General features: G+C 43.5%; 1 protein-coding gene across 1 annotated transcript; it reads left to right on the top strand.

The window, feature by feature from the left end:
* Positions 1-38,332: 38,332 nt before the first annotated feature.
* Positions 38,333-67,539, top strand: LGI2 (leucine rich repeat LGI family member 2). The gene is made up of 8 exons (XM_002814643.5): positions 38,333-38,782; positions 40,715-40,786; positions 42,357-42,428; positions 44,403-44,474; positions 50,095-50,166; positions 51,180-51,349; positions 56,836-57,000; positions 65,022-67,539. Exons 1-8 carry the CDS (start codon positions 38,586-38,588, stop codon positions 65,837-65,839), a joined length of 1,638 nt encoding a protein of 545 aa, XP_002814689.1. The 5' UTR covers positions 38,333-38,585; the 3' UTR covers positions 65,840-67,539.
* The last annotated feature ends 4,550 nt before the right edge of the window (positions 67,540-72,089 follow it).

Below are 72,089 nucleotides of genomic sequence, written 5' to 3'. Positions count from 1 at the left end.
TCTCAGCTCTTTCTTCAACTGGGCAAACAAGGCCCTTTGTTACATTCCTTCTGTTTTAAATACTTAGAGTGGTTTCTGTTTACCTGGTTGGAGTTTAACTGATAAAGAAAGGGAAGCTAATTTGCTAAGGGTAAGCAAAGACATGTAGGATGCAGCCCAGTCTATAAAACTATTAGCAGTCCTATCCAGTATGACTTGGCTTAATTCAATTCAACTCAACAACTCAATTTAACTCAATTCAAATTAATACAGGCTCACCGAGCACCTACTTTGAGAAATGCACTCTACTAGATAATAGGGATACAAAATAAAGAAGTAAAAGAAATCCTCTCAAGGAGTTGACTAGGCATCTATGGCATAGTCAAGAGAATGAAGAGTGAAGGTATTCTGCACAGTGGGTCGTAATAAAGGGCATTGTTAGATGATCTCTGGGGTGGGACACCTCATTAGACTGGAGGTTAAGGAGCTTCTAAGGAGGCAACTCTCAAATGGGAAGGTGTGGCGTAAAGACTGCCAGCTAAGGAGAAAAACCCCATCGTGTAGGGAGTAGATGGATAATTATGAGGCTTGAGAAACCTAATTCCGGAAAGTATAACACTTACACCCCAGCCTCCAGCCTCTAAAATCCATCCAAGCAGATGGACAGATGGAGCAGAAGAATTAGCCTAGGAATTAGAATTAGCTTAGGATAAGATTTTTGTTTAATAAAAATAATAAAAGGTAAAGAAAATATTACAAATAAATAGTATTATGAAAACTATTGAATTATTGTGGAAAAATATAGATTTTGCCAAAATTATTGATTGAAGAGTTTACTCCTCCCCCCAGTAAATTATAAACTCTAGAAAACACTGTAGATTCAAGTTTATTGGATTTGGGGATGGAGAAGGACATGCTAAAGCATGGAATATATTACAAGAAGAAAAAAATAGAGTTTTGTATATTAAACTCCATAAGCAACATTAAAATGGAATGGAAACAAACTAGGATTAAAAGTTTGCAAAAAATACGGCAAAAGATTTATATACTTAATATAGAAAGAATTTTTATAAACAAAAATAAGTCTAATGGCAAATATAAGCTAATGATTAAAATATGCAATTCATATAAATATATACATAAAAAATTTAACCAACTAGTAATTAGAGATATGCAAATTTTAAAAAATAAGACTTTTTGCCAAACAAATTGACAAAGTGTATTTTGTTTTCCAAATGATGCTCCACACTGGGGAGACTGGTGTGAGAAGAGAGCCCTTACCATTGCTAGTGGGAGTATCAATTATTACATTTCTGGAAAACAATTTTGTGATGTGTATCAACAACCTTAAAAATTTTTATGACTTTTTTCACTTCTATAATATCACTTTTAAGGATCTATCCAAAGTAAATAAGCAGATATGCAACCATCTCAGTATTCCTTATGATGGAAGATTGAACACAACCTGTCTTAGGCAGCTCTGTGGTGTAACAGACAATCTCAGTATCTCAAGTCATAGAATATTATAATGTGCTAATTATAATGCAACAAATGCAAAGGAACGTGAACAACCAGATGAGAAAGGAATCATTCTGCCTGGAGGTAGCAGGGAAGTCCTAGCAGAGAGGGTGATATTTAAATTGGGTCCTGAAAGGTGAATAGGAGTTTACCAGCCAGGGTAAAGGAAGGGCCAGGCAGAAAGAAGAACATATGTTCATGTGAAGAGGCCTGAAAGGTACATTTAAGGAGCAATAAGAAGTTTAGTGTGGCATGAGCTGACTTAGATCATACTGTTGGGAGAGAGAGGGAAGGTAAAAGAGTGAAGTCAATGGGTTTCAGAAGGATTTTGATGCCATCCTGAGAATTAGACAATAGCTAGTGTATTAGCCCATTTTCATGCTGCTGATAAAGACATACCTGAAACTGGGTAGTTTATAAGGAAAAAGTGGTTTGATGGAGTCACAGTTCCATGTGACTGGGGAGGCCTCACAATCATGGTGGAAGGCAAAAGTCACGTCTTACATGGTGACAGACAAAACAGAACGAGAGCCAAATGAAAGGGGTTTCCCCTTATAAAACTAGCAGATCTCATGAGACTTATTCACTGCCTTGAGAACAGTATGGGGGAACGCACCCCCATCATTCAATTATCTCCCACCGGCTCCCTCCCACAACATGTAGAAATTACGGGAGCTACAATTCAAGATGAGATTTGGGTGGAGACACAGCCAAACCATATCAGGCAGTCAACTGAAGTTTGCAACCAGAATTGTGGGAGGATTCATTTTGCTTCAGGAGGTTCGTGAGGCATCCTGGAGGCAGGGCGACACTTAAGAGACTCTGGTGAGAGACCACCCAAGACGCGTTGAGATCTGACCCAAGGCACAGGTTGGGGAGGAATTACAGAGGTATGATTGGCAGGACTGCCACAATGAGAATAAAGACATAATTCCTGGATTTGCAATTTTTTGAGACAAATGGGAACAAATAATTACAATACAGTTACCACATACAATCAAGAATGCAAGAAGTACCAAGGAGAAAGGTGGTAAATATAGGATTTGGGAAGTTATTGCCTCAAACAGTAGGAATTCTGGAAGAATACCATCACATCTCCTGTCAGCCTTATCCAGTGAAAACAAAACTCATTTTCCCTGGGAGGTATCTGGAAAGCACCGTCTACTCCTGAGGACCTGGAGATGGGTTAGCACATAGTTCACATCAGTTCCTAGCATCTACTGGTTCCAGCCTTTTCTCAGTCAGTTTCCTATCCCTCCTACCCCATAGTGGAAGTGGGGGAAATGAAAGTTCATGAAATGCTACTATTCAATTTGCTACAGATGATAAAGGCCAGCTGGTGGCTGATATGGTTTGGCTGTGTCTCCACTTAAATCTCATCTTGAATTACAGCTCCCATAATTCCCACATATTGTAGGAGGCACCCAGTGGGAGATAATTGAATCATGGGGGTGGTTTCCCCCATACTGTTCTCAAGTAGTGAATAAGTCTCATGAGATCTGATGATTTTGTAAGCGGTTTCTCCTTTTGCTTAGCTCTCATTTTCTCTTTGCCTGCCGCCATGCAAGACATGCCTTTTACCTTCCGTCATGATTATGAGTCCTCCCCAGCCATGTGGAACTGTGAGTCCATTACACCTCTTTGGTTGATAAATTACCCAGTCTTGGGTATGTCTTTATCAGCAGCGTGAAAATTGGCTAATACAGTGGCCAAAATCAAAGTATGGGTTTTCTGTATCTACAATATCCCCTCCCCTAAATGGATAGATAATTGCAGACACTAACAATTGGCTGTGCAGACACACACATAGCACTGTATCCTACCCACCCTGCATATATTTTTGCCTTTCTTTAATGGGTGACCATTTGCCAAAGCTGATGTGAATGCCCATGGAGATTCCATATTTTACTGTGACATTGTTATTTAAATAACAAGATAAAAGGAGAGGGTTGGGGGTTGGCTCATAGGGCTGCAAGCTGTGTCCGGTAATAAGGCCCTCGGTTTATAGGTTAATTCTCCCATCAGCTGAAGAGGCTGCCTTCTCAAGCATGTCGGAGAAGAGAATTTATTACCTGTGGCACTGCTGTCATTGGGAATGCAGGTAAATAACCGCATTGCAAATGTGGTGTGAAGGGGGCACTTCTGAAGTTGGCAGGCAGCAGCAGGGTGTGGAGGGGAGCTCAAGGCCTAGGAGACAGGGAAGGGAAAGACCACCCAGCTTATGTGTTTGGACAATTCCATTTGGGGACACTGTCCTGGTCACCTGGGGAGTCCAGTTATTCAGCCTCTGTCAAGCCTGGGAAAGAGAGCTGGTTGCACATTTTGGAGCCTGTTTCCAAACAGCACTGTCATTATTATGGAAGGCTTTAAATGAATGATAGCCTGGTGACAATGGGGTTTAAAATGCCAAGCATGTGACCGTTTAGTAAAAGCTGGCAATTAACCTTCATGACCCCTATTATCACTTGGTTTTTTTCAAAATTAGGTGCCAATCCCAGATGAAGTTTTGACCCTACATTATAGACTCGTGGTTTGTGGTGACAATTAACATTCCAGGCAATGCTTGGGAAACGTCTTTTCCTCACTGTACTCCATCCACTGTCTCACCTTAAATACTCGATCTTTGGGTCCACTTACTGCAGCTTCCTCTTATGGGCTCCCCACAATTTTTTAGAGTAAATACTAAATGATTATGATACAAGAAAATGCAGAGCTTCAAACAAGATTTAAATTTATTTCTCTCTCACGGAACACTTCAGATGTAGGTGGATGCTCCAGGTTGGGTGGTCTGGTCTATTGAGACCTAGGGACTGGGTCACTTCTATCCTGATGTCAACCCTCTTCTAGCAAACATGTTCTGTAAAAGAGCAAATATTTTCAGCTCTGTGGGCCTCATGGATTCTGTTGTGATTATTCAGCTCTACCTTTGTAGCCTAAAGCATCCAGGGACTATATGGAAGCAAATTGACACAGCTATGTGCCAATAAAACTTTATTTGCAAAAGCAGTTGGTGGTGGTCAGCAGGGTGCGGTGGCTCATGTCTGTAATCCCAGCACTTTGGGAGGCTGAGGTGTGTGGATCACTTGAGCCCAGGAGTTCGAGACCAGCCTGGGCAATATGGTGAAACCCTGTCTCTACAAAAAATATGAAAATTAGCCTGGTGTGGTGGTGCACACCTGTAGTTCCAGTTACTTGGGAGGCTGAGGTGGGAGGATGGCTTGAGCCTGGGAGGTAGACGCTACAGTGAGCTGTGATTGCACCATTGTACTCCAGCCTGGGCAACACAGTGAGACCTTGTCTCAAACAAACAAAACGCTTTGCATCATGGGATCCTAAAAAAAATTTTTTTTTTTTAAATAGCAGGTGGTGGACAGGATCTGACCTGTGAGCTGTAATTTGCTGACCCCTGCTCTACAGCCACACTGTTCAATAGACATAAAATGCAAACCACACGTATAATTTTAAATTTTCTACTAGCCACGTTAAAAAAGTCTAATGAAACATGTGAAATTAATTTTAATATGACATTTTATTTAATGAAATATATCTAATGTTTTATCATTTTGACTCATAATCAATATAAAAATGTTTTACTTTTTTTTCTTTTGGTACTGAGTTTCTGAAATCCAGTGTGTAGTATACACTTACAGTGCACCTCATTAAAATGTGGCAGGCCACATTTTAAGTGCTTGGGAGCCACATGTTCCAATTGTGGCCAGTGGTGACCATATTAGGCAGCACAGTCCTAGAGAGTTGCTCTTCTTTTGCATGGTTACAACTGGCTCATTAGAGTCAAGACTCCAAATTCATGTACATCACTTTTCCTGACTTAATACTGGTGAGAATCCAGTCACACAGGCACAACCTTCTGCTAAGGACATTGGGAAATGTATTCTCTGGCTGGGTAGCCCTGTGCTCTGCTAAAATTTGGTGGGCACAATTCCATCACTAAGGAATAAGGGCAGGAAAGGTGTTGGTAGACAGAAAGTTTTGCCATACCATCTAAATTTTATTAATTTTCAACAGAGTCTTCTCCCTGATTCTAAAGTCACAATCTGGCCTGAGGCTGATCCTGAAAGGCAGTCTGTTGGAATGGGAGAGATGAGAGTCTTCCTTGACACCTCCCATCCCTCTACCATTCTTCTGCTCCACTCCCTGCATCTGTGTTAGTTACCAGGGCTCTGCCATGACATTACTTCAAACATGGTGGCTTAAAGCAACAGAAATTTGTTCTCTCACAGTTCTGAAGGCCGGAAGTCCAATCAAAGTGCCAGCAATGCCACACTTCCTCCAAAGATCTCGGGGAAATTGCTTCCTTGCCTCTTCTGGCTTCTGGTGACTCATGGTCTTTGCTGGCTTATAGACCCATTACTCCAATCTCTGCCTCTGTCTTCACATCGTCTTCTCCTCTGTGTCTCTCTGTGTACTCTTCTCTTCCTTTAAGGATGCTGTCGTTGGCTTTAGGACCCATCTTAAATCCAGAATAATTTCAGCTCAAGGTTCTTAAGTAATTACACCTGCAAAGACCCTACATCTAAACAAGGTTGTGTTGGGGGGGGGTGTGAATTTGGGGAGACACTATTGAACCCATTACACTATCTTTTCAAGACTCTGAACCACAGCCAGCCGTTTTCCAACTGCCCTCCCACCACAGCCCTGAATTTCTGCTGCATAAAGCCCCTTACATGTAGGATACCGAGAGCCAGGAAAGACTTTAGCTGTCAAGGGGTAAGACTGGCAAAGCTGACCTTCTTCTCCATCTCCAAGTCCTGTTGATTCTATCTTCTGTCTCTTCATTTTGTCCAGCTCTCTCTACCTCCACTCTACCATCCTTGTTCCTATCTTGCTTGGACTATTGCAGCAGTTCTAACTGGCCAACCTGCAGCTTCTTTCCTCCCTACCATTCATTTTCTACACAGAGCCTAGAGTGATCTTTTTGAAATTCAAACCTGATGATGGTGTTACCTTTTTGCTACTAAGCTGCACTATCTCCCTATTGATCTCAGAATCATAGCAACTATATATGGCACTGTGTGCCAAGCACCATTAGAAAAATTTTACACACACCAGTATTAAGTAATGTAATCATCCTATGAATATCCTAATATTTCATATAAGCAAAATTAAGTAACCTAGCTATTAAGTGATGGAGCTGGGACTTGAACCCAGAGAGACAGGCTTCAGTGTCTGTATTCTTACCTGACACTCTATAATTGGCCGGTGGCCTCTGAAACCTGCCATGCTCCCCCACCACCTTGTCAGCTTCCTTATTTCTGCACTGAGGACCTTGCCTGCTTGTACTTGCTTGTACCCTTCTTGCTCCTATCCACCACAGGGCCTTTGCACACATACACTGCCCTCTGCTGAGCATGCTCTTCCTTCCTTTCTAAGCAACAGTAACTTCTCACTTTCAGACATTGGTTCAGGGATGCCGTCCATGAGCTCCTCAAGTAAGTCAAAGCCCTGAGAGAGGCTTTCAGAGCACTCAGAACATCTTCTGTGCAGCACAGGCCTCAGTTCTACCTCCTATTGGTTTGGATGATGATTTGATAATGTCGCTGCCTCCCCTCTCTCTACTTCCTCCAACTCAAGTGTAAACTCCATGAGGATGGTGTGTTTTGCTCTCTGCTGTCCCTCCAGGACCTGACATAGGCTCTGACTCACAATATTCGCAGAATAAGGGAATGGATGAAGGGGATGTTGATGAATCGATACCTTGATTTTCGAAACAGTCCTTATTGATGCAGTTACAGAAAAGCTAACAAGGGGAGAACAGAACTAAAACTGTGGTTTTGTTGCATAGAGTTCTGGTTGTCATTCTCAGCGTGATCTGCCATCGTTGGCAGCTGGTGCATGGAGCAGAGAACAAGCAGCCTCTGCGGAGGAGAGAGCCTAGATCCTGGGACCAGAAGACATTGATATGTACAGCCCATTCTCAGGGCTGATGTCTGTCATATTTCTGTGAATTTCAGATGCTCTTTTGTCCCCTTCAAATTTTAACATATTTGAAAGCAAAATTCATCTTATAACAGAGCCGTACACTTAATGAAGTGCATTTTTTGTTGGTCCCTGTGAAGCAGTTATGAAATCAATGGTGAGTACCACAATCAATAGCATTTGGGAATCACGGAAATTCTATTTGTGACCCTGGGTAAATTCTTTGCCTTTCTGAGTCCTAATTCCCTTATCTATAAAAGGGCAGGGTTGTTGTAAATATTGGAGATGTATGTAATGGCCTTAGTACAGTGACTTGTAGCTTTAATTCATTGATAGAAAGTCTATTATGCATTTCATAAAATATGTGTCAGATTAGTGTTTTGCTAGAATAATCCATATACTTGCATGGTCAGTCATATATTTGGTTACTCAATTTTAGAGAAGAAATGAGAGAGAAGATTTTGAGGGCTCTGTCTTTTTTACATTTAAATTAATTCTGTCTAAAACCTCTTGCTCATATCTGTGAGCCGCCAGCACAGCCAGCGGAGGGAGGCACCACCTAACTCATCACAAGGGTGCGCTCTTAAAGCTCAATTTTGTTCACTCCTCCATTTTCTAAAGAATCTGCAAACATTCTATGTAGAACTTTGCTTCACCCTTACATTGAAAATGATATGGAATTTGACTCATCTACAAAGCACGTCACTTTTTATTTTATTTTTTAACTCAGGGCAATTACTTGTTCTATTTCTGCATCTAATGCTCTTCCCAGTTTATTCTTGGTGAGTGTTAGTCAGCACAGCTATATTTCAGTAAAAGATTCTATTTGCTCCCAACCAGTAACGGGAGTATGGGGTATAATCTCAGTAAAGTCATCTGGAGTCTTCATTTACGTCACTGTTTGCTCTTCATCGACTTAAGCCGGGACATGAGCAATGATATAAATTAAGCCTTCAGATGATTCTATGGAAAATTATGGCTCTATGAAGGACCTCCCTTTACCCTTAAAAATATCACAGGCCCAAGGGCTGTCTTAATCACATTTAACTTGGCAGACTAATGTGTACTAAGAATAAACTAGAAAACATACATTCCGATTAAAAACAGAAGAAGCAATTGCTGAGTTAGGGCAGAGAAAGAGTGTAAAATGGATTGATGACACCTTCCAAGTAAAGAGGTCTGAATCCCTTTTCTGATGATTAGGGGAGTCCGCCATGGTGAGAGAGTTCAAAGCAGACCTTTCCCACTGACTAACTTTTGTGGATGTTGGCAAATATTTTTCCTCTTTATTTATGCTACTGTGATAAGGTTTTCTATTATTGGCTGTGGAACATATTTCTTGTCTTTTAACAGTTGATTTAACATTTGGAAAAAGCAAAAAACATTGAGAGCTAAGCTGGGTGAATGAAGTTGGTGATGAAGCAGAGTAGTGGAGTGTGTATGTGTGTGTGTGTGTGTCTGAGAGAGACAGAGAGAGAGAATTTTCCCAATTGATTATAGTGGGTTGAATGATGCCTCCTACCCTCACCCAAAAAAGATATAATCTATGTCTTCATCTGTGGAATCTGTGAATGTAGCTTTGTGGCAGGCTAGGTCTCGCTAACGCAGGCCTCCATAACAACTGTTTCAGCACTGACTGAGTGGTTAAGTTAAATATTAAAGTTGAGAGAGCCAGTGCCCTTATACAAAGGCAGGAAGGTAACAAAAGCCCACCAAGAGTTTTGCCCAGGCCTTTCCTGGGCCTTGAAGTATGGCAAGATAATAAAGGAATTCTTAACAGGAAGTCTTAATCTGTTTAGAATTAAACAAGTTTTATTGGGTGTCTGAAGAAACTCCCCTGGCCTCCACAAATAAGTTTATTGGGGGTCTGAAGGAACTCCCCAAACCTCCATAATTTAGCAGGAGACAAGATAAGGGAATCACCCCAGCATCTGGACCCATTTAGATAAGTAAATTTACCGAGGCTCCAGAGGAAGGTCTTTAGGACTCAGATCTTAGTTATAGATTAGAAGAAGTTAATCACTTATGTCTTTGGATGAATGCATGCTTACACATAGACACATAGCTTAGAAGGTATATAAGCTCTGGAAAACTTTGTAATTTTGAGTTGGTCTGGTGATATTTTCCAGGCCTTCTCCCTGTAACCTGTTACAGAAATAAAAACTCCCTCCTTTCCCAGCTTATCTGCATCTCATTATTGGGCCACAAGAATAAGCAGCCCGACTCTCGGTTTGGTCCAGGAACAACCTTATTTGGAAAAAGAGTCTTTGCAGATGTACTTAAGTTAAAGATACTGAGAAGAGATCATCCTGGCTTAGCCTTGTGGGCCTTAAATCCAATGACGAGGGTCTTTACAAGAGAAAGGCAGAGAGAGATTTGAGACAGCAAAGAGGAAAAGGTCGTGTGAAGACAGAAGCAGAGACTGTGAAGTGGCTATATTGTCTGGGGTATATACCCTGGGGTTCATCGTTGCACACCAGGAAAATTTAGGACACAGACACACACAAGGAGTTTTGGAGCAGAGATTTAATAGGCAAGAGAGAAGAGAAAGAGAAACTGCTCTCTCTATAGAGAAAGTGGTGTCAGAGCAGAAAAAGAGTGGCTAGGTGGTGAATGCACCAGATTTTATAGTTAGGTTTGAAGAGGCAGTGTTTAATTTACACAGGGTTCACAGATTGGTTTGATCAGGCATGACGTTTAGCTCAAGGGGAAGGCTGATCGCCCCACCCTAATCTTATTATGCAAATAGGCTTTCCAGTTCATCAGTGCCATCCTGTCTGCTCCCTACCATACACGTGGCTGGCAGAGAAGGGAAGATAGAGCCGACATCTTGAAGATGTCTAGTTCCTAGTTCCTGCCGGCATTCACCTGCGCAGGATCCCAATTTGCTTGTTTTTGTCTGCAGTTCGACTTTACAGGCTGTTCTTTGTTAGAAAATGATTTGGGGCTGTTTTTCATTAAAAAGAAAAGCCTTACCGAGGACTCTCATACCCTTACTATCTGCCTAAGTGATTTCTTCTTAACGCCTATATCAATTGGAGTGATGCAGCCACAAGCCAAGGAATGTTTGGAACCACCAGAAGCCTGAAGAGGCAGCGAAGCGTTCTCTCTCAGAGCCTTCAGAGGGAGCACGGCCTTGTGGACATCTTGATTTTGGACTTTTGGCCTCCAGAACTGAGAGAGTAAATTTCTGTCATTTTAAGTCACCATGTTTCTATATTTTGGGATATAGAAAAATATTGCTCTTCTATAAAGAGAATATAGAGAACATAGAAAATTTTTCTTCTATAAATAAAAATATGGCTTTTCTATAAAGTTAATACATTGGTTTTCTCTTCTGGCTTGAAAACTTGGTTTTAAGATAATTCCCAAAGAGAAAAAAATTTCAGAACTAATTTTAGTGATAGTATTATTGAAATGTGTCTATTTCTCTCTAAAGTCTACTTAAAATAATTTGTCATCCACATAGTCCATAAGGGTCCAACTAGGAAAATAGAAACCACTTCAGGTATTTATAGGGAAGGAGTTGAATGCAGGAATTTACTATACCAGTGATAGAGGAGCTGAGAAGGGTGAACCCCAAAAATCTGAGACAGGTCTCAATTAATTTAGAAAGTTTATTTTGCCAAGGTTGAGGACACACACCCTTGATACAGCCTCGGGAGGTCCTGACAACATATGGCCAAGGTGGTTGGGGCACAGCTGGGCTTTATACATTTTAGGGAGACATGAGACATCAATCGTTACATGTAAGATGTACATATTTGTTCAGTCAGGAAAAGTGGGACAACCTGAGGCAAAGGTGGGACAGCTCGAAGTGGAAAGGGGGCTTCTAGGTCACAGGTAGATAAGAGATACAAGGTTGCATTCTTTTGAGTTTATCTCAGTGAGCAGAGGGATGACTGAAAAGAACAGAGGCTGATTTGCCCTAAGCAGTTCCCAGCTTGACTTTTTGGACTTTTTGAGGCTCCAAGATCTATTTTCCTTTCACAGAAGGCAAAAGGAAACAGAGAGGTAACCCAGAGATTAGCAGCCCCAGGAAGCCACGAGCACCCTAGGGAGGTGCCCGAGGGTCCCTACAGGAAGCTGGAACTTTGGTGGGCTTCTGTGGGAAGCAGCAGGAGCCGAGGGTACGCTATCTGAGGCAGAGAGGGAAGAGCAATACTCCAGGCCCTCCCTTCCTCACCCTCTCGTCCCACCCCAGTCCGTCTCATCAGCTGAACCCAGCCAGCAGCTTCCTGAGGAACTGCCTTGAGGAGACAGGGCAAAGGAAGGGCGAGTAGTGGACTGAGGACAGCCTGCCCAGGACCTAGAGCCTCTCCCGAGAACACATGCTGAAAAGGCTGCTCTGGACGGTGGGATGGCATGCTCCTCCTCTCCCAAAAGACTTGGCAGTGTTTCTGTTTTGTGTTTCCCTTTCTGTGGCAGACAGGGTAATGGCTCCCTGAAGATGGCCTTGTCCTTGTCCATGGAACCTGTGAATGTATTTTCTTATTGGCAGAAGGGACTTTCCTGATGGGATTAAGTGAAGGATTTTGAGATGGACGTGGCGGCGGGGGGGTTATCCTGGTTATCTGGGTGGGCCCAATGGAATCACAAGGGGCCTTACAAGAGGGAGGTAGGAGGGCCAGAGATTGAAAAGGACAGGTGACTCAGAAGCGGAGGTTGAGCGAGGCGCTCAGAAGATGGAGAATGGGGCCAGAAGCCCGGGAATGTAGGGGGTCTCTAGAAGCTGGGAAAGGTAAGGGCTTGGAAGCTCTTCCAGAACCTCTAGAAAGGGACACAGCCCTGCTGACATCTTAACCCAGTGACACTGGTTGCAGGCTCCTGGCCTCCAGAACTAAAAGAGAATACATTTATATTGGTTTGAGCCAGTAAATTTGTGGTAATTTCTTATAGCAGCAATTAAAAAAAAAAAAAAACAAAAACGAATATACTTTCCACTTCAAATAGTAGGAGAAAACATCCAATGTTGTTATCTCTCCAGCTGACTGACTGTGCATGCGCACTCACCTTTCCAGTTCATTCATTCCCCAGTGCACCTCTTTAACAGGAGAGTTCCCGGTAAAGTCATATGGCCAAGGAAATAATGGCTGTGATTTCATGCACTCTGAAGAATTACAAGGCATACTGTTTTGTAGTAAATGACACTACAATTATTTTGTGTAAAAGTTTGATTTACACCTATAAAATGGTGTTTAATCCAATCCATGTACTCAACAGGTAATCACGCTGGGCTCTGACAAATGACCTTTTTCAACATTTAGGCATAATCGCTTTACTTTGGTGAGCATTACTTTGGTGATATTTATTAAAGCTTTAAAATGTCTTATGCTATTACTTGAGTGTCTTCGTTAAATGAAGCAGGCTTGATTCAGATAAATTAAGTGGGAAAGGATATTTTCTAAAATAATAGCTCATGCTTTTGCAATGGTTTTTACAATCTAATTAATGGCACAGCCCCATGGCAGTGACATTACTTTCTTTTTTCTCCATTCTAGGGGCAGGGAAAGAGAAAGAGAAGGCAAAAAAATGAGAAGCCAGATTCCTTTCGTACCAAATGATAAAAGACTAATAATAACAATCTAATAATGTAATTTAATGACATAGAATCTATGTTAAGAGAGTGAGTTTGCATACGCTTTTCATTTAGTTCTCACGACCTAATGAAAGAGGCGTGATTAGCAATATTTTGCAGCTAACGCAGTTTAGTCTTGGCAGGTGAAGTTTATCCAGGTGCTAAGCATTCTAGCTGGCACTCTTAAAGCTAATATTTTAAATACCACATTGAGTTGTTGCCGTGGTTGTTGTTGTTTCCAGCTTGGCTTTCTGTCATTTGGATACCGAAGAACACCTCAAATCAATCCTAATTTATACATGGTATGCATTTGTTAAATATTTATTACTCTCATGTCTGAATAAATGAATAAAAATTGTCCACTCATCCACTGAACACCTCCAGGCAAGTTCCCTGTTAATTCTTTGCCTGAGCAATGTGTTGCGAAGAGGCAAAACATCTTCTAGTTTGGAAAAGAACGAACGGCTTGAGCTCATTCATTCATTCATTCAGTCCTTCATTGAACACACATCACTGAGGACTTACCATGAGCCAGACTGTGCTGGTCACTGGGAGTCACACGTATAGAAAACACAGTACTTCTTTTAGGAATGTCCAGTGGCCTCTCTATAGTGCCAGGAACCTCAGCCCGCTGTGATAGCTTAAATAATACCCTAGACTCACAGAGCTTAGTACTGAAAGGGACCTTGGAGTGAATCCTCATATGAAGGAGGCTACAGCTGACCAGCTGGACTTATGAGTCCCATAGGCCTAGGATCAAATCCTGGGTCTGTTACTCACTAGCTGGACGTCATTTACTGCAGATGCTCACTTGGGGACAATATCAGTACACATTCTGGAGGATTGGGGTGAAGTTTAAATGAAGTGACATAAAGTGATTAACTCAGGATCTGTCCAGAGTCAGCACCTGATAAATATTTAAACTGTATTTCACTATCTCTACCATGCTTTTGGTCTGAATGCATTCCCTTCCGCAATTACTGTCTGGCATGTTTAATGTTTGTGCATCGTATCTACTTGTCTATATCGTAGGTGCCTTCAAAACTGGTGAATATAATATGATGATGAGACTGAATACTTTTTGAAACTATTTAGTTTACAGATTCTAGCTAACAAACCTCCTAACACCGTGGCAAGTCCAAGCCCCTGTCACGTCTAATCAGGCCCCTTCTGTAGCCTCATCTTCTTGCTCTCTGTCTTGCTTGCTAGAGTCTGTCTTCTATGCCAGCATGTCCTTTGGAAACAGCGTAGCCAATCTTGCCTTTCAGTGGCTTTCCATTGCAGTGAAACGAAACTCGAACTTCTTACCATGCCCTGTGAGGCCCCTGCTGACTTCTCTGATATCCAGCCTGTCAATTTCCTCTTAGATCTCTCTCTCTCTCTCTCTCTCTGGCCACCTCAGCCTCCTTTCTGCTCCTTGAACACACCAAGCCCTTTCCTGCCCCAGGGCCTTTCTGCCTTCTGTTTCCTCTCTGCAGGGTGGCCTTCCCAACCTTCCCGTGATGTGCCACCTCCACTCCTCAAAGACAGCACTCTCTGCCTCCTCTCTAAACCCTCATCCTGTGGCATCTCCTTCATGACACTCCTCCCCATATATTTACTAGTCTAATGTCATCTCCTACACTGGAAGGGAAACCTTAAGAACATCGGTGTCAGGCAAAGTGGCTCATGCCTGTAATCCCACCACTTTGGGAGGCCAAGATGGGAGGATCGCTTGAGGCCAGGATTTTGGGACCAGCCTGGGCAACAAAGCATAACCCCATCTCTACAAAAAGATAGAAAAATTAGCTGGGCATGGTGGTGTGCACCTGTAGTCCTGGCTACTCAGGAGGCTGAAGCAGGAGGATCGCTTGAGCCCAGAAGTTCAGGACTTCAGTGAACTATAATGCCACCACTGCACTCCAGCCTGGATGAGAGAGTAAGACCCTATCTCGAGAAAATAAAAAAAAAATTTTTTTTGATTTTCTGAAAGAACATTGGCTGCATCATTCACTGCTGCATCCCTGGGGCCCGGAATAAAGCCTGGCACATATTAGGTCCTCAACAAATATCTGCTGAATGAATCCTACACAACAGTGATTTTTCCCAATTTGAGGTTTGAGGAAACATATTCCTATGATTCAGTAACATTATTCATATCTAATTGTTTAATCGTACATGCATGAGCTATGACTATTTATCAACAACAATGAAAAGCTAAAAGTTAATGACTGTTCCCCCCTCCCACAGACCAGTGGACCTGTGAACTGCACTGGACAGAGCAACAAGAAGACATCCTGTTTATGCCCCATATTCCCAGCATGCCAGTGGGGAAAAAACATCCTTGAGTCCTGGGATTGCCTGTGGAGAGACTAGGCAGTTAAATGAAACCAGTAAGAATGTCAGGTAAATGAAATCTTAACCCAGAAAGGGCAGGGTCTGTAACTTTATAAAAAGGTACAGTGTGTGTCACATTCAACAGCCATGAGGATGTGGCTTCAAGTCTGCCGTGTGTTTCTGCGACACCTGAAGATGACTTGGGGGGAAAATGAAGCTCTGCAGTAGGTTCTTAGCACTGATTGTCGGTTTTGGAAACAGATGTATCTGGAACTTTGATTCAGTGGCTGATGTAGAAACGTTAGGCTTGTTGGCTCACACCTGCAATACCAGCACTGTGGAAGGCTGAGATGAGAGGATTGCTTGAGTCCAGGAGTTCAAGGCCAGCCTAGGCAACATGGTGAGATCTCATTTCTACAAAATAAAAAAAAATTAGCTGAGCATGCTGGTGTGTGCCTCTACTCCCAGCTACTTGGGAGGCTTAGGTGGGAAGATCACTTGGGCCCAGGAGTTGGAAGCTGCAGTGAGCCATGATTGCACCACTGCACTTCAGCCTGGGCAACAGAATGAGACCCTGTCTCAAATAAATAAATAAATAAACAAAATATAATACAAGATGCAAGGTAGCTCATGCATTTCCCATGTGAAAGCTGGTTTTGGGGTGGGAAAAGAGTCATATTGTTTTATGTCTAAAGCACATATATCCATATGCATTTCATGGGAGGGGTGATTAGGAAAAAAATATCTAAGTGACATCTGTAATTCACCTAACAACAACCCCTAAGAGGTTAAGACTATTTTGATCACTTTATAGATGAGGAAACTGATTCTTCGATAGATTAAAAGCATGCACTCAAGTTCACCCAACTGTAAGTCTGGGAGCAGGGACTGTAAGCTCCAAAGTACCATGTGGTTCCGAAAGGTTTTTTTCATAAAAACCTTAGTAGGTGCTTAGGCTCACTGATTGCTGCTGGAATACCTTGCTCACAGAGTGTTAAGCAAAACTGGGAGCTGAGTGTTCTTCCAACTTCCTGTCAGGAGGATTTCCAACATGCCAAGGGTCCCAGATCCCCCCACTGGAAACACATCTGAGACCTCCGATTATGTCATTAGCGTTCAAGTGTCCTCCTATGAGGACCTGAGGTGATGAGGCCCAGAGGAACTAGACCAATATAACAAAGCACCGAAGGGAGATTGAAAGGAAAACAAGACAGAAATGAAAGAATGCAACCATCAGGCTTCCTAACACAGGTGTCTGGGCCCATGAAGGATAATGAATCCCAGATCTGCCCTGATGCACTGCATGACCTGGACAAGTTACTTGACCTCTCTGAGCCTCAGTTTCCTCATGTGGGAGAAGGGTATGAGAACTAGTGAGATAGCCTATAAGAATGGCCTCCCAGTCTCTGCTAGAGAAGATGCTAATATCTAGTCTATAAGAATGGCCCCCCAGTCTCTGCTAGAGAAGATGCTAATATCTAGTTGTATTAGTGTGTTTTCATGCTGCTGATAAAGACATACCCAAGACTGGGAAGAAAAAGAGGCTTAATTGGACTTACAGCTCCACATGGACGGGGAGGCCTCAGAATCATGGCGGGAGGTGAAGGGCTCTTCTTACATCTCAGCAGCAAGAGAGAATGAGGAAGAAGCAAAAGCGGAAACCCCTGATAAACCCAGCAGATCTCATGAGACTTATTCACTATTATGAGAATGGCACAGGAAAGATGGCCCTCATTATTCAATTACCTCCCCCTGGGTCCCTCCCACAACACATGGGAATTCTGGGAGATAAAATTCAAGTTGAGATTTGGGTAGGGACACAGCCAAACTATATCACCAGTCTATATGAATGCCCCCCAACAGCCTCTGCTAGAGAAGATGCTAATATCTAGTCTATAAGAATGCCCCCGACCACAGCCTCTGCTAGAGAAGATGCTAATATCTAGTTTATAAGAATGCCCCCGGCCACAGCCTCTGCTACAGAAGATGCTAATATCTAGTCTATAAGAATGCCCCCCGCCACAGCCTCTGCTAGAGAAGATGCTAATATCTAGTCTATAAGAACGACCCCCACAGCCTCTGCTAGAGAAGACGCTAATATCTAGTCTATAAGAGGGGCCCCCCAGTCCCTGCTAGAAAATATGCTAATATTTAGTCTATAAGAATGGACCCCCCAGCCTCTGCTAGAGAAGATGCTAATATCTAGTCTATAAGAATGCCCCCACAACAGCCTCTGCTAGAGAAGATGCTAATATCTCCATGCCTGTTCTGCCATACTTTGAAATAAATGTGTTTTTTTTTTCCCCAAGAGTTATTCCACTTCATTCCAATGTTTGGTATATCCCAAAATGACTCACTGAGTGAGGGGAAAAAACCCACTGAGCCCCAGTGTAAACACAAAGGACCATTGGTGACCACAAAATCACTAGTTGAGTAAAGAACAAATCCAGGGAGAATGATAAAATCATGTAAAACATTACACTGTTTCCAACACTCATAAATACTTTAAGAGCCTCTATTTACATACAATTGGCACGATAATTTCTAATTATCCTTCCCCACTCATTAAAGCACTTCTCTTAAGAGCCTTTCTTCAGCTACCTTTTTAAGTTATTTATACCCCATATACTTGAACATAATTAAGTTCTACTTTTTAACATACGGGAAATAAAAAAAAACTCCCTGTTACTGATGTTGAGTGTTTTTGGTGTTGTCACTATTTTCTCACCGCTCCCTTTGCTTGGTTCTTACATCCCCTATGCTTAGGAGGCAGTGGGGATGGGTAGAAATGCCCACTCCTGGTGGAGTCAGAAGGAAATGGAGGTGAATCCTACTGTTGCCCCTTCCTGGCTGGGTGAACTTGGAAACTTAAACTCTTTAAGCCTCAGTTTTCTTATCTGTGGAACAGAAACAGTGATTCCTGATGTGAGAATTAAATAAGATCTTGTTTGCTGTAATAGTTAGCATTCTTGATAGCATGTAGCAGAAAGCTCAGCTTAAATTGATAAAAAAAAATAGTATTAGTTTACGAAGCACAAATAATTCAGGGATATATGATACCAGTCACTCTGTTAGAGTAGGCAGATAGATAGACATAAGCAGGAAAGGCAGCCCTGGAAACCTTGCTCCACTATCAGCCAAAAACACAACAGCCACATCTGGACTTACTGTTAAGCTTATGTCACCCTAACCAGGACTTATCTGACCCTAACAGAAGATAGTTTAGTAGGGACTTTCCCTAGTAGCAAGCATGTGCAATTTGATTTGGCTTGCCCCCAAAGTAAACTTTCCTCATTATAATAGTAAAAAACATGCCCCTGAGTGGAGATTTAATATACTCATGAGACACATGCGGTATATACTAGTATGTACACCACAGAGCACGCACACCCAGAAGACCACTCTAAACATGCTTACTAGTAATACCCCTTCACACCCCTTTCATGAATAATCATGTAAGACCCGCATAAAGAAAGCCTCCTTCATGCCCATTGGAGCTGTCTCATGCTCTTGAGCAGACTGCTCTGACCCAGCTTTCAGAGAGTACTGTCCCTTTAAATAAACTCTGTTACTGTATAACTCTTGCTGCATGTGTCTCTTGGCTGAATTCATTCCTCCAAGAGGACAAAAACAGAGAACCCCCACTTCCCAGTAACAACTCCTCTGATAATGTCAGCAAAGGACGTCCCTCACAAATGAGGTGGAACAGAAAGGAGGACCGTGACAGGCCTGGATTATGTGAGGCTTCCCCACTTATTACATATTCCTTTGGGCCTGAAGACTCACTATGTGCCCACACTCTGTGAATATCAAGGAAAAATGGTTCTTTTGGTACTTAATTCAGTTGTTGGACAAATTTAAAGTGTGTTTTGAAAAATTTGGATATGCAATTCTACTTTTTCAACTTTTATTTTAGATTCAGGTACATGTGCAGGTTTGTTACCTGAGTATATTGTGTGATGCTGAGGTTTGGAATATGAATGATCCCATCACCCAGGTACTGAGCATAGTATACCAAATAAGTAATTTTTCAAGCCTTGCCCCTCGGCCTCCCTGCCCAATCTAGCTGTCCCCAGTGTCTGTTGTTTCCATCTTTATGTCCATGATTACCCAGTGTTTAGCTATCACTTATGAGCGAGAACATGCAGTATTTGGTTTTCTGTTCTTGCATTAATTCACTTAGGATGAGGGCCTCCGGTTGCATCCATGTTGTGGCAAAGGATATGATTTTATTCTCTTTTATGGCTGCATAGTTTTTCCGTGGTGTGTTTGTACCAAAGTTTCTGTATCCAGTCCACTGTTGATGGGCACATAGGCTGATTCTATGTCTTTGCTATTGTGAATTGCTATTGCTGCAATGAACATGCAAGTACACACATCTTTTTGGTAGAATGTTTTTTTTCTCTTTTAGCTATATCCCCATTAATGTGATTGCTGGGTCAAATGGTAGTTTCGTTTTAAGTTCTTTGATAAATCTCAAAACTACTTTCCACAGTGGCTTAACTAATTTACATTCCCAGCAATAGTGTCACAAAAGTCCTCAACAAAATACTATCAAACTGAATCCAACAGCACATCAAAAAGTTACCACAATCAAGTAGGCTTCAATTCTAGGATGCAATGTTGGTTCAACATATGCAAATCAATAAATGTAATTCACTACATAAACAGGATTAAAAGCTATATGATCATCTCAACAGACATGGAAATCTTTCAATAAAATCCAACATCCCTTTGTGATAAAAACCCTCAAGAAACTAGGCATCAAAGGAACGTAATTCAAAATAATAAGAGCCATCTCTGACGAAACCACAGCCAACATCATACTGAACAGGCAAAAACTGAAAGCATTCCCCTTGAGAACTGTAACAAGACAAGGATGTCCACTCTCACCACTCCAATTCAACAGAGTATTGGAAGTGCTAGCCAGAGAAATTGGGCAAGATAAAGAAATAAAAGCCATCCAAATAGGAAAAGAAGAAGTCAAACTATCTTTCTACATGGATGATATAATTCTATACCTAGAAAACCCTAAAGATCCTGCCAAAAGGCTCCTGGAACTGATAAATGACTTTAGTAAAGTTTTAGGGTACAAAAATAAATGTACAAAACAAGTAGCATTTCTATACAACAATAATATTTAAGCTGAGAACTAAATCAATAATGCAATTCTATTTACAATGGTCACAAAACATGAAATACCTAGGAATACATTTAACCAAAGAGGTGAAAGATCTCTATGAGGAAAACTACAAAACACTGCTAAAAGAAATCACAGGTGACAAAAACAAATGGACAAATATTCCATGCTCATGGATTTGGAAGAATCAATACTGTTAAAACGGCCATACTGCCCAAAGCAATCTACAGATTCAAGGCTATTCCTATCAAACTACCAACGTTATTTTTTACAGAACTAGAAAAACTGTTCTAAAATTCATATGAAATAAAAAGAGAGCCCAAATAGTCAAAGCAATCCTAAACAAAAAGAACAAAGCTGAGGGCATCATGCTACCTGACTTCAAGATATACTATAAGGGTACAGTAACCAAAATAGTGTGCTACTGGTACAGAAACAGACATGTAGACTGATGGAACAAAACAGAGAACTCAGAAATAAAGCTATACACCTATAGCCATCTGATCTTTGAAAAAGTCGACAAAAATTAGCAATGGAAAATGACTCCCTATTCAATAAATGGTGTGGGATAGCAGGCGAGCCATATGCAGAAGAATGAAACTAAACTCCTACCTTTCACCATATACAAAAATTAATTCAAGATGAGATGCAAAGGCATAAGAATGATATAAGGGACTCTGGGGACTCGGGGGAAAGAGTGGGAGGATGGTCAGGGATAAAAGACTACATATTGGGAACAGTGTATATTGTTCGCTTTATGGGTGCACAAAAATCTCAGAAATCACCACTAATGAACTTATCCATGTAACCAAAAACCACCTATACTCTAAAAACTATTGAAATAAAAAAATTAACTCAAGATGGATTAAAGAGTTAAATGTAAAACCCCAAACTGTAACAATACTAGAAGAAAACAGGAAATATCATTCTAGACATTGGCCTTGGGAGAGAATGACTAAGTCCTCAAAAGCAATTGCAACAAAAACAAAAATGAACAAGTGGGACCTAATTAAATTAAAGAGGTTCTGAGCAACAAGAGAAATGATCAATACAGTAAACAGACAACCTATAGAATGGGGGAAAATATTTGCAAAGTATCTGACAAAGGTCCAACATCCAGAATGTATAAGGAACTTAAACAACTGAATAAACACAAAACAACCCGCCATTAAAAATGGGCGAAAGATATGAACAGACACTCCTCAAAAGAAGAAATACAAGCAGTTAACAAACATAAAGAAAGCTTCACATCGCTAATTATTAGAGAAATATAATGAGATACTATGTCACATAAGTCAGAATGTCTATTATTAAAAAGTCAGCAGGGTACAGTGGTTCATGCCTATAATCCCAGCACTTTGGTAAGCTGAGGTTCGAGGATCACTTGAGCCCAGGAGATTGAGACCAGCCTGGGAAAGATGGCAAGACCTCATTTCCACAAAAAAAAATTTTTTTAACTAGCTGGGTGCGGTGGCACACACGTGTAGTCTCAGCTACTTGGGAGGCTGAGGTGGAAGGATCCCTCGAGCCCAGGAATTCAAGGTGGCAGTGAGCTATGATTGCGCCACTGCACTCCAGCTTGGGCTGGGTGGCAAAGCAAGACCTTGTCTCAAAAAACAAAACAAAACAAAACAAAAGTCAAAAACCAACAGATGCTGGTGAGGCTGCAGAGAAAATGGAAATTTTATGAACTGCAAATACAGATAAAGTTTTTTAATGAAAATTTAGTGTTTTAAGTATAAACTATTATAAGTAAGAAATGCACCACTATATATTATACTATATGTATAGAATTCACCATCGTATTTCAAAGTCTTAGTACAAAGAAAAGTGAAATATTTCAATAATTTTTATACTGATTACATAATAAAATTTGGAATATCTCGATGTTTGGGCTGAATTGTGTCCTCCCAAAATTTATATGTTGAAGCTCTAACCCCCAGTACATCAAAATGTGACTGTATTTGGAAATAGAGTCTTTGCAGATGTAATTCACTAAGATAAAGTCATACTGGAGTAGGATGGGTTCCCAATCCAACAGGACTGCTGTGCTTTTTAAAGAATGCCCAGTGAAGAGAAAGAGACACATACAGACAGAGACCATGTGGAGACACAGGGAGAACACCATTTACAAGCCAAAGAATGATGAAGGCTGCCAGCAAGCCACCAGAAGCTAGGGAGAGGCATGGAACAGATTCTCCCTCATAGCCCTCAGAAGGAAACAACACCACTTGGATCTTGATCTTGGACTTCCAGCCTCCAGAACTTCAGGAGAATACTTTTTTGTTTGTTTGTTTAAGTCACTTAGTCGATGGTACTTTGTTATGGCAGCCCTAGCAAACTAATGCACTTGGGTTAAATAAAACGTATTATTAAAGTGAATTTCACCTTTTCTTCTTTTACTTTTAAAAAATGTAGTTAATAGGTTTAAAATTTTATATGTAGCTTGCACTTTATTTCTATACAATAGCACTTTTCTAGGGGGAAAGTACAGATAATACAAGCACCGAAGACAAGGAAACCTGGCCTACTTAGGGAATTCAGGGAAATCTTCTCCCAAGGACATGAGGTTTAAATGGAGATTTGTGTGTGTATGTGTGTGTGTGTGTGTGTGTAACAGAGTCTTGCTCTGTTGCCCAGGCTGGAGTGCAGTGGTGCAATCTCGGCTCACTGCAACTTCCACCTCACTGGTTCAAGCAATTCCCCTGCCTCAGCCTCCCGAGTAGCTGGGATTACAGGCGCCCGCCACCACACCCGGATAATTTTTTTGTATTTTTAGTAGAGACGGGGTTTCATCATGTTGGCCAGACTGACCTCGAACTCCCAACCTCAGGCAATCCACCCGCCTCAGCCTCCCAAAGTGCTGGGATTACAGGCATAAGCCACCGTGCCTGGCCTAGATGGAGATATTGAGATTCAGTAGGGTTTAAGTGATGGAATAAGGTGAGTGAGATGTGGAAGGGCAAAGAGCTCCAGGCAGAGGAAAGGGTTTGTACAAACACACAGGCAGAAAAAAGCATGGCCCTTGCCTGAACTCCTGTTTGCCCACAACAGCTGGCCGAAAGTTGTCTTTCAACGGCTAGGTGGGGGCTAACTACTCCCTGCAATCCCACCCCTGACCGCTCAGGGGCGCTGTAGCACAAAACCGCGCCCGCAGTTGTAAAGAAGACTCAAAGACAATCAACAGCTTCTGGGGAACATCGTGTATAATTGAAAGCTTAGAGTAAATAATCTAATTATTTACACCTGTAAATAATTCAGGCACACTTGGAAGATAAGATGAGCCTATTACCAAATTGAACAATTTCATGTTACTAAAACACTCCCTAGGCATCACTCAAACGACACATCTCCAGTTTACCCCCGTTAGCCAGTGGTGGCTGTGACTTTCAGGGTGTCCTTTTCATGCTAGGCAATAGGACCAGTTTTTATTGGGTTATCAGAGACAACTCCAACAACCCTGCAAGAATTTACCATGGTACCCACGGGATTCCAATCTTTGTGCCCAGAAGAGGAATACCCCCTCCACCCTAACACAGGGTGTGAACCCAGTGCTCTGAGCTGAGAGCGTGGATGAGGCTGTGCTCAAGAAGATGACAGAATGAAAGCAAGGACAGAGAGAAGGAGATTCGTGTATTCATTTCCAAGCTAAGCCCTGCTGCCTTAAATATATCTGGTTTCTTAACTGGAAAGGAAATTTCCTCTACATTTTGAAAAATGGAAATGTAGTTGGTTAGCACTAGAAGAACATCTTTGAGGCAATCTATTTTTGAATGCAATCTAATTCCTCTCTACCCCCGTGCTCCATTGAAAATTTGAACCATTGGAAGTCTCTATAGCACAATGTTTTCATTCATTCATTCATTTATTCATTTATTAACCCATTTGTGGAGCCCAGAGAGGTTAGTGATTAAGGTTACAGAGATAATTAGTGACAGAGTCTATCTTTTTTGGCTGAGGCCTCATTCCCATAATGAAAGCAGGATTTTTTTTCTTTGTGTAAGAGACAGGGTCTTGCTATGTTGCCCAGTCTGGTCTTGAACTCCTAGCCTCAGGCAGTCCTTTCGCCTCAGCCTCCCAGCTAGCTGGGACTACATGTGTGTTCCACCATGCTCAGCTAAGGAAGCAGAATTTAAGAAGCCAACCTTCAAACTACAACAGGAATAAACTTGACCTAGACCAGATTTCTGAATGACTCCAGGGGCTTGGAGACCTTTTGGTCCTCCCTGATTTCCCTTGGTACAGCTTGTCCTTTTCATTAATGCTTAAAGAGTAAACCAGGCATCATGGGCTCTGCCCTTGGGCTTCTTCAGGAACATGCAGTTTCAGTGCCATCCACTCATCCACTCACTCTGCAGTAGGAGCTTTTCTAGGCCTTTGGGATTGAGCAGAGAACAAGACAGACAAGGCCTCTGCCTCTGTAGAAGTCACATTCTAATGAGGCAAACAAACATTAAACAAATGTGTGAGCAAGCAATATATACTATGTTGAGTAGTGGGAACTGCTTACAAAGAAAAAGCTGCGTGCACAGATGGAAGGTGATAGAGGTCCCATTTTAGATGAGGTGGGCAGGGAAAGCTTTGCTAAAAATTGGACCTTTAAGAAAAGATCTGAATAAAGCCAGGGGAAGCTGTTGCTGTGTGAAGATGAATAATGGGCTCTTATTCCTCCCAAGGGCGAAATTAACAATGGAAGAATCTTGTGGGGTCTCGGTCCCTGCAGCACCTGAGTGGGGGTCTTCCTGGCATCCCCCTGTCTGCTCCCCCTGGCCTAATGATGTTGTGTCTGAAGTTGCTCAATGTCCTCTTCTGCTGATGGCAGTGCAGCCAGGGGACTGTAGAGAGCCAGCTGGAATAGTCAAAGTCAGAGTGACAGGAAGGAGGCTCGCCACACGAGATCGCATCCCTCCTGCCTCCTGAGAGTTCTTCATCCGTTGAGGAGAGAGGAGTGTCATTTCCCAGAACTGCGTGATCAGAACCTAATTATCCTTGGAGCCATGAGTTTGAGCAGTGGGATTCCTGTCACCTGGCACTGGGAAATGGGTCAGCTGCCAGTACAGAATGTGCTGCTCTTTTGAAGTGGGCAGCCTTGCCAGGCATGTGCCGCAGGGCTGGTCCACTCAACTTTGGTACAGGAACACTTGGAGATGACTCAACACACCTATGCTCAGCACCTTATTATAAAAGAAACCATGGACACCTAATTTCCTACACAGAGAACAGTGATCTTGTCCTATTACTTACTCTCCCAAAGGCACCTGCCCTCACCAAACCCAGTGGGCCCCTCTAAGTTCTCAACCTTCTCAGTCCCAGCACACGACAGCACTGGAGGCTGTTTCCGTGTCACTCCCCTCTTTGCATCAGGACAATGCCCATCTTCTTTCAGCTTCTACATTCTGGCCCCTTCTCCCCCAAAGCCCACAAGCATTATAACATGCAAAGCTCTGGGCTCATGAGGTCTGGAGCTCCCACATGGAGACGTGAGACACAGAGATGTTCGGTCGATTTATCCAAAGCCCAGCCCTTGGTCCAGGGCAGAACCAGGCCCCAGGCTCTTCCCTCTACTCAAGGGCACCTCCATCCTCTATTCTGCCCTTTGCTTTCTCTTTCACTGGATTTGATGTTCTCTGCAGCTTCTTAAGTGGTGCAAAGTAAGGGAAGTTCCATCCTCAGCCTGTTCTTTCTCAGCCAGGGAGCTCTTGCTCCATGAAAACTCAACAGATTTGATTCAAGTCAGCAGCCTGTGAAAGGCCAGAGCCCTGCCCATGATTTCTGCAAATTTTCCATGATTAGGTTCTCAGGGTCTCTCTGCCTGGGCCCCTGTTCCAGGTACACAGTCTCTGTTTCACCCAGTGTGGGGCCTGAAATGAAGGCTGCTTTGCTGACTTTCACAAAAAAAAATCATATTATTATTCGTTCAGATCACGTGTGCTTTTGGTAGTTTTTCCAAAGGCTGGGGAGTCAAGAGAAAGAACTTACAGCTAGCAGAGCCTTCCTTGTCTCTCTCCATCTTTGCTCTGCCCTCTCTCTTCCTATTTCTCCAGCCCATTTGCACCCCCAGCAAAACAGATTCTGCTCTTCTGCTACAAGACAGCATTGACATCTCATGCTCGTGGTATTTTTCCAAACAGACCCACTGCTCTCCTTGAGTGAATAAACAGGTTTCTACCTCTAAAACTAGCAATTATCTCTCTCTCTGTCTCTCCCCAGAACTCCTTTCTAACTCCAACCTCTTGTCTGCATTTTAAATTCAAATTTCCGACTGGCCTCTGGACATGTCCACCTAAATGTTCCACAGAGACCGCCTCTGGGCATGTCCACCTAAATGTTCCACAGACCACCCAGGGGTGACTGACCACTCTTCTCCACTCCAGAATGTCTCCTTCTCTTCATCCTTATCCTGCTGTGTGTCCTCCCTGGCTAATGGTGTTGTCAGCCTCACATCCACCCATGTTAGCAGATCGTGTAGGGCTGGGAATAGGTTTTCAAATCAGATCATCTGACTTTGAAAACTGAATCTTCCACTGCCTGTGCAACCTTAGGCAAATTACTTCATCTCTCTGAGCCTCAGAACCTTTACCTATACATTGGGAATACTAATACTGATATGATTTCACTGTGTCCCCACCCAAATCTTATCTCAAAGTGTAGCTCCCATAATTCCCTCATGTTGTAAGAGGGACCCAGTGGGAGATAATTGAATCATGGGAGTGGTTTCTCCCATACTGTTCTCATGGTAGTGAATAAGTCTCACGAGATCTGATGGTTTTATAAGGGGAAACCCCTTTCACTTGGTTCTCATTTTCTTTTCTTGTCTGCTGCCACGTGAGATGTGCCTTTCACCTTCTGCCATGATTGTGAGGCCTCCCCAGCCACGTTGAACTGTGAATCCATTAAACCTCTTTCTTTTGTAAATTGCCCGGTCTCAGGTATGTCTTTATCAGCAGAGTGAAAATGGACAAATACAAACACCTCCTGGGCAGAACTGTTTCAAGTCTTAGGTAGGATAAACTTACACAAAGTGTGTGGCACATAATAGGCACTAGAAAAGTGTTAGCTATTATTCTTGCTGTCATTAATCAGTGGCTTTGCTCATTCCATTCCATGCAAAATGTCCCTCTCCTGGTATCTGTCTACTTAGGTCGTACCCATTCTTCATGGCCCAGCTCCAATGTTAACAATCCCGGAAAGCCAGTTTGACCTTGCAAATTAGAAACAATCACTACCTCTTCCGTACATTTATAGTCCTCTGCATTATCAACCCCTGTGAGGCAGTTAGTTTATAAGGAAAATGGGCTGACACAGTGGCTCACCCCTGTAACCCCAGCACTTTGGGAGGCTGAGGCAGGAGGATTGCTTGAGGCCAGGAGGTTGAGGCTGCAGTGAGCTATGATTGTGCTGCTGCACTCCAGCCTGGGCAACAGAGCAAGACCCTATCTCACAGAAAAAAAAAAAAAAAGAAAGAAAGAGAGAGAAAGAGAAGGAAAGGAAGGAAGAAAGAAAGAAAAAAGAAGGAAGGAAGAAAAAAGAAAAAGAGAAAGGAAGGAAGGAAGGAAGGAAGAAAGGAAGGAGAAAAAGGGAAAAATTACTGCTATAAGTCTCTTGGGTCCAGCCAGAAAGACCTGAAGATTTTCTATGACAACTTTTACTGAGTTTCTCTCAGTTTTTGTCAACTGATCAAGCCCAAATGTCTTTCTTTTCCATAGCAATTGTCCCAAGCTTTCTTGGATTTCTTCAGCTATTTTCATACTGTATTTATCTGTTGTGGAAGTGTAAGCCCTCGGAGAGGAGGTTATAAGCCTCAGGAATCTTTGTAGCTTCAACCCTTCACTCAGGGTTTGCCATTTTCAAGGAGCTCAATAGATATAGATTGAAAATGCTCAATAGATGTTTATTGAATTAACTAGTGAAGTAGGAAAGAATAAAATTCAATAAGAGGCAGTTATGAACTCCTGTTAAGCAGTGAATTTCTAGGGAGAAATCACTGTAAATATTCTTTTGGGTCCAGAAAGTCCTGGACATCTGTAACAGCTTTGACTGAGATCCTCTGAGCTCATGTCCCCTGATCAAGCCCAAATGTCCTTCTCACCATTTGTAGCAGACCTGGAGAATCACAGCTCAGATCTCTTCATGAAAGGACTGGCTGCCCAGCAGCTGAGAGTGTGCTTAGCTTACCGTCTCCAGCTGTTAGCCCCTCTGGATTCTCCTCAGCATGCAGGGAGCAAGGGAACCCTGGTCCTGTAACTAAGCAAGGCCGTTGTACAAGGGCCCAGCCTCTCCCCCTGGATGTGGGACTCCTCCCGCAAGCAATCTCTGCTTCGGAGCTCACTGCTGGGCTGGTGGGACTTTATCCAGTCTGCGGTGCTTCTCCTCTTTTTTTTTTTTTTATCGGTGTTACTTCCTAATAAGGCTTTTGCACTGTCAATACCAGCTCAGCCTCTCCGTTCCAAAGATCCCAAAGAGCACACCACTGCAGACCAGTGTCTCCAGGGAGCTTGGAAAGACCCGGGAGGAAGACTGACCTCATTTTCCAGGAGCAGTGCTCATTTACAGCAGGTGAAGAAACATAGAATACTGAGCTGATCTGACAGCATCAGTCTTATGGCCATCAGACGCCTTGTCCAGTGGCCTGGGCTGCCCATACACCAGAAGGACACCCAGAGTCCTTTGGTTTTGCTGGGGGAATCCAGCTGTAATTACATTGTCCAAAATATGATACTGTAGTAAAATCGATCAAAGAGAATGCTGTTCTCATGGCAAACTTCTTGATTTCCCAAATGAGTCTAAACATAAGACATTATTGATGAATCCTATTATTTTTCTCAGAGGATAAAAGATAAAAATAAATAGGGCTGTCTTGGATTGTACTCCCCAGGAAGCTGCCATGGCTCATACTAGAGTGGGGAGGAATGTGTAAGAGGCTGGGCAGGTTTTCCAGCTGGCCTTTTGCTGGTCTGGAGGCTCCAGGATTATCCCTGATGTCCAAGGGTGACTATGTCTTTTCTACTCTCTGCCCTTGTCAATGTCCAGTGATTCTCTCTTGGCTCTTGGGAAAGCTTGTCTCTTGCCAGGTCTCATTTGGATCAAGGAGGAATTTGCAGAAGGCTTCCATTCTCCATGCCCCCTTTTGCACTCAGCTGGTGCCTCAAGGGATATTTGGACAGGTTCATCATGGAATTCATGTGTGTCTGCAAGTCATCAAGCCCTTCCCCTGGATGTGGGACTCCTCTGAGGGCCTGAAGAATGGTCATATTCAATATTGCTTTTGAATGATATTCCAACATCAAAGAGATGCCTTCAAATAATTTGGAGTTAGATGGTGGAAGGAATGATAAGGCTTCTGCCTTCTAGAACTTTGTGGAGAGCATTGATATTCTTTTTCCCTCTTCAATATTCTCCAGCAGCTTTGTTGATAGAATAGGACAACTCCATACACTATAGTCGATGACATGATCACATTGGCTGCCTGATCACATAACCTATCCAAGCCTCAGTTTCTTCCTCTGAAAAATTCTGTTCCAGGGTTATGTGAGCTGCAATGGAGATAATAGAGATGAAAAGACCATGTAACCTAGAAAACCACTAGATGAACATCAGATAATATTATTGTAACCTTAAGGGCTATTTGACTTCTCCGTCCAGGGAAAGTAAATATCCCAACACAGGGATGCTGGAAATAGGAACTCTCCCAGAAGTTTATGTATAGCAGAGGGCAAGGCTTTGTCTGACATGAGCTAAGACAGCCTGCTGGGGACAGACTTGGGATTTACAACTGTCCTCTCCTTGAAATGACTGCTCCTGTGTGTCGGTATTTGGGCCAACAGACACACCCCCTTGCCCTTCCTTAAATGATAGATCACCCACTCTCCCACCAAATTAGCAGTCTTCAGGAGCCACATAAATTCTAGGCTCCAATGTCCTTGTAACAATCGAGAACAAAGAGTCATGAGGTTTGTTTAAGGTATGGAGATTTATCTCAGCACAGTGGCGGGTCTGGCCTTGTCCTTGTGGAAGGGCAGTGGTGATTGAGTATTGCTAGAGTCTCCCCCATCTTGTCCTTGGGCTGGGCTCCCAAGACACTGCCTAATGGCCTGGGCGCTGCTAATCCCAGAGTGCAAGAGGTACACCTGGAATTGTTGCATGTGCAGGGCAGGCTGAAGGCAGCAAGAGTTGCCTTGTTCACCAGTGGACTCCCACAGTTTAACATGGTGCCTGTCCATGGGAGCTGCAAGTCATGCTTGCTGAACAATTAAACTAAGCTCCCCAGCTTTCAGAGAAATTCACAGATACTGTCTCTTGGGACTGTGGAAAGTATTGGAGAAAAACTAAAACACTTCTGAGGTTCTAGGAGACTGTTTTGACATAGAAGAGTTTTATTTTCTTGGTACATTTTAAGCTTCTTGAGGAGAATATCTCTATCTTCTCTCTTTATATATTTACCTATATCTATCTGTCTGTCTACTGTCTGTCTATTATCTATCTATCTATCTATCTATCTATCTATCTATCTATCTATCATCTATCTACCTAATCTATCTGTCCATCCATCCATCCATCCATGTCCATATCCATATCTATATCTATAGTGATTTGTGGCTTTCAATAAACAGGCAGAGACCAACTAGCTAACCATTTAGTTAACGAATTTGTACTGCTTATAAGAATGTTCACATTTTTCAACTGACTTCATCCTTCAAGCAATCCAAGCTGATGTGCATTGTCCTCTCCTATTTGCAGAAGAGGAAATCAAGGCCTTAGAACTGGTGAAACTGAGATTCAAATCGCGCCATGCGACAACACAGGCCATGCTCCTTCACTGCACCACCTTCTTGGTTGGTGAGCTTTGGAAAGGGAGGCATGGGGGTGAGTTCTGAAGATGAGCTATACCTGCTTGTCTTCTGAGCAACGCTTCCTATAAGATGTAGGTAAAGCAAAGAGGAGATACCCACAGCCAGGCCCGTAGGTAGCAGTGGAATCCTTTGTCCATGTTCTGATTTCAGGAACTCTGAAATTCCCTCCATGGTGAGTAGTTTAAGTCCGAGAGCTATGTTCAAACACAAACATCCCTGGGAAGTCTAACCCAATAAGCAAGCAGTCATGGGATTAAATGTGGATGCATTTCGGACACTTTTCCCAGAAGACATTTTGATGTGAGCTAGGGTGGGTTGAATAGAGGGCATCAGATCACAGAGTAACTCAGATGCTAAAGAACAAAAAAGTTATAAATCCCAAATATATTTAATTTAGCCTTGATTAAAATTAAGTTGCGACCAGAGGCCACAGTCTTGAATAGCAAAAATCTTGAGAGGAGATAAGACCTTTCAGAATGCAAAGTGTTGGATTAACCATGGTTTGTGGGTAAGAGAAGAGCTTAGAGGCTATTTACAGACCACTTATTATAAATTTAAGTTAAATCTCTGCTTATTCCACAACTCGTTTGCCTAAAGTAGAATTTCTGCTAAGTCTGTTTGCTAAGAAGAGCAAAGAGATTTCCCATAAAGTTATTATGTTACTTGTTAACTTGAGACTGAAAGTTTGTTATATAGAAAACTGTGCTTGTCTTAGGGGGTTGACTTTACTCACAGACTCACTCTCTGTGACCTCACAGATGTACTTCTCAACCACTCAACCCAACTAAAAGACTGGGCACATTCTCCTAGAACTAGGAACACAGATAAAGGCATTCTGTCTTGTAAACATAAAGAGTAAAAGAAAAAAGCATAATAAAAGATTCTGATTTTTTTTTTGCACAGTGCAGAACTGCAGAATAAGTAAAAGAAAACAATGATGAAGATAAAAGCATGTAGTAATAAAATAGAAAACCAAGATAGAATACAGAAAAGCAACAAAGGTGTAACTTGACTCCTGGAGAAAACTAATAAAATCAACAAAACTCTGACAGTACTGATCAAGAAAAAAGAGATGACATAAAGGGGAGAGGAGCAGAATTTCAAAACCCCCTTAACAAAGAGGATGGAAAGAACATTACGAAATTGGGGAGAGAGAGAAAAAGCCCTGTCAAGGGGTTTTGTTAGCCCTGGTTGTTCCACCTGGGTGGTGTGTTTATCTCTAAACTACTCAGTGTGGCTGGGAGAATGGAATATTCTGGAACGTTCTAGTCTAGATGACATGTATACTTCTGGGAGATGAAGGTATTCATCAAGTGAGCCACACAGACTAAACACTGAGGAGGAGTGATTCTCTCCAAAGCAAAGTCATGCCCTGTTGTCATGAGAGGGGGAAGCTGGTGCAGGGTAACGAAAATTCCACAGGCGCATTACACTGGTGATGGGGAGGAGGTAACAAAGGTCACCAGAAACCAATGCCAGGGTCCTGAGGGTCTTCGGGCTGATTTAGGAATCTGAGTAAGATATCCACAGGCAGCTCTTCAAGAACATGATGCAATCTAAGAGGCCAATCAGGGATAGATTCTGAATGAGTTCCAGACTTGTGACACCCACTGAGTTTATGAAGAAAACAAGTGGTGGGAAGCCAGAAACAGGATCTACATTTGGTCAGCAGCCAACAACAAGAATAGCCTATTGGGGTGATGTGGTCAAGAAGGGATTGACATACTCCATGATTTAAAAAAAATGGACCAGAACTTTTTTCTTTTTCACCCCAAGGAATCTAATTTGTAGCCATTCAAGCCAAGTGCCCTTGAGGTTTGGATGAATAATTTTGCTTTAGTTGTTACAGCAAGCATCAGAGTTGCAAGTATTAGACGTTAGTGGAGGCTTTCCAAAGCCTCTATCTCTGGTGAGAAGACCAGGTAGGGTGTGGAGATAAAGTTAGCTTGGAAAATGGGGAGTAGGAGAAGAGAGGGAGGATAAGCAGCCTGATGAGGTATCTGAGATTCTTACAAGATTCACAGTTTGGTGTAGAGTTTACAGACTATTTTTGGTCTTAAAATGGAATCCCCAAACTGTGATATTCTTAGTCACATTCTTCTGTAAGATTTCTATTGCTTCTTACTGACTGCACCTGAGAGACATTGTCCCTCCAATGTCTGTATTTCTGAAATGTCATTCATTCATTCAATCAACCAATGTTACATTGAGGGCTTACCAAGAGAGAATCAAGGATTAGCCTATGGTCTGAAGATTTCCCATCCACCTCCACCCATCTCCCACTTCCCATGCTGACTGGCCTTCTAGCTGACAACTCAACATCTGCACATGGATGCCTCATGGACATTTAACATCCCCAAGACCAATCTCTTAATACTTCTCTTCCAGCCAAACCCTTTCCTCTTCTAGGCTTTCTCATCTGAAGAAATGGCACCTCCATCCACCCACTGGCTCCAGGCAAAACCTGGGAGGCATTCTTGCCATTTCTCTCCACCTCCCTCCTAAATTAAACTAGCAGCTAGTCTTGCTGATCCTTCCTGCGCGGTGGCTCACGCCTGTAATCCCAGCACTTTGGGAGGCCAAGGCGGGCGGATCATGAGGTCAGGAGATCGAGACCATCCTGGCTAACACAGTGAAACCCCATCTCTACTAAAAATACAAAAGAAATTAGCCGGGCACGGTGGCGGGCGCCTGTAGTCCCAGCTACTCAGGAGGCTGAGGCAGGAGAATGGCGTGAACCTGGGAGGCGGAGCTTGCAGTGAGCCGAGATAGTGCTACTGCAGTCCAGCCTAGGCGAAACAGCGAGACTCTGTCTCAAAAAAAAAAAAAAAAAGAGTGAATCCACCTCCACTCTTCCCACCAGTCAAGTCCCAGTTGCCATCATCTCTCACCAGGATAGTTCAATGGAACTAGTTCTCATTCTCTACTCAGCAGTCAGAAATAACTGCTGTGAAGTATAAAGGATAGCAGGCTGCTTCTCTGACTGACGTCTTTCAGTGGCCTCTGGCATTTAGAACAACATGCAGGCTCTTTGCCTTTGCCTTGGTCTACAAGGTCCTGCATGATTTAGTTTCTTTCTACCTTTCAGACCTCATTTCATCTCTTCCTCTCCCTCACTCTCCATGCTCTGGCCACACTGGCCTGCATTCAGATCCTTACATGCACTCAGCATGTTCTGGTCCTGGTGACTTCACACATCCCATGCTTTCTGCCTGCTCCGCCCCTTCCTTAGCCTCTGCTTACTGCCCGTAGCCCTCCTGCACTTGCCTGCCCTTCCTCATCTCAAAGCACTCAGCTAGGTTCTCAGACAGGCTTTCATCATCTTGATATGGTTTGGCTGTGTCCCCACCCAAATCTCATCTTTAATTGTAGCTCCCATAATTCCCAAATGTTGTGGGAGGGACCTGGTGGGAGATAATTGAATCAACAGTGTGGCAGTTTCCCCCATAGTGTTCTTGTGGTAGTGAATAAGTCTCACAAGATCTGATGATTTTGTTAGGAGAAACCCCTTTTGCTTGGCTCTCATTTTCTCTTGTCTGCCACCATGTAAGACATGCCTTTCACCTTCCGCCATGATTGTGAAGCCTCCCCATGAGGCCATGTGGAACTATGAGTCCATCGAACCTCTTTTTCTTTATAAATTACCCAGTCTCCAATACATTTTTATCAGCAGCATGAAAATGGACTAATACACACCTAAATTAGGTCTCCCCTATTCTCTTCCTTCATAGGCTCTATCAAAATTTGCAATTGCATACTCATTTATGCATTCTTTTAATTTAATATCTGTCTGCAGTGAAAGTGGGGGTCATGTCTGTCTTGGTCATTGTTTTATTATTGATGCCCAGCACATAGTAGGTTCTCAGTTAATACTGACAGAATGAACTGACAAGTAGCTGAACGTGAGGGTACATGAACGCATGAATGAATGCCATTTTGAGCTGCCAACACACGGAATCATATAAAGTAGAACCGGTTTGAGACTTTAGAGAAGGCCACTCCAGCCTGCACCATTTCAGCCACTGTAGGAACGTGTGTTATTCATGTCATAAAGACATAGCTTGAGTAAGTGTACGTCTGAACAAGGATTTTTACAAAGATTTTTCAAAAACTCTTGCTATTTCCTGAAACAGATTGTGTCTCTCTGATTGTCTATTAAGTTTTTTTTTTAAACTGCTGAGGAACTTGGAACCACACCAAAGTAATCTGCATTTCCATTTTTATATTTTAATTTATAAACTGCGCCTTATAATTTACAAGCACTCACTTACTTAGTGTCTCTAGCAGAGCCGAAACAAACACTAACTCTGCCAGCTATGCTACTCCAGCCTACTTTCTGCACCATTCCTATCAGGAACTTTTTAGTTTTTTGGGGTGGAGAGGGTGGGCTGGAGCTAGCTCTAGCTTTTGGAAGTTAAGGTTAGGAACAACGATGATATGTCACATTTATTTAGGAAAGGGTGCAGAAGGGCTCTTTATCCCCATTTTATAGATGAAAAAATAGAAGCTAGAGATGGGAATAACATGACCCAGAAGGTTTGCTTGTGATTGATGAACCTGACTTACAATCTGCATCTCTGGACTTCCTCATGCCAAGGGTCTTTTCAGAACACTAAGCCAGGCTCTCTCAACCTTGGTTCTAGCAACATTTTGACCTGGATCATTCTTGCTGAGTACTGCAAGATGTTTAGTAGCGTCCCCAGCCTCTACACATTAGACGCCAGGGGCACCCACCCCAAATATCTCCAGACATGGCCAAGTGTCCCCTGAATTACCCGCAATTGAGAACCACAATACAAGACGGTGACTCTGGCTTTGATTACAATGGAAGCACAGAAGTCAGGAAAACCCATCTCCCTCTATAGTCCTCTCCCCGTCACTTCCCTACAATCTAGTCACATAGAACTCTGTTCAAACGCCCAGTGCCTCCTTTGTGGTATTAAGTGCTTTACTTTCTTGAACTCATTTAACCCCCAAATGTGGTTACAACAACGCTTTGTTTACAGGTGAAGAAATCGAGGTTTAGAAAGATCACAACTTGCACAGCAGTTAAGTGGCAGGCTGGGATTACACAATTACACAGCAGTAAGTGGCAGGCTGGGATACAAACCCCAACCTGTCTAGTCCTGAGGCCAGCGTTTAGCTATGCCACCCTGCCTCCGGGCTCTCACTCACAGGTAAGAAATAGATTTTCTTTTCCTCCGTCAGCAGGGAGTGCTGTGTTTGAGAAGCCTCCGCTCCTCTGCTTTATAAGCAGTAGCCCATCCCTCTTAAGGCAAATGTCTTTCAGGTGCACAGCACACACATCCATGATTGTGGGTCTGCATGTCTGTCGCCCTCCCCAGGCTGTGGTCTGTGTCTTCAGTCCCTAACACTGGGGCTTGCTAAGTAAAGTATTTGTGAAACGCATGCCCACACAGCAGTGAGGGTTAGACACAGTAGCCAGTGTGGAGTATGATCCCCCTGGCCGTGTCCTGTGTGATCTTGGACAAGATAAAAACTTCTCTGAGCTCAATGTTCCCATCCATAAAATGGGAGGACCCATTTCTCAGGACAGATGCAAGAATTAAATGATGATAAATGCAGGCTGGTTTGTACTGATGCCAGGTGTTTTTACATGGCCACCAGCAGGGAATGTCTAACTCCCTCCATGAAGTTGCCTACACAAAGCTCGCTTTCAATTCCTGAACCTCTTTTGGTCAGTCTGTGACCCTCTTGCAGCCGGTGGAGTTGCTCTTTTAGGGTTGTCTGTCCAGCTAGACTTTAAGCTCCCTGAGGACAGGAGCTGTTCCTTTGTTCCCTCCCACAGCAGCCAGCCTGATACTGTCCTCATGGATCTTGTCAATGGATCACCAACAATAATTGCTGAAGAAGCAATAGTATGATTCCTATTTTTGCATTGGATACTGCCTTTTCAGAGTAGGTTTTAGCATCTGCAATGCTTTTCCTTGGTTTGCAGCTGGACAGTCGTGCTGTGATTCCCTTCTCCGAGCAGTTCAGGTTATTAGCCATTACTTTGCTTTCGCTTTGGTCATTTTCTTTGATTTCCTCAGCCGCACACTACCTGTGTTAAGATTTCAGCTCATTGCTTCAAACTTAAGAAGTTGAAGAGGGGCTCAGGAGGGCCCAGTTAACGTAGCCCTTCAAGGCTCCGAGCCCCATCCTGCCCAGCCAGGAGCTGCTGGACCATCAGCCAGTCAGGATGCTTTCTGGGCGTCAGCAGCCTCATCAATAAATTAAGGATATGAGTAGGACCTGCTTCAAAGGGTTGGGAGATTAAAAGCACAGTGGCTAGGATGTATCACACCCTCAATCTCTACTAACCCTCCTCTGACTGGGGCGGGTGGGGTGGCCCGTGGGCAGCTGAGCGAGGGGAAACTTTCCCGGGCTTTCCAGCTGTTTAGCAGGCTTTCCAGCTCTTTAGCAGGGCCCAGAGCGCCGGGCGTGCAGGCTGCAGCGGCTTTGCTTCCCCACGTTCCTCCCATGGGAAGACTGGCTGGCTTCAGTAACCCCTGGTGCTGTGGGAACGGGAGCCAGACCTCACTGCCCCACCGCAGAAGACAAGCAAAGCCATCCCCGCTGACCCTACTGGCAGCATGCACTTCAAAATTAATAAAGGCTGCTCAAAAGTCTCTCCTCTTCAAAGCACCAGGGCTGCCTCCCTCCCCAGTAATCAAGCCGGTTCTCCACACTCCCCGCTCCGACTTTATTTATTTGCCTGAAAGGAACCCAGTGCCCTCCGCAGATTATACCCCCGGAGATATTGCAGGCATCGGATCCTCCACCGCTCAGTCAGGCCCCGACGGGGGTCTCTGCCAGGCTTGGCCCCTCCCCCAAGGTCACCCAACTTTTCCCTCTGTCCCCGCGCCCTGCCCGGGGCGAGAGGAGGTGGCGAGATGGGGGCCGGGTCGGGCGCCCAGGTCCGGCGCTGACCCCCTCCCCCGCGGGGCGGGCCCCGCCATGCATTATTCATTGGCCAGAGCCGGGCTGCGGGCGCGAGTGCTGATGTCAGGCAGGCGCGAGTGCGGCGGGCGCAGCGGCGGCGGCCGCCCAGCAGACCGGGCTCGGGTGGGGGGGCGCCGAGTGGGGGTGGCGGCCAGCATGCTGCTCGGCTGCGGCTCGGCCTCCCACACCCGCGGCGCCCTCGTCCTCGCCAGCAGCGGCGGCGGCAGAGCAGCGAGCGGCGCCCGCGTCTGCAGCGGCGCCGGGTCCGAGCGCGCGGCGCGGCGGTGGGGGTCAGGGCCCGGGCGGGGAGCGGGGACCGGGCATGGCGCTGCGGAGAGGCGGCTGCGGAGCGCTCGGGCTGCTGCTGCTGCTGCTGGGCGCCGCGTGCCTGATCCCGCGGAGCGCGCAGGTGAGGCGGCTGGCGCGCTGCCCCGCCACTTGCAGCTGTACCAAGGAGTCCATCATCTGCGTGGGCTCTTCCTGGGTGCCCAGGATCGTGCCGGGCGACATCAGCTCCCTGTGAGTGGGACCCCTCCAGCCCCCATCCCGTCCCGCCCCACCCTGCGTCCGCCGCCGCGAGGGAGTTGCCTCTGGCGCCGGGGCAGCGCGACCCTGACCCACTCCCCAGGCCCCTTCTTTGCCTTTGTGTGGGGGACGTGGGTGGAGTGTTGGCCCCGGGGAGGACGGTGAGAACCTGAGCCCCAGAATCTGGGAACCCAGACAGGTTCCTGTGGCAGCGTTTCTCAGAGTGTGGCCCACGGGCCACCTGCATCAGACTCACCTGGGGAAGCTTGTGCCAATGCAGAATCCGGCTGCTCTGAAGCAGTCTTTGGAGTGGAGTCCTGGAGTGTGCATTTGACGTCCCCGGGAGACTCAGGGGTGCATTAAAGTTTGAGAGGGTGTGTGTGTGTGTGTGTGTGTGTGTGTGTGTGTTTGCGGGTTGGAGTTGTGTGTGTAGGGGCGTGCATAGGAGCAGCTGAACACGACCTGAGTGCAAACTGGGAAGGGTGAGGCCTCACTGCCCCACATCAGGTCTGGAGCTAATGTTCACCCCGTGGCCTCCTCCCGACTTCTCCACATTGCAGGTTGCAAAAAGCTGAGGTCAAGGCATGCAGGCTCTGGGAGCGGAGGGGCCGCCCCTCGTGGCCTAGAAGAGGGGTAACAGAAGGCTTGGCAGAGGTTTGGGGCATGTTGGGCGCCTAGCCCAGTGGCCAAGTGCTTTGAAGTCAGCCTTTCTTCTTGCCCTGAGGTCAGGAGGGCTTCTTGCCCCCTTTCTGCTTCACACAGTTGTGTTGGCTGCTTTTTCAGCAGGAGGAACTGACAGGAAGGGGCTTCACATTATGTATCCACCTGCCGAGAGGTGCTTTCACCCTGTCCTCACCTGGCCACTCAAGCCAAATGACCAGCTCTCACAAGGGGGGTGGAAGGGGCTGTTGGGCTGTATCTTTACTGCTAGGACATGTTTCCTGCTAAGACCACTCTCTTGTTCCAGGCCAAGATGCCTGGGTGCCCAGTCAGTGGTGGAGGCAGGGAATCCCCGGGGTGACGTTGCTTGTGCTCAAGATACTTTGTTGTGTCCAGTGCTCCCCAGCCTCCCACCCAAGGCAAATTGTAGGGGCCTGGACCCAGGAGTGAGGGGGTTCCCATTTGCATTTATAGAAAGTCAGAAGAGTTTGGCTGGTGGGAACAGAGGACCTTTGTGATTCTTAATATTGCTAAGTCGGGTGACATGGAGGATTCCAGAAATTAGAGTTCCCCTTATTAAATCCTTCAGACCAGCAGCTGCTTAAGTGATCTGCATGCCAACTGAAAGGAATTCTGAAATAATGTATTCAGATCCTGCTGTGGCCAGAAAGGATAGGGGGCCTGGGGGCAGAAATAAAGCCAAGCGTCTTGCCTCCTGGTTGACCGTTTTATCTGGCAGATGGTACTGTCTCACCCCACACAGGGGAGTTCAGGTGTCTGTGAGTTTTTCCCCAGGGCTTTCATGGTGCATTTAATCAGGAGTGCTCTGACTGTCTTTCAGAGATGGGCTCCCAAGAGGAATGCTTAATCCTACCCCAGCATTTCATAAGCCAACACAACGCTGTGTCTACACAAACAGCATCATGGGCAGAGGTGAAGCGATTATCCATTTTCAGGCAAGGGCCTCCTGTAGTTAAGAAAAGGAAGTGAAGGGATTGATTTAAACTGACCGAGATAATGTCTGTGGAAGGAGCTGATGGTAAAGGTTTCTGTTATTCAGACTAGTTTTCATATTGATCTGATTAATTGGGAAGTGGCTTGTCTCTTCTTATTCCTACCCCGGAGAAGATCCTGGGCAACTGTGCTATGCCTCACTCCTGAGAGTCAGGGTTTAAACTACAGGTGGAGGCAGAGGTCGATTACCCACCCTGCCTGACACTTCCTAAAAGAAACCTAGGCCTACTTTTGTTCATCTTTTGCCTGTAGGAGCCTGGTAAATGGGACGTTTTCAGAAATCAAGGACCGAATGTTTTCCCATCTGCCTTCTCTGCAGCTGCTGTGAGTATGGGAAGTTCCCTCTGCACAGTGGGGGGCCCTGAGGTGCCATCCTTGGAGGGCCATCTCTGCCTCTTTGGTATCAGCCCTTCCTAAAGTACCCCAGCTCCGTGAGAAGACCATGGCTGCCTCTTGGTGTTAATTTACCCTGTGATGTCCCCAGCAAAGCACTGAGGCTCCCTGCTCAGCTCTTTCCTTAGTTTGATACTTGTTTTCTTCAAAGACTTTATTGTAGATCCCAACACCCAGATCTAGTAAATGGGGGAGGTAATTGCATTGACTCATGACCTGAAAGTCACCTAAATGCACCGTTTCCCAAACACCTCAGTTTAAAAGAAAACTTCATTTTAAAATCTTAATGTTACTCTGGAAATAGGAGTGTTTCTAGTTTGCTGAGAACTTAAACCAGTCAGGCAGCATCCTATGAACTTACGTGCATAATTTTATTTCATCATCACATCATCGGTATGATGAAGGCATGCTTATGATCCCATTTGATAGATAAGGAAACTGAGGTTCAGGGAAGTTAACGAACTTGTCCCAAATCAGAGCCAGGATTCTAGTCCAGGGCCAAAAGCCCACTCTCCTAACTATTCCTCATCCCAGCTCCTCTCTGTGAGCAATGTTCAAGTCCCTGTGGTGATGCTCATGTCGTGCCCTGTAACCCAGGCTGGGTAATGTTTGCTGATGAAAAGAAATGTCCAAAAAGCAGTTTTCAAAAGCAATCCAGTGACAGGCAAAGTATGAGTACACACCTCATTCTCTTGATCTATGTTGGTTTCTTAAATTTGAGATGAGACTGAAATTAAAACAAGCAATGTGCTATAGAAAAATTTGGATAAATGGAATATAGGAGAGCACTAATCATCCTAAATAAACATACTCTTGATACTTTTGTTCTTGAAATCTTATATGCCTACTTCTAACGTTACACTTAACATTTTAAAATCTGAGGCCTCTTAGAAATTGCAGTGCTATTAAAATATACTTTTCATATAATAGATATACATTTTAGGTATTCTTTTGCCAGTAGACTTGGGTGATGACTCAAATAGAAAACTACGTAGTGACAGTCTTCCGAAAGTTTCTTTAACAAACTTTTTTTTTTTTTTTTTTTTAACTATTTTTATGGGTCTAGCTGTGTGACTTCGGTCAAGTCACTTAGCTTCTCTGGGCTTACATTTTCCTAAAAATAGATTTGGATTAGATCTTTTTAGATCTCTAATTTTATGATTGCTTGTGTACCATAAAGCATTCACTGGCTGTTTAGTCGTGCTGAGCATTATAATGTTTTAAAGTGACAGCTATCAGATCATATTTACTGAGACACACAGGGAAGAAAGAAGTAGAGTTCTGGAGATGACAAGAAAATCTGGTCAAAAGGAATCCACTTGCCATCATCTCTAAGAGCAGGCTGTGAGAATCAGGTTTTTGACAACCAAATGTGTTCTCCTTAGGCTAAGAAGAGCTCATGTTTGCCCACAGATCAAAACGTAGCAAAGGAAAGAGAAATGGCTTTACCATGTGACTCAAGTTTTACATCTCTGCATTGGAATCTGTCTCTTACTTTCAGATTGCTGAATTCTAACTCATTCACGATCATCCGGGATGATGCTTTCGCTGGACTTTTTCATCTTGAATACCTGTAAGTTTTGTGCTTTGTCTATTTGCTGAACATTTGGTATCTTGGTAGAATTTCTGGATTGGTTTCTGTGCTGGAACAGCATCTCTGCAAGGGTTTAGGGGTGGAGAAAATGGAGAACACCCCATTCTCTTTTCAGCACTGACCTTTTATAGTTTACTTGCTTACAAACATGCTGGGGAAGGAGGAGGCTGGAGACAAAGAGGGAGAGACAAAACAAAGAAGGAGAGATAGTCATTCATTCTCTGCTGACATTTAATTTGTCATGTAGTAAGCACAATTGGAAGTTGCGTTGGATATTTTTACCTCTCGTAAATAGGCATGGATTTGCTGATCAGCCAGAAATAGAGCTGCGGGGTTCTGAGGGTTACTTATTTTTAAGAAAGCCTCCCTATTTGGGGGTTACAACTTCTTGTTGTTCACTCACTGTTCTACATCTCTTTTGCAGTATCTCCTATGAATTGCTACCGAGGGTCTAATTTTATTTTATTTTTTTCCTTAAAAAAAAGGTCATTTTTCCCTTTTTTGATGTGCAGATCTCTCCCCTCGCAATGAGCTTTGCCCTTGTTCTGATTTCTGCCTTTTCTTCCTTTCATGTCTTTTTTCCCCTTTAAGTTCTTTCATCCTTGTCTTTGGTAACTTTGTAATAATGTTAATCCTGCTATCAGATGGGATTTCCTCACTTAGTGTTCAGAGGGATTTTTAAAGCCTTGTCTCATTTTCTTGTCTGAGTTCAACAGGTAGGTATTGGAATTCTAGACACATCATAGATATAAGAAAGCTCTCTGCTGACTGTGTCTTGAGGAAAGATGTTCCTGGAGAAATTCTTTCTCCAGAGTATACATAATATGTGTATTTGCGTAATACTCTGATATTATCATATACATAGTATGGAAAGTGTAGCAGGACTGCAATGCTAAATCTGACTAGGGTCTATCAAAGCACATACATAGCCAATGGAGGTAGCAGTTGTAAAGCTATGAGTTTTCTCTTACAGTAGTTCATCTTATGGTCAAGGTTATTGGAGAAGAATTTAACTCATCAGTTTATGGTGAAGTCTATTACTGAAAAGACATCTCAGTTTTAAAAACCATCAGTGAGTTCTCAGTGCAAGAATCAAGAACTAATTCATTGATGATGTTGTGTTTCAAAGCCCCAACCATGAGCATCTCATCAAAGACCCTCTTATATTTGACTAACTATAATGCTGTAACTAAAATTTAGTTCTCCCTGAGCCTAGAGAATAGTCGTAGTGAATTCACATCAATTATTTCCCACAAAGACCTTAAAGCATGGCCAGTGGTATTATTGCAAGATCCCATGTGCCAACCCTGTGGGGTTTTAGTACAGAGAAAGAAATTTGGTTCCTACTCAACTTCATTATACTTCCTACTTCCTAGTGGCTTAGAGAGCTTGAGCTTTTCCTGCCTTGTCACCCATTTGCTTGGTGACTAGATGGTGTAGGACATGATAAACTCAAGGTTGCTGAAAACCAAGCTTGATAGAACTCTCCCCCAGCAAAAAACTTTAATATGGAGATGTAAAACAAGGGAACCCTCTCAAGGGACAGTGACATTAACAGAAGTATGAATAGCCAGGCACCGTGAAATGTGGGATTCAGTAGGGAAAATGTCTGGAAGTGCTCCAGTCTTGCAGAGATATGAGAATTTCTTGCCTTTGTATAGTGCTTCCTTCTTTATTTCTCCCCAAGATGTTTTTACCCATGTTGCCAGCTCAGAATTCTTGAAGACTTCCATGCTGCTTCTGGAAGGAGTGCAGACCACACACTCCCGTGCACGCATTTTTGCATACATCCTGCTACCACATGGAATTTGGTGTAGCTGACCTAGTCTTCAGAGATCAATTCTTATAATTCAGGAATACTTTTAGATTTTATTCTGAAAGCTTACCAACATAGTTTTTTTAGCGATACTAAGGAGAGAAAATTCATTTTAATTATACAACTTTTCCTCTTAGGTTCATTGAAGGGAACAAAATAGAAACCATTTCAAGAAATGCCTTTCGTGGCCTCCGTGACCTGACTCACCTGTAAGTCCTATGAAAAGTATCGTAAGTCCTCTAATATGTGGAGTAAGATTCGTTTCCTGGAGCCTCTCTGTTTCTTGGCTGTAACAGTCCCTGAAGGAAATGAATTTCTAGATTACTCAAGTGGTTTCTATGTTGTCAGTCAGACACTGGCTCATTGTGAGTATGCACATACTTGTCTTTATTATCATCTCTATCAACCTGAATTGCAGTTATAGGCCACGTGACTGTGTGGGAATTAAGGAGCATCCTAGGGTGTGAGGGACTTGTGTTGCTTGATGGAGGAGATGGGAAGAAATTTTTTTTTTTTTGAGGTGGAGTCTCACTCTGTCATCCAGGCTGGAGTGCAGTGGCATGATCTCGGCTCACTGCAGGCTCCGCCTCCTGGATTCAAGCCATTCTCATGCCTCAGCCTCCCGAGTAGCTGGGATTACAGGTACACACCACTATGCCTGACTAATTTTTGTATTTTTAGTAGAGATGGGGCCTCACTATGTTGGCCAGGCTGGTCTCAAACTCCTGATCTCAAGTGATCCACCTGCCTCGGCCTCCCAAAGTGCTGGGATTACAGGTGTGAGCCACCGCACCTGGCCAGGAAGGAAATTACTGTGGGTCTTATACCTGCTTGGCACCAGGCATAGGGCTGGGTGCTTAGTGAGCCTTCTCTTCTTCATCTTTCATAATAATCTGTGAGTCCCCATTTTACAGATTTTGGAACCAAGGCTTAGATGACTAGGTGGAATGTTGGACCAGAATTAGGACAAAGTGGAATAGAGACATTTTCATGGTTCCTCTCATCTGAATGCAAATCACTTTTTCTTTTATATTGGATTAATCTGTGGTTTCAACTAAGCTCTCTGGTTCTTTAAGAGCTTTCTGGAGATAAAATTAAAGAAATTGATTTGAAATTGCTATATAAAAATGAAGCAAGTACACACACTTAGCAAATGTATAAAATTTATAAAACTAGAAAAAATAGTGGCTGTGTTTATGAAAATGTAAAAATACTCATTATCTTGGTAGGAGTAATTCATTAGCCAGGAACCAGGTCCAATTTGCATGATAGATATTTTGAGTTTGAGTAAGATAACATGTCTCATCTCTGTAGTCAGCCTGCCTGCCATAAAAGCAGTTGGGAAAATTGGAGGGTTTTGACTGGAAGTGTTGGGCAGGGATGGTAGTACCAGCATGTGTAACCCTGACTGGTACATAGTCATCTAATGAGGAAACCATTCACATCAAGCCCCGATATTGGCAAAGGGGGTTGTCAATAGGCCAAGGAAGCACTTGATTCTGGAACGCCCACAAGTAGAGGCTCTGCCTAAGTTAAAGCCTATCGGGTAAGGAAATGAGGGAGCAGACGTGGGAGGCCCAAATATCTGTGTCAGCTTATTGGTACTGGAGAATGTCGTAGGTCTTCATTTCTTCCTGTAAAAGCCTTTATTGTTTTTCAGATTCAACCTAAGTGTCAAATCCCCAAATTCCTGTAGAGGCTACAGTTGTGGGCTTGGAGTCATATAGGCTTGGGTTTAAATCTCAAGGCCATGATTTATTAATATTGCTTAACTTTCTAAGATCAATTTCCTCCTCCTTAAAATAGGGATAACTATATTGATTTCATAGGATTGCTGTACATAAAGGGTTAATGCTTGCTTGCAAAGCATCTAGTCCATTACCCATGGTAAATGCTTTCAAGGCATAACTTCATCATCATCATCATCATCATCATCATCATCAACATCAACATAATTCCTTCTCTCCATGCATTAAGTCCCAATTTCCTCCATGGCCTGTCAAGTATCTTTGGCAGTTTGGGTGGCCAGACAGAGTGTACTAAGGAGACAGCTGTGGATGTCTGAAGAGGAACAGCTGTGGCCAGATGAGTCTGGTTCCCAGAAGTCAGGAATTAGGGCTTTGTATTTGAGCAAAAGCTCTGGGCAGATTATAAACCTAAGGCAAAGCCCATGTGACGGGCTGAGTTAGCCCAGATGGCAACTTTCATTTGCTCAGATGGCTGCGGTTCTTCCATTAGCAGGAGGGTGTGAACAAGCAGGTATCATGCGTGGGTATTTGCATATCTTTGTGCAGGTGTACAAAGTGTCCTCGGATGCGTGGACTTATATACATGAGTGTACATAACTGTGTTCCTGTGTGCATGCTTATGCATTTGTTTCATGTGTTATCATGTGTACATGTGTGCAAGAGGCACCTCTTTTCTGTGGTATTATGCACAGAGAACACAAACACAGAGGGAGCGAGGGAGTCCTGCACTTGGGTCCAGAGAGCACGGAATGCGTTAGAGAAGAACCAGCTCATCCCAGTGAGTAGGACCACCCTGCGGTCAAGCCTACAAGTCAAGCCTCTCCTCAGCTCTCTAACCTCTGAGTGTCTTCAGAACATCAAGCTTTCGGTGCTCCCCCACCTCATCCCACTGCTTTTCCTCACATCCTTTCCCTTGCCCGGGATGCTGTTTCTTCTGCCCTTGGTCTCTTGACATCTGCCTTTTCTTTCAAAGTCCAGATTAAGTTCTGTCTCCCCAGTTAAGCCATTCTCCATCTTCCTCTTCCCTCCTGCCATTGGCTTCATGCAGCCAGCACTTTACTGTCTACAGTGGCCATACTGGTTGGTGCTATTGCCTGGGTATTCTTTTTCTCTCCCAGCACATTGGAAGCTCCTGCAGGGCAGGACTTTTAGTGATCTTCCCTTAGCTCTGTTCTTCCCCCAGTGTCTAGCACAGGGCTAAGCCAGCAGGACGTACTTTCTGATTTGCTAATTGATGGATGGCTTCTTAATGGAGTTGGATTTCCCATATGTGCTCTACTTCTGGACAAGTCAGGTGGCTTTTATTTTTTATTTTTATTTTTTGAGATGGAGTCTCTCTCTGTCACCTAGGCTGGAGTGCAGTGGTGCAATCTCGCCTCACTGCAACCTCTGCCTCACGAGTTCAAGCGATTCGCCTGCCTCAGCCTCTCGAGTAGCTGGGACTACAGGCGCGTGCCCCCACGCCTGGCTAATTTTTTGTATTTTTAATAGAGACAGGGTTTCACCATGTTAGCCAGGATGGTCTCGATCTCCTGACCTCGTGATCCACCCACCTTGGCCTCCCAAAGTGTTGGGATTATAGGTGTGAGCCACCACGCCCAGCCAGGCGACTTTTAAAGTTGACTCCTCTAGGCAGGAGATGTATTTAGTAATTCAAGCATTTAATATATTGTTTAAAGAATGAATCAATTCACCTCCCTCCTCTTTTAAAAACCTCTAAGCAAAGAGAAGATACCAGGTCTCTAAAGTTCACCCCCGTGCTTACGGAAGTTCCTATTTGGAATTTGCTTTTTGAAGTTAAGCAGCTGATTTTTGTCTTTTATGAACTTTTCCAGTGCTTACAGACTCACATGCATAGGAAAAGAGACATAGGTCAGGTTTCAAAGCATTGAAGGAGCTGTGCCAATCTGTAACTAAAATCTAGAACATTAGTTTTCAGCAGTCCCATGAAGCCCAAGGGACAGGGAGCTGTTAAATAGTTTTAGAAATAAAGTAAGTGCCATGATTTGTAGACAAAATGAAGTGGAAAGGCAGGTGTTAAGCACTTAGTGTGAGGGGGGTAAATAATCCATTTAAATAATTCTGCTTTCTGAAATCTAAATTGAACAGTTGGAACATTGCTAAGCACCCTGATTTTTTTTTTTTTGGCTTTGACCATTCTGTATATACTTATCATATCAATACAATAACTTTCAATTAGCTGAAGTTTTTAGCTAATAATGTTAATTAGCTAAAACATTGTTGTACTTTACTTTCCAGAAAAAGTGACCGTCGACCAGGAAAAAAAAATTAAAATGAACACCCCCCCTTTTTAAAATTTCCAAAATCTCTTTCAGAGTAGCTTCAGTCTGATTACATATTCGGCCTATTTTCCAACACAGTTAAAAATGTACAAATACATCATTTAGAAAAGAAAGGTAAAAGAGTACATGAAATTTTATTTAAATCCATTTGTGATCACCTAGATAGAAAGGGGCATAATTCAGAAACTATGAGTCTCCCCATATTAACTTGGTGTCTTGAAGGAAGAATATTTGGGCTCCAAGCTTTCTACTATGTCCGGCTAACCGACTCTAGGTAGGAAGATTCATTTCTTTAATTCATCTTTCTGGGATGGGTCATTATGATGATACAGAAGATGCATTTCATAGATATCTTAAATTGGTTGGGGCTGAATTGCTTACATGTTTGTCATTTATATGTTTTGCTGTTTGCATTCATATGTGTAAAAGAAAACAAAAGTAGGCATCAGTTTCTTGGCTGACTCACATTAGAGTGTAGTGCCTGGGGAAATTACAAACTCAGTATACATCATTTCAACACTCCACATCTTTCTACATCAACAGCCCAGCACCGTGGACATTCATCTTCACAGGATGATGACAGGGCACTGCAAAATCCTGAATCATCAGAGAAAGAGTTGATGCTGTGCATTCTAGTCTATTTCCTGGAGGTGGGGTGTGGACTAAGACGTCTTAGAATGATCTTTAACACCAAGAGCAAAAATGCAAAATGGTTTTGGGTCAACCTTTATTAATGTGAAAATGAAATTGATCATAGTCAATCATTCCCTACACATTCTGATTGGTTGAGATTTTATGTTATTCTTAAAGGTTAGAGCTGAGTCTCTTTATGTAAAGGAGTATTGACTGAGTCCTTTCTTAGAATCACGAGTAATAGAATTCACTTAGATGGGCCATTAGGGAACTTCTTGGGACAAGACTGTAAATCTTCTTTTATCACTCTCACTTTGGTGCTTAATACATGAATTCAGCAAAGATATGCTGAGTACCTGCTGTGTGCCAGGTGCTGTTCTAGGAACTGGGGATATAGCAGTGGACAGACAGACAATAATCTCTGTCCTCATGTGGCTTATGTAGAGGGGGAATACACGGCCAGTAAACAAGTAGATAATTAAAATATGTAGTGTGCCAAATGATGGCGGTGCAGGGAAGGGAGATGTGCAGAGGCCTGAGAAGGTGATGATACTTGAGGACAGACCCAAAGGAGGCAATGGAATGCCAAATGGATAGCTGGGGAGAGAAAATTCCAGGCAGATGACCAAGTTCAGAGGCCTGGAGGGTAGGAGCATGCCTTACCTGTTGGAGGAATAGCAAGGAGGCCAGTGTGGCTGGATCGGAGATCCATTGAGTAGTGGGAGACCGATGAGATGGGGTCTCCTAGGTAAGCAAGAGTGGAGGTAGCCAGGCAATAAAAGGTCTTGCATGCCACCAAAGGAACTTTGGCTTTGATTCCAGGAAACATGGGAAGCCATCTGAGGTTGAGCAAATATACATAAAGAGCTTAAAAAGTGCTTTTTGTAAAAAAAAAGAAAGAAAATGTATATTATATTTTTATAATATAAAATATGCTGTATATTATATAATAAAATATAATATAAAATATGCTGTATATTATAATCCAGCATCTCTTATGTTATATTTGCATAACTAAGCTCATTTCTCTATCTCAGTATTGATGACCAAAGCTGTGCTATAAGTCAACAGCTTTATCTGAAGGGAATTGAGAGTGACAGGGCATGAGATAATAACCACATTGCAATGTGACTTTCTTATTCTAGTTCTTTGGCCAATAACCACATAAAAGCACTACCAAGGGATGTCTTCAGTGATTTAGACTCTCTGATTGAACTGTAAGTAATGAAATTTAGTTTATGTGTGCTTGTCATTGTGTCCCAGTTAATCATGTCTTTCAATCCCCTCTCACCTTTCTTTTATGCATTTCTTTTATGCTGTGGCTAAAAATCTATAATAAAGTAGTACATCCTGGGAAATAGCATACAGTTTGTATTGTGTTGGATTTTGCCATTTTATACTTAGCACCATGAGGCCAATAGTAAATCACACTTGCTGGGTGGGAGATCACCTCCCTGAGATGGCACGTTCACCTGCTTTATCTTCTAGCGTTGCTTCTTACTGGATGTAGTTTTTTTTTTTTTTCAGATGTAGTCTTGCTCTGTTGCCCAGGCTGGAGTGAAGTGGCATGATCTCCGCTCACTACAACCTCTGCCTCCCAGGTTCAAGTGATTCTCCTGCCTCAGCCTCCTGAGTAGCTGGGACTACAGGCACATGCCACTACCCCCAGCGAATTTTTGTATTTTTAGTAGAGACGGGGTTTCACCATGTTGGCCAGGCTAGTCTCAAACTCCTAACCTCAGATGATCTGCCTACCTTGGCCTCCCAAAGTGCTAGAATTACAGGCATGAGCCGCCGTGCCTGGCCTACTGAACGCAGTTTTAACAAGAGCTTGAAGTTTCAATTGTGTTTGTGAAAACTGTCTTCCTACAATATCCTCTTTATGTTTATGAGAACCTCTGTTGGGGGCTGCTCTTCTATCATATGTCTCCCATTTCTGGCATGGCGTGGAGACAAGAGCATTTGGAGAGATGATATGTCCTCACTGAGAGCTCTCTGGACATTATACAGTTATGCAGTTAAATTCCCAGGTGCTGAGAAGTATTAAATAAAGTCAATGGTAGATACAAGAAAACAGGAGATATTAATTGCAAAATTTTTTAAACTCCATTTTTAGGGGGTTTTAAATATATCAGGATGTTAATAATTCTGGAGTTTCGTGTTACTACCAAAACATGTCAGATACATCTATTTCTCTTTGTATGTGTTTGTGTTTTATTTTGATTTTTAGAGATTTGAGGGGTAATAAATTTGAATGTGACTGCAAAGCCAAGTGGCTATACCTGTGGTTGAAGATGACAAATTCCACCGTTTCCGATGTGCTGTGTATTGGTCCACCAGAGTATCAGGAAAAGAAGCTAAATGATGTGACCAGCTTTGACTATGAATGCACAACTACAGGTATTCAGAGCCTATCTCATCAGACACGGATATTTAGAATAATCTCTTTGTCTTTCTTTTAGACTGTCAACAGAGAGTGGGGAAAAATGAATATAGAACTGTTTATCAAAATTGTTTTAGAGAAATTTTAAACATTCTAAAGAAATGAATCGATGTGGTAAGGAAAATATCTCAAAAGTTTGGGAGAATTTTTGTTAACTGCCCTGGCTTTATTTTTGCTTCTTTACAAAATTCAAACTTCTCTAAGGGTTTCATTTTCTTAAGTCAAAGTATAAACTTGTGGGTTTGGCAAGAGAACATTTTCAAATCAATCTAGGTTTCATAGAAGGCCAGTGCAGGGAGGCCTAAATTACTCGGCTGAGACTGTTCTTTTGCTTTAGGAAGATGTTCATTGGACATTTAACTAACAAACATCAGAATTTTTTTTTTTGAGGCAGAGTCTTACTTTGTCACCCAGGCTGGAGTGTAGTGGTGTGATCTCGACTCACTGCAACCTCCACCTCCTGGGTTCTAGCAATTCTCCTGCCTCAGCCTCCTGAGTAGCTGAGATTACAGGTGTGCACCACCACACCCGGCTAATTTTTGTATTTTTAGTAGAGACGGGGTTTCACCATGTTGGCCAGGATGGTCTCGATCTCCTGACCTCATCATCCGCCCACCTTGGCCTCCCAAAGTGCTGGGATTACAGGTATGAACCACTGCGCCTGGCTCAAACACCAGACTTTTAAACCCACAAATGACTTTCAGAGTCCCATGTAAGAAGAGATAACTAGGTAAATTATAACCAATGGCAAAATAGAAAATAAAAGTTAACAACTAGTTATCAAAAGGAAACAGCTTGTACTGAGGGAAAAATGTAAAGAAAGTTTGATTTTGTTCTCCAGGGCCTGCCACAAACTTTCAGTTTATACATTTTTCAGGTTATAAGATAAAATTAAAATACTAACTGCCTCCACTGTCACAACATGAGGCCAAAGGTATTGGTGAGTATCTCCATTGGAAAGGCTTAGGTGGGGTTTCTACAGCTTCTAAAGCCAGAGAGAGGATCAGGCCGCTGTATGAAACCTGCTTACCCGATTTATAAAAATAAACATTCAGGCTGAGAGCTGATATCTACAAAGCCTCAAGTCATGTCAGGAGAAGCAGCAGGAATGAGAAACAGAAAATAGTTACAGAAACTCAAAAGACACCAAAACTCCAAGAAAAAATATCACATTTAGGCCAGTCCCCGCTACCACCTTCCAACAAATAAACAAAAACCTACAAAGTAAAAATCATTTCTAGGTATCTTTGTAAATAAGGGGCACTGCAAGTTCTATTCTTTTCTGATAGACAACCTGAAATCTCACAGAAATAACTTTTTCTTTCATCACTGAATGGGGCTTATTCAGCTGTGTAATTGGCAGGTGCCCCACAGTCAGCTGAGGCCACTACAAGGTTAATTTATTGTATTTTAGGGCCAGGGCAATAAATCAGAGGTCATAGTCGATAACATTTGCACCAAAAGGTGGCATTCAAGACTATTTGGCATTAAATGCTAAATTTAATTAAATTGAATTAAAGCTAAACCGAAGCTCACTGAGACTTCTCACTACCTGTTCTCCATTTTCTCTGGAGAGTTCTCGAAACGCCAAGGTGAAATTTGCAGATTTTCCATTGTTCTCTTCACACCTGGCCATAGCGTGGAGAAACTTTGCTAATCTCTGATGGAAGTAATGGGCTAGAGGGCCGTGGGAATAGGAAATAATTTCTACAAGAAAACATATTTTCTGAACTTAGGGCCCTGGGGATGGTTATAAAAGTGATCCAGGCTCTGAGAATTGTTATTGGAATGGTGGTAGCTTGGAACTGAGGTAACCTGTCCTCATCCCAACATGGAGCAGCAAGAGGCCCTAACACATTTTAGAGCCTTCTCTGTCTCATGTAGTATTTGTCTTCATGAACAAGCTTCCTACTAAACTTTAGAAAGTCAGCGCTAGGCTTTCTGGTGAGAGGGAGATGATAATTCTGGCTTTGCTATGGTTTTATCCCTTTAAGACTCACAAACAGAGATGAGGCTTTTGCTGATAGTTTCTTCTATGGGGAAAAAAAATGGTGCAACAAAGTTGTGACCCACCCCCAAACATACGCCCTGCCGTGTAAGAACTAGGTCAACAAATTGTGAGTGTTCGGGGTTCATATCTTCTGTTCAGATCAAACCTCAGCCTCTGTTGCTTCATTAAAAGCTAGATGGGGAGTAGGGGCGTGGGGTCGGGGGAACAAATGAGGATGGAGGGAAAATGGAAAGCCGAATTAGAGAGTTCATGGTACAGTGATCGCATTCTTGCCAAAGGTTTAGAAAGAAGCACATTTTCGGAATATGGTTGTTTTCCTTTTCAACTCAGATTATCAGAAAAGGGGTGAGTTTTCTTCTGTTTCACTGTTTTTTTCCCAGAGAGAGGAAGGTACTGTTACCATTGTATTCCTTGGCTAAGGGGTGTACTTCACACCACAAAGCCACCACTGGGCTCTTTCAGGTCTTTAGATTAATCAGCTCTTGAACCCTCCCCTTCAAGTCTATTTTTAACCACCTCAAAAGTCCCTGTTACCTACCGATGATTCCCTGTGTTAGGTGGGTAATTCACTAAATTCCTTAGAGGAAGTGAATTTTGCATCCTAGTTGTCCTGTTAGCTTCCCCTTTTCAGGGCTGATGAAAATGCAAAGAGAAATAATGCATTAATGTGCAGTTTCTCTCCCAGTAGGATCAGCGTCATGTATAATTTATTTTGTGCAAGTGCTATAAATAGCTATGTAAAAATCTGTTGATTCCACTGGGAGAAAGGCCTAAATTGTAAGAGTCCCACTGACATCATGAACTTAATCCAGTGTGAATGGAAGTGGCAGTTCTTTTTGCAGAGTGCCATTAATATTTTAACACTAGTAAATTGATGTCACATCAATATGTGTATTTCTGAGATCTTTCCACAAGAATGTGCTTTTGCTGTTTGTGAGAAGTAAATTTAATTGGGGGTGGGAGAAGATATTTAAATTCCCCGGTCCTCTTCTCTGATACCCACAAACATATATGCATCAATCATTTTCTTTTCATTCTCTCTCTCTCTCTCTTTTTTTTTTTTTTTTTTTGAGACAAGGTCTTGCTCTGTCATCCAGGCTGGAGTGCAGTGGCACAATCATAGCTCACTGCAACCTCAGACTCCTGGGCTCAATTGATCCTTCCACCTCAGCCTCCAGAGCAGCTGGGACTACAGGCATGCACCATCACGCCCGGCTAATCTTTCATAATTTTTAGTAAAGAGAAGGTTTTGGTATGTTAGCTAGGCTGGTCTCAAACTCCTGGTCGCAAGCAGCCCTCCTGCCTTGGCCTCCCAAGCTGCCAGGATTACAGGCACAAGCCATCTTGCCTATCTTGCCTGGCCCTGTTCTTCTTTTTTCCTTCTCTTCCTCTTCTTCCTCCTTCTCCTTTCTTTTTTTTGGGGGGGGGGGTGTGGGTTCTTCTATTAAGAGTTAGATTTATAATCCAAATGATTTAACAATCTGTGTTATGCCAGATAATCAGTATATAGAAAATATTATGAAAGCACTATATGGGGAAAATAGATTAAAACAGGGCCACGAAAGGCTAGATTTGTAAAATGCTCTGCACTGTGACAACTCCTTTTCATCCTGGGATTCTTCAATAAAAACAGAAACTTTCTAGTCTACACTTTAAACAGCCTGCCTTTTTAAGCAAATGCTCATGTTTCTGAGAATTCAGAGTGCAGTAGGGAGGCTAATGGGAGGGAGGAGGTGAGTGAGTTATGGGCATCACCGGAGTGCTTAGAACCTTTGGCAGACTTGGATTAGTCGAATGCAACCGGAGACGTAGGAGAGGAGTTTATAGCCATCTTGGTTGTAATTAAAAGAAAGCAGCTGTATTCTCCAAGTCCTTTTATATCTCCAGAAAAGGGAGCACATGATGACTGCTGCCGTTTCCCCTTTCTCTGTCTACGTGTGAACACAGAAACCAGCAAAGTCTTGTGCAGTGAACACACGCTTTCTGGCTTCTACACTGTTGGCACTGCCAGTGCCAACATGAGTGAACAGAGGTTCACTTTTTTCTGTTTATTTATCTTTGACCAAGCAACTATTATTTTGGTGGTGGGAGGGGATTGAGGGAGAGCCGTGACTCTTCCCTAAGTCTTCAAGTAGGCAACTGAATACTATCATTGTTCCATATGTCAAGTACTGAGTGATCACCATAGCACTGTAGTATATACTTACATGTACTCTTGCATTTAGTCTTTACAGCAACCTCATGAAATAGACACCACCTTCATTTTACAGGTGAAAAAAGAACCTGAGGCTCAATTGTCTTGCCAAAGGTCATGTAACTGAAAGTGCTTCTTTCAATGCCGTCATGGGATCCCAGTGCCTTAGCCCTACCAAATATGGACTGTCTACTTGCTTTTGAAATAATCGTGAATCAGAAGCCCAGCTTGTCTTATCTCTGAGCCCCAGCTCTTCACCAGGATGTCCTGCTCTGGACTTGGGGATGGGAAGGTACCCCGTCCATTAGAGCCACTTGTCCACACTCTCCCTCAGTCACCTCCTGCCTGTTGGGCTGCAGAGGCAGCCTCTTCTTTTCTTCTTCTCCTCACGTCTTCACGCACTACTCAGCCTCCATCCCCTCCCCTGTAGTCTTTAGAGTGGGCTGAGAAGCAAGGCCAGTCCACTCACACCGGTTTAGCCAGTAAGTATTCAGTAAGCACCTACTCTGCCCCTAGAATGAAGGGAGGGGCACCTCTAAAAGGTAACATGTATTGAGCACTCACTTTGTGCTAGGCTAAGTGGGTAGGAACCATAATACCCCTGAGACTGTAGCAGAGGCTTTGGTTTGGTTTCCAATGTTCAGTGTGCCATTTGGGGAGTGTACCATTCATTCTGAACGTGCAGTGGGGTTGTCTGCTGACAGGTAATCCCGAGCTAGGGTTTATAAGAACTGGAGATAAAGGGTCAGGTAAGTTTGAGAAGCACCACATCAAACAAAAAACGGACTTCTTCCCTACAGGGGCTGTTCTGAGAGAGCTGGAAGTACAGCATTTTCCAAACTCACTGGACCGCAGCCCCCGCTTGTCACAGAGTGATTTGCACGGCAGTTTTGAGAATGTTGCTGTGCAGCGTCCTGTCTGTCTTACCACTTTGAAAGCCAAGTCTCACCAAATATGTTTAAAATTCTGAGATCCTTTAGCCAAACTGGGGAAGCTGTTTCTCCACAGGAAGCTGTACTAGAAGCTGTGCATTCTGTCTGATAATCCTGCGCAAGCCAGGACTCTTTCTGGAATGTCCCAGACTAAAATACGCTGTGATGTTTGTGTTGCTTCTCTCCTGTCCTCCTCCTCCTCCCCAGTCCTTTTCAGAGCTGATGTGATCGTGGAAAGGTGATGGTGGTTGATAATCCCTGCAGGAGATTTTATGAACCCTTTTCTTTTTAAACTCCCATTCCCAGATTTTGTTGTTCATCAGACTTTACCCTACCAGTCGGTTTCAGTGGATACGTTCAACTCCAAGAACGATGTGTACGTGGCCATCGCACAGCCTAGCATGGAGAACTGCATGGTGCTGGAGTGGGACCACATCGAAATGAATTTCCGGAGCTATGACAACATTACAGGTGTGTTGTGGCTTTGATCAGATGTGTTGAACTAATTTCAGCACTGCCGCAAGCCCGTGGGAGGAATAATGTCCTCTGTATTGAGGGAGAGCTCGGCTCTCTAACCTGGTTAGAGCTGGGGAACACATCCCAGCCTACCCTCTGGGTCTCTCCAGTTTTTGTCTTGGTGTGGTCCGTTACTGGGAGAGTGGAAACCTCAGGTAGTGATCCTGCTTATTATTGATGATCATTTACGGGTTGCATGTGGTGGGAAGCATTTTCTAGTAGCGGTGAGAAGTCACACTGAGAATCCCTTGTCCTGAGCAGTATGGGAACCCAAGTCCGCACCAGCTTTGTAGCAGCTAAATGATGCTTTGACTTTCATTAAGCTGATTATTAACTAATATGCTAACTAACACACACACACACACACCCTGTAGTCTGTTTCTAGTGCCCTTTGCTAAGTCCTAGTGATCACTGCTTTCTTTTAGTAAGTACATACAAAATAAGAATAAATGGATCCCTAAATTAGGCATTTGGGATATGAATTAGTTAACGCTTCTTTCAGTGCCATTGTGGGATCCCAGTGCCTTAGCCTTGCTAAATGTGAACTGTCTACTTGCTTTTGAAATAACCTTTGAAAGACTCCTCATTTATCAACGTGCAATCTGATAACAATACTGTGTAAACAGTGCCACAAAGGTCTGATTATCACCCCAGGAGAGGGTTTCCTTTAGAGCTTCCTGATGTGGCCTTAGAGCAGCGTTTTACTGTTGTAGCAAGAAGAATATTCAGGTAGAATTTCTGGGTTGGGAGGCTCCTAAGAGTCTCCCAAGCACCAAGTGGCTTCCCAGCAGGTACAGGTATGTGGAGAGGCAGGGAGAGCTGCTAATGAGCCTTATCTCACAGTGTATCTCGGTGTGAGATGTACATCGGATGCTCCGAGGATGCCATTTCAGATGAGCTGGCCACCATCGGGCCATCTGGCCTCCCCGTGCTGAGCTCACCTTCCAGAGAGTAACGCTCTTGGAAGTGCAGACTCAGCACAGAGTAGCACAGGTGAACCTGCTGTGGAAGCCAAGAACAAGGGAGATGAGGAAGTGAGTCCATGTCCACATGGTTTTGTGCTTCCCCCTTTGTCCTGACATGGAAGATAGGGGAGGGGAGGATGAGCTGGCCTCTCTGCCTTTTCTCCTCTTCTCTGGTAGGAGATGGGAACAGAGTGAAGCTTTGCTGTTTTTTGTTTTTTGTTTTTTTGGATTTTTTCTTTTGAGACAGGCTCTTACTCTGTCACCCAGGCTGGAGTGCGGTGATGTAATCTTGCCTCATTGCAACCTGGAACTCCTGGGCTCAAGGGATCCTCCTGCCCCAGCCTCCCAAGTAGCTGGGACTACAGGCACACACCACTGCACCCAGCTAATTTTTTATTTTTTGTAGAGACAGGGTCTCACTATGATGTCCAGGCTGGTCTCAAACTCTTGAGCTCAAGGGATCCTCCTGCCTTGGCCTCCCAAAGTGCTGGGATTATAGGTTTGAGCCACCGTGCCTGGCTGAGCTTTGCTCTTAAACAAGTTCCAATGCCAATGTTGGCTGTGAGCCTGTGGGGCACCAGGGCCTAATTTATCCCATTGGAAGCTCATAACAGTCCTTGGAGTTACACCTGCCCATAGGTTAGAGGACAAATCTCTCTTCTTTAGAGAGAGGAGGCATACATACTAGAAAGAGCTCAGGTTTTGAAAACTGATGCACACGGATTGTACTCCCAACTCTGCCCTGGCCTAGGAAGAACATGTGCCTTTGAGGCTTGGTTTTCTCATCTGGGAAATCGGGAGTGGATGTGCCTCATGTGGATGCTATGAGGATTGAGTGCACAGAGCGGGTGCTTCTCAAAGCTGCCATCCTTTTCATAACCTTACAAATGATGAGGTCAAGGCTTAGGCGTGTCCAGTCATCCACTGTTTATTCAGGGCTGAGCCCATGGTTTCTCATGGTTGTACCCCACTGGTTTTCTCTCCCAGGCTGACCTTGGTAGGACAGCCCTGTCTTTCTTTTCTTTTTTTTTTTTTTTTTTTTTTTTTTTTGAGACGGAGTCTCGCTCTGTTGCCTAGGCTAGAGTGCAGTGGCGCAGTCTCGGCTCACCGCAACCTCCACCTCCTGGGTTCAAGCGATTCTCCTGCCTCAGCCTCCTGAGTAGTTGGAACTACAGGCACCCACTACCACACCGGGCTAATTTTTTAATTTTTAGTAGAGACGGGGTTTCACTATGTTGGCCAGGCTGGTCTTGAACTCCTGCCCTTCTGATATACTGCAGCTGGTGGCATTCTTAAATTTATTCATTTGTTCTCAAAGATTTCTTGAACACTTACTCTGAGCCAGGCATGTTCTTGGTACTGGGGAAACAGCAGCGAATAAACTAGATAAAGCTCTGGCCAGGTGTGGTGGCTCATGCCTGTTATCCCAGCAGTTTGGGAAGCCGAGGCAGGTGGATCACGAGGTCAGGAGTTTGAGATCAACCTGGCCAATATGGTGAAACCCTGTCTCTACTAATAATACAAAAATTAGCTGAGCGTGGTGGCGGGCACCTGTAGTCCCAGCTACTCAGGAGGCTGAAGCAGAAGAATTGCTTGGACCCGGGAGGCGGAGGTTGCAGTGAGCCAAGATCGTGCCACTGCACTCCAGCCTGGGCGACAGAGTGAGACTCCATCTCAAAAAAACAAAACAAAACAAAAAAACCTCTGCCCTCAGGAGTTCCCATTCTAATGGGAGAAAGAGACAATAAGAAAAAATATTCGTATTGTAATAATTATTGTAAAAATAATTGTAGTATTAAAAAAAAACACATCAGACAGAAATGTGCTAAGGAGGGGAAATAAAGTGAAGGAAGATGTGGAGTACTGTGCGTGGGAGGATATGAAGGCTTGGGTAGAGGGTCCAGGAGAGGCCTCATCAAGAAGGTGCTACTTGAATAAGACCTGTGGGATTGGAGGGATTGGTTCCCATGGAGAGGGGGGAAGAGCATTCCAGGCAAAGGGAGCAGCAAGTCCAAAGGTAGAGGCAGGAGAGCATCTTTCCTGTTTGAAGAACATCCAGGGGGATGGTTTGGCATGAGCCAAATGAGCCAGTGGGGAGTTGCAGTTGATGAGTCCAAAGTCAGAAAGGCTGATCATGGAGTCTCACAGGTCCTAGGAAGGACTTGGCTTTTCCTCTGAATGTCCTGCAAAGCCATGGAGGGTTTTGTGCAGAGGCAGGAGGATGCAGGTACCTGGCTAAGAGGCTGGATTGTGTCCAGCTACCGGGTCAAACATAGCCTTTTAGAGTGAGGGCGCAAAGGTCGAAGCACAGTGTCTAGCTAAGAGGCTATGGCAAGAATCTGGAACCCAGGCAAGCGAGCATGGCCTGGACCCAACGGAGGCCACAGAGCTGGTGGGGAGGAAGTCAGTGCCATCCAAGTGGGTGTGGCTGGGGCCAGAGCCCTGCTGGACCTTGTTAGTTTCCAAAGATTCCTCAGCCCCTCAGTCTCCAAGTCTGAATCATCCCACAGCTTGGCGGCCATGACATGAAGCCCACCCGGCTCCTCTTTTCACCATCAAGCCCAAGAAATGAGTTCCAACATCAGACTGGCTTTTGACCATCCTGGCTCCAGCCCTTACTAGCTGGTGGCCGTGGCCAAGTGATTTGATGTGCATGAGCCCCTTTCATCTGTAAAGTGGAGATTTTAGGAATTTCCACTTTATCTGTAAAATGGGATCAGCATAGCACTGGACTCGGAAATACTATAAGGTTTTTTTTTTTGAGACAGAGTCTCACTCTTGTCGCCCAGGCTGGAGTGCAGTGGTGTGATCTCGGCTCACTGCAACCTCCACCTCCCAGATTCAAGCGATTTTCTGGCCTCAGCCTCCCGAGTATCTGGGATTACAGGTACACACCACCACGCCTGGATAATTTTTATATTTTTAGTAGAGACAGGGTTTTACCATGTTGGCCAGGCTGTTCTTGAACTCCTGACCTCAGGTGATTCACCCACCTCGGCCTCCCAAAGTGTTAGGATTACAGGTGTGAGACAATGTGCCTGGCCAATACTATAAGGATTTAATGGGGGTAAAATAGGAGCAACCCTCCTTTTCCCCCCACAGATTCTACCTTTTTGATTTCCATTAAAACTGCTCCACAACTTGCATGAGTGTAGGGAATGCAGAGACCAGCAGACTTCCCTGAAGGAGGTAGAAGGTGGTGCTACAGAAGGAAGGGGGATCACTTCATGGAGGGAGGAGAGGAGCTGTCTCTCAGTAGCTGGCATTGAGCCTGGCATGAGGGAAAGCCCTATAGCACACGTGGGTAGGCAAGGACACTGCCCTAGGTGCTACTTGCTTCAAGAAGAACAAGGTAAATGTGGACCATTCTCCCTCCCTGTGCTGTGCACACCTCATTTGACATCTTGTTTGGCCGTGGGGTGGTCCCCAAGTTGACAAGGGCAGGGCAGGATTTTCTCAATCCATGCACTTCCTCCTTTGCAGGCCTGGTGACCATGTTGCCAAAGGGATGGCTCCAGCTGTCCATGTGCCCCAGGGGAGAGAGAGACCCATGGTCATGTTCACCCTGAGATTCACTTCCCCTCGTTCTCTCTACGTCTCATCTCGGCTTTCTCAATTTTGGTTTATTTTGTTCGCCTTTTGATTTCTGCACGCTAGTATGTTCCAACCTGTAATCCCTCTTCCTACACACACGCACACACAATGATCTGTCTGCTACTGACAACGCCATGGCTAACCTGGACAGAGTGTGTTACAGAGCATCTCCAGGAAAGGAATTCCGTTTCACGCAGTCTTTTGGCTGTGACAGGCAGACCTCTAGGACACTTCTGGGGGGCGGTAGCCTCCATTGCCAGGGGCTCAAGAAGGGGACGAGGAGCCTGCACTCTCAATTAGTGCTAGCAGGGTGGAAATCAATGCCTCTTTTGGAGAGCAGCTTGGCAGTTAAAACCCAAAAGCTTAACAATGTGCACAACATTTGCCCCAGCAATTCTTATACTTGAGAATACTGCCAGATGGTATCAAAACATTATTTAACAATATTTTAAAGGAAACATTATTTTACAATAAGGAAAAGCTAGAAATAATTGTAATGTCCAACAGTAGAACATTAATTAAGTAAAATATGGTGCATCCATGCAATGGGATACTGTGTAGTGTCAGTATCAAGTTGTTGAAGAATCATCAACATGAGGAAATGTTTACAGCATGGGCTCCGAGTGAAAAAAAAGTAGATTATAAAATATCTGTGGATAACATAAACCCCAGTTTTTTAAAAAAGAATATTTGAATATGTGAATGGGTTAAAAATTAAATAATATATCAAGATATTAAGTGTTATTTCACATTTATAGTACAACTGGTTTGCATTTTCTTCTTTGTGCTTTTTGGTTCTTTGGTAGCAGAGTATAGACTGAGGCCAAATTATCTGAATTTAAATCTCAGTCTCTACCACATACTAGCTGTGTGACTTTTAATAAATTACTTAACTTCTCTGTGCCTCAGTTTTACCCTTTATAAAATGGGGATGATGATGATGCTAAGAATAGTATATGCCTCATATAGTTGTTATAAGGATTAAATAAGTAAATGCATGTAAAGTGCTTAGAATAGTGCCTGGTCATACCTACACACTTTTTAAGTTTTACCTCTTAGTATTTTCAAAATTTGCTCTGGTAAACGTTTAACACGCGTATCCTCAGGGAAAAACAATGCAATAATTAGTTTTAAACAAGGAAAAGGGATTAGGTCCTTGCAGGAAGACTAGTATGGTGAAAGAGAAAAGTAAATGCCACTCTGAAAACCACCCAGTGTCTGGCCCCAAAGCCAATCCTTAGGATAGAAATGGAATCATCCTTAGAATTTGGGATTCTGGCCAAATTCACTTTGGTCCAAATTACCTAGAAAATTAAAGGAAAGAAATAACCTTTAATCGAATGATCTAGATGGAGGATCGGTGGTCTTGTAGGTGGTCCTTTGCTTAGTGGTTGGTCTTCTGGAATGGGGAGGTCTGGGGGGCATCTGGGTGCAGGGTGATAACGGATGGTGGGAGGTGAGCCAGAGAGGAGAATCACCACGGAAAATGGTCCCCTGCCTCTGCAAAGTCTTAGTTTTATGACGTCTGAATTAGATCATTCAGATATTGCTCCTTCTTTAGATATTTATGCATGCCCACTATGGGCAAGCAATAAGGGGCAAGGTCTTGTGATTATAGTGACAATTGCTTCAATTGTTCAATAATGATAGCCACTAATGATCAATCACCCCGTAGGTGCCAGTGCTCCATGCTAAAAACGCTTGCCATGAATGATCTCATTTCATCCTTATAGTCACTTGTAAGATCAGTGCTGGCAGTATCTTCAATCTCATTTTATGAATGAGGAACTTGAGCACAGACAGTTGGGTTAACCAGCACAGGGTCAGAAAGCTTACAAGGTGCGGGGCTGGGCTTTGAACCCTAGGCCACCTGGTCTGTGTCATAAGGTTTAATCCTAGTCTTTCTGCCTCCACTTGGCTTCCTTTAGCTCTGGAAATCAAAAGAGCCCAAATGTCTTCAAGAACACTCAGAAATCTTTTTCTCCTGCCTCTGAGACCTCACTCCTGCCTTTTTACCATCCCTTACCCCCCCCAACCCCCCACCACCCCAGGAGAAGCCTGTTTAACTGCCTCCTTCTGCCGTATGGAGTCAGGAAATACTTTTTTTTTTTTTCAAGGATACACATTTTTTTAACTGACAAAATTGTATCTATTTATTTGTGTATAAAATGTTGTTTTGAAATATGTATACATTGTGGAATGGCTAAATCAAGCTAATTAACGTAGCTTTATTTAAAAGCATGTTGATAATTCCCTTGGTGCATTAGTGAGTTTCCTGAATTGTATGCCTGCCTCTGAGGACTGCAGAGGCCCTGAAGACCTCACTCAGCCATTTCTATGGAAGCACGTTTTTAAACAATTTAAAAAAATTATTTTAATTGTGGCAAAATACACATAGCACAAAATGTACTATCTTAACCATGTTTTAGTGTACTGGTCAGTAGCGTTAGGTACACTCACATTGTTGTACAACTAACCTCCAAACACTTTTCATCTTGAAAAACTGAAACTCTGTGCCATTAAATGACAACTCCTCATTTCCCCCATCCCACAGCCCCTGAAAACTACTCCTTTCCTTTCTGTCTCTATGCATCTGACTGCTCTAGGTACCTCATATAAGTGGAATCACAGAGTATTCATCTTTTTGTGAGTGGCTATTTCATTTAGCCTAATGCCCTCAAAGTCCATCCATGTTGTAGCATAGGTCAGAATTTTCTTCCTTTTTAGGGCTGAATAATATTCCATTTTATGTATATGCCACATTTTGTCTATCTCTTCATCCATTGAAGCAACTTGGGTTGCTTCCACCTTTTGGCTATTGTGAAGGATGATGTTATAGGTGTCTTAGTCTGTTTGGGCTGCTGCAACAGAATACCATAGACTGAGTGGCTTATAAGCAACAGAAATTTATTTCTCATAGTTCTAGGGCTGGGAAGTCCAAGATCAAGACACTGGCAGATTTGGTATGTGGCAAGAACCCACTGCATAGCTGGCCACCTCTTTGCTGTGTCTATGTAGTGAAAGGGCAGAGGGAGTTGGAAGGGCACTAATCCCATTCCTGAGGACTCTGCTCCCATGACCCAATCACCTCCCAAAGGCCCCACCACCAAATACCATCACATTGGAGATGAGGTTTCATCATATGCATTTGGAGAGAGCACAAACATTTGGTCTATAGCATTAGGTGTACAGATATCTCTTTGAGTCACTGCTTTCAGTTATTTTGGGTATATACCAAAAAGTGGAATTGCTGGCTCATAGGGTAATTCCATGTTTAATTTTTCAAGGAACCACCATACTGTTTTCCATAGTGGCTGTGCCATTTCACACTCCCACCAGCTGTATATAAGAGTACAAGCGGAGATGCGTTTTTAGCTGTAGTTGCACTAATCTCCTCTCCTTTATTTTGGAGCACAGGTCAGTCCATCGTGGGCTGTAAGGCCATTCTCATCGATGATCAGGTCTTTGTGGTGGTAGCCCAGCTCTTCGGCGGCTCTCACATTTACAAATACGACGAGAGTTGGACCAAATTTGTTAAATTCCAAGACATAGAGGTCTCTCGCATTTCCAAGCCCAACGACATCGAGCTGTTTCAGATCGACGACGAGACGTTCTTTGTCATCGCAGACAGCTCGAAGGCTGGTCTGTCCACAGTTTATAAATGGAACAGCAAAGGATTCTATTCTTACCAGTCACTGCACGAGTGGTTCAGGGACACGGATGCGGAGTTTGTTGATATCGATGGAAAATCGCATCTCATCCTGTCCAGCCGCTCCCAGGTCCCCATCATCCTCCAGTGGAATAAAAGCTCTAAGAAGTTTGTCCCCCATGGTGACATTCCCAATATGGAGGACGTACTGGCTGTGAAGAGCTTCCGAATGCAAAATACCCTCTACCTTTCCCTTACCCGCTTCATCGGGGACTCCCGGGTCATGAGGTGGAACAGTAAGCAGTTTGTGGAGATCCAAGCTCTTCCATCCCGGGGGGCCATGACCCTGCAGCCCTTTTCTTTTAAAGATAATCACTACCTGGCTCTGGGGAGTGACTATACATTCTCTCAGATATACCAGTGGGATAAAGAGAAGCAGCTATTCAAAAAGTTTAAGGAGATTTATGTGCAGGCGCCTCGTTCATTCACAGCTGTCTCCACCGACAGGAGAGATTTCTTTTTTGCATCCAGTTTCAAAGGGAAAACAAAGATTTTTGAACATATAATTGTTGACTTAAGTTTGTGAATGTGTGGTGGGTGAAACTAAAAGAAATGTAGCATTAGCTCTCACAAGAGAGGATCAAGAAAAATCAACAAACAAATCAAACCCAGGCTCAGAGCTCTGAAATTAAAAAGCACTGAAATAGTTAGACGTTTTCAAACTTTTAGAACTCACATTTTAATCAGGGATTGCATTTGTTGGCTAACTGCATGACATGCCCATTCTACCATTAAAAAAGAAAATCTTAAAGCCTGTAATTTCTGAGAAAAGAGTGCAGCATTTACTCTTATCATCTAGAAATGTAATATGCTTTTTTCCCCCCTTTTTGATGAGGAAGAAAAAAATTGGATAAGATGGGACAGCACTTAACAATGAAATAAAAAAAACAAACTTTGAGCCCCTCTCATTCCACTTTAGCAATCTTTTTGGTAAGAACTCTTAAAGCCAAAAGTCAGCTGAAAAGATTTGCTGATTATTAGTTTAAAAATCTTGTAACACTCAGCAGTGCTATTTTGAGTCATCCCAGTTTCCTGAAAGTAATGCCCAGTCTTCCTGAATCCTCCTTAATAGCAGAACCTTGGTGATTTTGTTGGCTCATATGAATGCTTGTCATGGATATGTTAACAATTTAATGTTTGACATTGCTTCCTCTGCCACAAAGACAATATTCTGGTGACACATGTCTAGACCCAGCACAGGCTGTAGGCCCAGGAGCGACTCAAAGGAGTTTTTCCCTCTTTCTTATGGTTCAAAGCTGACCCTGGTGGTGGCCAGAGCAGTAATGCTTGTTTGATGCTGTTCATGGCTCATCTGCTTCTCGGAACCCACCCGTTGAGTTTGTGGTAACCAGCAGACAGGCCAATGACTGAATGGTGCTTTTCATTTCATCCTTTAGAGGGATGAAACAGTTATTTCCGTCTGATGAGCATTCGGTAGAATTTTTGAAGTGAGATTTTACGAAGTCAAAGGGGACTTTACACAGATCTCGACCTGCTTTGAAACCTAGAGGTGGCCCTTTGATTTGTGCGTGTCCTTGCCCTCTGGACAACTTAATATTTCAAGTAATCGAATATCAACTTCCCTGCCAGCCCACCTGCCTTCTGCCCCGCTTGTGTAACAGTCCCGTTTTGTTGAGTTGCTGCTATTGCAACTGCCAGTGCAGCCCACACCAAATCACAACCCAAGATACTCAGATAGGAAGACTCCTTCCTCTCCCAGTACTTTACCAAAGGAAACCCCACCAGGACCCACCTTCTCACCGGGGGCCACGTGTTGGCAGTGGAATCAGCCTGTGCAGGCTGGGGATCTCAGGCTGATCAGTAGGGGCCAGCTTTGGAGCCAGCCAAGCTGAATCCCACACTCCAGGTCTGTGCTCAAGAGATCAGATGGTGTATTTCCACATGGGCCTCTCTGGTATGCGCAATAGGGAAGCTCCTGGGGTCTGGTTATGTGGAAGATTCTTAGTGGATGTTCCGCCTGGTTAGCTGGTTCTCTTCAGAGAATATAAAGTGAATGCCTTTAGGGGTAGCTCTGAAAGAGAAACCCAACAACTTCATTCCTAGCCATGAAAGTAGCACGATCATATTGTACTGTATTGTTATTTTAAAATGATTATTTGCCATGTCATGAGTAGGTAGATGTTTTGCCACAAATATGAATGTGTTTGTTGTTTCCTGACTTTAAGCAATGAAGATTGAGACAATAAATAGCACTCAGAGAATGAAGCACTGATGTTACATCAGCACTCTTGGGTACATTCTGGGACTGTAGGCTGAGGCTTCCAGCCTCAGAAACCACGGAGTTTAATGAATGAACTCACCCACACGTAGTAGTGTTGTTACTTGAAACTTCTACAAAATACCAAGCAAACAGGAGAAAAGTGGTTTGTTTTCATTTTTAAGTGCAAATTACTTTTCTTCTGCACTTTTTTTTTTCTTCTTGGTTTCTTGGAACAGGCTACAAATGCCCAGGTCCCCCTATTGGAGGCTGAAAGGGGAAGAGCTTTGCCATTCCTCCAGCCCTAAAGATGGCAAGCTATTCTTTCTGTTGCATGGAACCACTCAGACAAACCTGGGCAGAAAAATGGGTACTTGGCAAACTGTAGGAGATATTTAGACAGTCCCAGCAACTATGCCAGATCAAAGTGATGTTCCCAATTCCAGCCACCTGTAGGGATGGCAAGGTGGCATCTTTTCACAGTGTTGCCACTGCAGAGAGGTATCACATTCCCAGCTGTACCTCTGAGGGTAAATGAGCAACTGACCCCCTGAACTCACTATTCTGCTCACATTGCCAGATTCTGGGAAACCAGGAAACACAGGATGCCGGGCTTAGGATGGGGAGAGCTGTTGAGTCCAGATGGGGAATTAGGAGGTGAAAGAATGATCTAAACAGGTGATGGGTGGGGTGTGAGAAGGGGGTGACCCACTCAACTGCAATCAGTTTTTCCTTTTTTATAATGTTATTTTATACAAGACTAAAGCCTGCAGTCTACAGAGCGCCTATGCTGTGGGAGGAGATATTTGTTCTGGCCAACTTACTAAAGGAGCATAGATGTTCTTGGCACGGGGTGGTGAAATCTTTGCTTCATTAATCTTACTGCTCCATCCCAAGAATCCCTGAAGTTTTAAACAATTTCTGTAAGAAGCATTCTTCCAGTAATAATGTAAAACCAAAAAACCAACCAAGCAACAGCAAAAATGCAAAGCAGAGAAATATGTGGACGGTCCCCAGTGGAGATCAGCTTGAAGGAGGGGGCAGATCTTTCTTCTACTTTCCCTCCCATCACCCATTGGGTGGTCGTCTGCTCAGCTTGTTTCTTCTTTATGAACTCTGTGGCTAGGCTCCTGGACTGATCCCTCTGTGCAGCCATGTGGCTTTAAGGCGTTTCCTTAAAGGGGGCTTGTCCCGATACTCCATAGGGTCGGGAATGAGCCTATTATCAAGACTCTAAAAATAAGTCTTAGACATGAAGAGCACTGTATTATTGGACAGTGAATGATAAGGCCACCTTACATTTAGCAAAGCTTTATATTTTTCCAATGCACATTAGTATTCACCTCATTTGTTCATAAATAGCTCTGAAGTTTATTGCAGGGCCGGTATTATTCTAATTTCAGAGAGAAGGAAATAGACATGAAAACTATATAAACTGTCTGCCATGGTTATCCAATAGGGACTGGCAAAGCAAGAACTTTCCATCTGATCAGCAGACATTGTATTTTCTTTCTAAGACACCCTGCTATACTCTCCCAGAGAAAGACTTTCATTTCTAGCATGATTTTGAATTTGGCAGCACCTTGAGATAAAGTAAAAAGTGCAATAAAATATGCATAGCCAGAAGAAAAATCACACTGAATAGACACCATTCAATCAACTGGTCCGTTTAACAATTAACAAACATGCAATTACATGCCCCATTCTTTTTACATGCAAGACCCCACTCTTGAAAGTGGTCCAGAAATTTTGGATAGTTTTCTGTTGTTCTAAGGAGGATATCTAGCTGGTCTGGTTGTTTCTCCCCCTGCATAGCTATGGGAAGGATGTTGAGGTTGAGACACATCTGGTTCTTGTCACATTGTCCACCAGATAAACAAGAAGAGATCTGTGAAGGAAAAATTCAAAACCTGAACGCACGAGTGGTGATGAATTGCTCTCGGCCTTCAGGGAGCACACTGGAAATGGCAGAGTTGCATTTTTCTTCCCCATGGAGTGAGAGTCTCTGTATTTTTAGGAAAGAAATCAGCATGGGATGCCGGAGGTTTGGTGGTCAGGAGTGCTCATGATGGAAATTTCTCCAGCCTGGGGTATAATGAAGGGGAGATGAAGATCTGCAGGAGGGGAGTCTATTTGCATGCCACCTAAAGAAAATCTCTTAAGCTGGCTTCCTGATTCTTCCGCAGAGGTATCAGCCTCTCCTTCGCAGCTGCGGAAGGAAGTTCTTTAATTAGGCAGTGGCCAAAGATTCTGTTCAACAGCTTCCCGGAGTGGAATACAATAATCTAGTTGTATGCAATGACGCAATTAGAAAGTGGTCCGGATTTGGGTGGTAATGGAAGGGGAATGGCAAAGTGGGGCAGATGGCTCTGGAGGAAACTTGGGAAAGTAAAAACAAACTGGAAGAAAAGGAAAAAAGGATAATGATTTCCTTTGCCTCAGCCAGGCAAGCAGAGGGTATGATGACCAGGAAGATTAACAACATCTCAATTATTAATGAAGCGAACCAACTGTAATGCTCATTCAAATAAGAAGCATATTGTAAAGCTACTGAGATCTAAACCAAGTTATTATTATCCTTACTGTATTCCATTGCTTGTATCAAAATCTACTTTTTTTCTAGTAGGAAACTATGCATTCCCTATCAGTCCCTTTGATTATCAGGAATGTATAAGAATTATGATAAAATAGGCCAATATGCTATTTGGTACCATTTGTATGTATTTTAAATGCATAACCTAGGTAAAATAAGAATAGTTTCTATGTGTAAAGAAGCAAGTTTTACAGTATGCAGACTACAGTGGATGTATTTTAGGCTATATACATATTTAGCTCTTTTTGGTAAATAGGGTGTACAAACTATATGCCTCTTAATTCAATATATTCGGTAAGCCTATGAATAAAAAGTGGTTCATGCCTAATATGGTTTTGATCTCTGGTCTGCTTAATATGAACATGGCCACTTGAGTCACAGATTTGCAGGGACACCCATGGGCCACTGAGGGACAGCAGTATCTTTGTAGCTCACTCTCTGTTTAGATGGAAGGTAACCACCACAAGGGTCTTTTGCTTCTTCTACTTGGAAACTAAAAAATCACCCAAAAGTCACTAAAAATTCACTGAAGAGCTTTGTGGTTACACTCTGCCTGATCTGTGGAATTATAATCCTGACAGATTGACAAAGAACTCTAGGAATCTTTGGATATCTTCCAATTCTACAAGGTAAGGAGGAAGTGAGATTGCAAGACTTCATTGATTGGGTTGAACCATCATGAACTCTTGAGGACAGAGCTTTTGTCTTGTTCTCTGCATGTCTGGGAGCTAACCTGGCCCACAGTAGGCATGCAGTGTTTGCCAGGTATATCTTCATCTAAGACCCATCTGGTTTAGTTGGACAAATGAAGGCTCAGAAACCAAATCACATATGACTGTGTACTTACTGTGTGTCAGGTACTTCCATATGCTATCGGGCTTTTGAAAATCTTCAAGAACAGAGTTCTCGCCCTCAAGAGACTTAAAATCTAGTTAAGAGGGAAAATAGTAAGTGCATGATGCTATAGTCAACAATAGAAGGTTTAGGTAAAATTTTGCATCACAGTCCGAGCACGGTGGCTCAAACCTGTGATCCCAGCAATTTGATAAGCCAAGGTGGGAGGACCGCTTGAGCCCAGGAGTTGGAGACCAGCTTGGGCCACAAAGTGAGACTCCGTTTCTACAAAAAATAAAACATAGCTGGGTGTGGTGGCATGCACCTCTAGTCCCAGCTACTCAGGAGGCTGAGGCAGGAGGATCCCTTGAGCCCAGGAGTTTGAGGCTGCAGTGAGCTCTGATCATGTCACTGCACTCCAGCCTGGGTGTCAGAGTGAGACTCCCATCTCTTAAAAAAAAAAATGTTCTACATCACAAAACAGTGTGTGACTAATTGTGCAATGAATGAAGCAGTTAGATGCAATAACCAAAGATCTCATCACCTTGTCTCTATTCCACTGGTTTGAAGCAGGTCACAGTTTGTATCCTCAAAGAGAGGAGATTATACAAGAATATGACTCAGGGGTGTGAGAAGTCACCTTAAGGTCTGTCCACCACAGGCGTCAACCAAACAGTATCAATGCCTACCTGCTCAGAATAGATACTAACCATAAGCAACCATCCACCTGGACCCAAGGCATTCCAGTGGAATATGAGTGTGAATACAGATAATAAATTCATATGAGGAAAGGTTATGTCAGGTCAGGAGAAGTACCCTTTTAATCACTTTGGAGAGAATGGCTTGGTTTCTTTTCATTGTTGTTTTACCATTAAATCATTGTTTTGTGTTTGTGGAGAAATACAGAAAAGAACTAAATTTTTTCAAATCTGCAAGTCAGAAACTCATTAAAGCAGAGACTAATCCTAATATCTCAGTGCATTTCATCTTGGAACTAAAGTGCTCTATATAAATTGCCCAGAGCCAACCATGTACCCATTAGCAAGGCAAGTACACTTATTTTCTCTGCGTCTCAGAGAGTAAATTGAGGGCTGAGAAGAAACACTTTCCTAACTAGGGTCTAATTGGCAC

Source organism: Pongo abelii, chromosome 3, assembly GCF_028885655.2.
Source record: "Pongo abelii isolate AG06213 chromosome 3, NHGRI_mPonAbe1-v2.0_pri, whole genome shotgun sequence".
NCBI lineage: Eukaryota > Metazoa > Chordata > Mammalia > Primates > Hominidae > Pongo > Pongo abelii.
The sequence above is the reverse complement of the archived record's forward strand: the minus strand, read 5'-3'. Positions and strand labels throughout refer to the sequence as shown.

Coding starts and splice junctions, on each gene's coding strand:
- LGI2 (XM_002814643.5), top strand. CDS start 38,586: ATGGCGCTGCGGAGAGGCGGCTGCGGAGCGCTCGGGCTGCTGCTGCTG. Junction 40,787..42,356: donor CTGCCTTCTCTGCAGCTGCT/GTGAGTATGGGA, acceptor TCTTACTTTCAG/ATTGCTGAATTCTAACTCAT. Junction 50,167..51,179: donor TTAGACTCTCTGATTGAACT/GTAAGTAATGAA, acceptor TTTGATTTTTAG/AGATTTGAGGGGTAATAAAT.